The 64,176-nt window shown below is 44.3% G+C and overlaps 2 protein-coding genes across 2 annotated transcripts; one reads left to right on the plus strand and one right to left on the minus strand.

Moving 5' to 3' along the window:
• Nucleotides 1-25,426: 25,426 nt before the first annotated feature.
• LOC115529178 (uncharacterized) lies at nucleotides 25,427-32,091 on the plus strand. The gene is made up of 4 exons (XM_030337727.1): nucleotides 25,427-30,962; nucleotides 31,158-31,265; nucleotides 31,391-31,452; nucleotides 31,561-32,091. Exon 1 carries the CDS (start codon nucleotides 27,169-27,171, stop codon nucleotides 28,348-28,350), a length of 1,182 nt encoding a protein of 393 aa, XP_030193587.1. The 5' UTR covers nucleotides 25,427-27,168; the 3' UTR covers nucleotides 28,351-30,962; nucleotides 31,158-31,265; nucleotides 31,391-31,452; nucleotides 31,561-32,091.
• Nucleotides 32,092-52,139: 20,048 nt separating this feature from the next.
• LOC115529285 (G2/M phase-specific E3 ubiquitin-protein ligase-like) lies at nucleotides 52,140-55,653 on the minus strand. The gene is made up of 5 exons (XM_030337893.1): nucleotides 55,310-55,653; nucleotides 54,866-55,047; nucleotides 52,963-53,135; nucleotides 52,645-52,859; nucleotides 52,140-52,432 (listed from the first exon to the last, which is right to left on the minus strand). Exons 1-5 carry the CDS (start codon nucleotides 55,644-55,646, stop codon nucleotides 52,140-52,142), a joined length of 1,200 nt encoding a protein of 399 aa, XP_030193753.1. The 5' UTR covers nucleotides 55,647-55,653.
• Nucleotides 55,654-64,176: the final 8,523 nt, after the last annotated feature.

Genomic DNA, 64,176 nt, shown 5'->3' on the forward strand with positions numbered 1-64,176 from the left:
TTTGCACAATGACAATAAAGTCTGAAATCTGAATATCGTCAGACAATGCCAAGGGATCGGTTCTGTCCCGTAAACCCCTCTGTCTCCAAAGAGACGCCTGTACAAGAAGTGCGCCGGGGTCCACGGGAACACCCACAAATGGTGACGCCATTGTCAGAGGAGGGGCTAGGAAGCTGCGCACGCCGATTTAAGTAGCCGATCTCCGGCTAGACTAAGCCGAAAAACTGCTCCCGACCAAAGTTTGGTTGCGAGCATAAGTCACCATGGTGATACAGCGACGCTAAAAGAGATCGACTTTCGTGGTACAACTAACCCAGGCTTGGAGCTCAACATACCTCGCTAACCCTCTAAGCGAGCTTCGTGGTACAGGGCCCAGGCAGTGGTGCACGAAAGCTGCGATCGAGTCAGTTTACAAAGAAAAGAAACAGACCGATACCTGCAGCCTTCAAAAGAATATACAGGAAAACTTAAGTCTTAAGTCAAGAGATATCTACATCCTGTTAGATCCACAAAAGCAGCAGTAAATAAGTTTGCAATTACTATCAAGCGCACAAGATGTTTAACAAATTGAACCTTCATTGAACAACATGAGACTAATATTATGACATAACATTTGTATTTTCTAGATCACATGGTGTTTGTTGTCCAAACTAAGAGTGAATCAGCATCTACTGAGCATCAGCAGAGTGAGGTGTCTGCACAACGCCCAAAGATACTATCTACCCCAGTCACAGTCTGTTCACCCTAATGCCACCTGGCAAATCCTATAGAAGTATCTGCTGACGTACAACCAGACTAGAGAGCTGAGAAGATTGACACTCCCTCATAAAAATGTTTTCATTTTTACATATATAATCTCAAATTTGTACTCTACAACATTACGTTGTCCGATAAATTACGTTACTCCAATATATAAATAAAAAAGTCTAAAAATTCACCTTTGGAAGAACATGGCTCACAGCACAGACTGTAGAAGATGCTCCATCTTCTGCTGGTGGCAGTTTGCGTCTCTGTTTTGCTGGGATTTTATTCCCCTCCGTGCCTCCAACAGTTTCCTCTTCTGATGATTGGATGAAATTCATTAATATATAATATTTTTAAAAAGATACGTCAAATTTGCTATAACAATGCAGACCAAAAACAAACACAAAACATTGCTGCAAGTCTCTTGGGTCAAATACATGCCCACACACCATTAGTTGCCTGAGAAGGAATTCTACTGCCATGTCCATATTTTCTAAAGGACATGTCTCTTGGGACAAATACATGCCAACACAGTAGACTAGTGAGAAAGAATTCTAGCGTCATATATTCTGTCCTGCTTTGTCAACCTCTGTCTGCTGTCAAAGAGACTATGCATAGTGGGGACATTTCACACATCTTGAATAAGCCCTGCTGAGTGGGGACATTTCACACACCTGTACGTTCTCGGTTATCAGACACGTAACATAACATTACACTAAAACAAAACCATAAAAGGTGCATTGTGGGGACGTCGTGAATGTCCCAGATTACAGTGACATTTTGCCCCGGGAAAATTACTCAACAAGGTTTAGATGTGTCCTACATATCCCTTAATCATTAGCCTTATACAAGCATTACAGAAAACTGTTTGGCAGACCTGATGCATAATAGATTCCCCTCATAATTATCAGATTATGTTCATTTACCTGCTTAAAGTAAACAACAGAAGACATCAAAGGTGACTAGAAGACACTAGAGGAAAATATTAAGTGATGGACATGAATTACCTGTTGACCAGTGTCCTCTAACCAGGCAGCTTCATCCCATTGTGGCTCTGACATGAGCAAAGACTGGGAGCTCACACAGGGCGTGTCAGGTTCACTGGTAGTCATCTGCAATTTGATACAAAAAGTAAATCAGTCAATTTCATGTAAACACTGCATAATATTTTATTCTTTCAATAAATGTTCTACCTCTTAGGTCAAATACATGCCCACACACCAGACTAATGAGAAGGAATTCTACTCTCATATTTTGTCCTGCTTTGTCAACCTCTGTCTGCTGTCACATAGACTATGCCTAGTGGGGACATTTCACTCATCTTGACTAAACCCTGCTGAGTGGGGACATTTCACACACCTGTACGTTCTCTGTTATCAGATACTTAACATAACATTACACTGAAACAAAACCATAAAAGGTGCATTGTGGGGACGTCGTGAATGTCCCAGATTAAAGTGACATTTTGCCCCGGGAAAATTACTCAACAAGGTTTAGATGTGTCCTACATATCCCTTAATCATTAGCCTTATACAAGCATTACAGAAAACGGTTTGGCAGACCTGATGCATAATAGATTCCCCTCATAATTATCGGATTCTTTTCATTTACCTGCTTAAAGTAAACAACAGAAGACGTCAAAGGTGACTAGAAGACACTAGAGGAAAACATTAAGTGATGGACATGAATTACCTGTTGACCAGTGTCCTCTAACCAGGCAGCTTCATCCCACTGTGGCTCTGACATGAGCACAGGCTGGGAGCTCACACAGGGCGTGTCAGGTGCACATGTAGTCATCTGCAATTTGATACAAAAAGTAAATCAGTCAATTTCATGTAAACACTGCATAATATTATATTATTTTGATACATTTTCTAAAGGACATGTCTCTTGGGTCAAATACATCCCCCACACACCAAACTAGCGAGAAAGGATTCTACGGTCATATTTTGTCCTGCTTTGTCAACCTGTCTGCTGTCACATAGACTATGCCTAGTGGGGACATTTCACACGTGTTGAATTAACTGTGTTGAGTGGGGACATTTCGCACACCTGTACGTTCTCCTTTATCAGATACTTAACATAAAGTTTCACTGAAACAAAACCATACAAGATGTATTGTGGGGACGTCGGGAAGGTCCCAGACTACAGTGACATTTGGCCCTGATTCAGATGCCTCCTGAATATCCAATGTTTTAATAAACAATGGAAAAAATTATCATTTATTGAAATTGATTTATATAGTTTCAAACAAAGATACCATCAATCATTAAGTTATTCCAAGAAATTCTTGAATTCTATATACCTTAACACTAGTTGTAACACGTACCTGCTTGGGCAGTCCTCTCCTCCATAATTATATGCAATTTCTTCACCTTCTTTTATGTCTTGGAGAGCAAAGAGACAGAGGTGTGTGCTTCCTGCAATGTCTATTCTCTTCATCCTGCAATTGGGATGTCTGTGGTCATCGTTCACCAAGCGGCCGAAGGAACCATCTTCTCTAGAGGCGTCAATGCTTTAAAACCACAAATAAAAATAGAGAAAAACAGAAAAAATATTATTATTACTTTTCATCAAAACATCATTTACTAGCAAACAAGATCACAGTTTTACATGAGTTATTGATTAAGTAAGCCTATAAGTTAACGTCACAATGGATTCCGGAAAGTTGACCCAAATGCAGGGGGATGACAGGCAGAACATTTCCATAGATATATAATGACTAGATATCGCCTAAGCTGCGCTGTTCAGTGGAACGTATGCGTCAATGGTAACATATAAATTGTAAAAAGACACACCGTGTGAAGTTGTTTTTTAATTTTGGCAAGTAGCCGTGTAATAAGCGGTATAATGTATAGAACGTCGCCGGTCATTATCGCAAAATAAGCCCCTTCACGGCAAAGCAAGACACCTCCGCTTTCGCGTCGGTGTCCGGTTCGCCCTTTGCCCGATAATGACCAGCATTCTATACATTATCCCTTACACACATATAAATGTCTGTGTTGAAAGATTAATGTTCGAAATAAAACGACCCTTGCATTGCATTTTGAGGGACTTGTGTCTCAGCAGCAGCGTAGTTTATACTCTCCTGTAGTTGGTAGCAGGCTACGGCAGCGGCAGATTAGTAATTATTGGATTAGTTTTGTGTAAGCAAGTGTAACGACTTCAGTATAAGGTAGTATAGTTCAGGTGCAATTTAAAATCTTACCACCATGTTTTGCCTCCCAACTTGAACGCGAACAAAAATTCAGAACATGCAGGGTTATAATTTCTTCTTCTCTTTTGAGCTTCACCATCGCTTATCAAATCTCCCCTGCATTCCACTATAAAATCTCCTTTGGAGAATGAACCTATGGAGAACACCCCACGCCCTGCAAAAAAAAAAGAACGACATCTTTAATTAAAACAGGAAAATTAAAACATACAATTGTCAGCCTGTCACAACAGATAAAGAGTGACAATAACACATAAATTGGCTTCCTAAGCAGTTTTGCAATTATAATCATGTTTCTTATATACAGTATAATGCTTGGGTATTGGCATCAATTACCAACATACATATAAGCATAACCTCTCTTTGAGGACACTGGTCAATCATTATAGTAGAAATTACTGGAAGATTAATGTAGCTTATTGAATACAGAATAAATACATACAAAATAAAGTTATTTTGGTAAAGTTCATATTTATTTAACCAATCTACAGTACAATAATAAGTGTAACTAAATAACATTCTTTAGACCTGCTTATCTAATGGAGAGAGGAATTAGAAATGGTATCACTTTAAGACGCGTTTTGTATTTTATTATCCACCCTTTATATCCATCCATCCATCCATCGATAGATACCATATGCCATAATTTTACCTTTTACTGCATTGATGTACTTCACCTCCAGTTTCCATGTATTGTCAGTCTTTAAACCGACATGGTGACAGGCATCTGTGAGGGGACTGATTCTTGGTGGCATTTCAAACTGCAGAGAAATAAAAAAGTGAGATCGATTTGACTTCAGTTTTAGTTAAATCATACTACCGGTACATCAGATGCATTCAAAGTTGGTAGCTGAATAACACATTAACATTTTGCTAGATGTTAAGCATTTTCTACATTCTATTCTTATAACATTCTATAGCTGCAACCAGCTGAAACACCCTGAAAAGCCAGCACCTGAGCCCTGTCTACTCATAGTTGATGAGTAGACAGGGCTCTGCCACAGGCTGCGGATGCTAATGCTGCGGATGCTAATGCTAACTAGCTAATGTAACATGTGCGTTTGGCTAGCAGTCAACAAGCAGACCGTTTTAAAACATAAATAAACGACTACATGATGCTATATTACGCAATATTTCAAGACAAATGTTGAATACTTACTGTACACGCCACTTGCTCCGGGTAAATCCTTAATATGCATCGAATTCAACGGTTTCACAGAGATAAAAGGCTCTTCTTCTAGGCTGAGGTTGAACCTGAAGGTACATTTGACTTCCTGTCTGATTTCACATTAAAAGCAAACGGCCAAAGTCACAAGCCTCTTACTAGTATTGGAAAAATGTATTGTTTGGACTCTTAGACAATAAGACAACAATCTATTGAATCTAAGACAACAATCGGGAATATATGATTAATCTTATTATTGTTATGGCAAAATATCATATCTATAAATGCTAATTCACTAATAAGAAGCCATGTTTTATTGCTTTTACTAGATCAAGAAATATATTCTTTCAATCCAGCACTCAATTAATTATAAAGCAATTCCTATAAGCTGCATTTTGTATTGAATAAAAAAAGTTTAATTAAAATGTAATTAAAAAAGCCCCTTACTCACTGCCATTCCACCAATTGACCACAATAATGCCGCAACGAGAATCCCTGCAATTTCCCAGGTTCTTAGCACTGTCGTTGGCATCTGTTGCAAATAAACGTTTCCAATAGCCTAATTGTTGACTAACACTGAAAAAAGTTCTTATATTTTAATACATACTTCATGGGGACAAGGAAGGGGCGGTACATACCATATTTGGTAGTGGTGTGTGTGAACTATCAAGTGCAATACCAACCGGGATCCTTAGGGGGCGATAGTGAGAAATGTGTGTGTGTGTGTGTGTGTGTGTGTGTGTGTGACCCGACAGAAAATTGTGAATTATGGGCCAAAACCAAAAAAACAAAAAAACCACACTGGCACCTTCAGATTGACTCCTGAAGTCATTTAAAGCACTTTCCCTCATGGGGACCTCGATTTTGGTCCCCATACTGTCCGAGGTCCCCACGGCGTGAATGTGTGAACAGATGTCCCCATAAGTATAGGAATACAAGAACACACACACACACACACACACACACACACACACACACACACACACACACACACACACACACACACACACACACACACAAACACACCCTTTGTGTTCTGCTAGAATTTCTGTGCAATCAAAAAACGTTTCTGTTTTTTTTGCCAATCAATTAAAAATCAAAATGCTGAACTCACATCCATATCTGGTCACAGTTCTTACTTCGGTATTTTCACAACGTAATGCATATGCAACCACCTTTTTTCAGTCCACGCAAAGGCACTTGCAGCAGGTCTGGTCTGGAGGAGGATAATGAAATGGATTGCATCAGTCTCAGATATATAACCACTAGGCCTACACAATTGGAATTGTTTTACACTAGCCCATCAATAACAAGCTTAGATAAGCTTAACTTTGGTAAAATAAAATGTCACCACATGGGAAGACTGGCCGAGGGTAGCGTAGCATTAATGTTACCTCATCTAAACTCTAGCTGCATCTAAGATGAAATCATGATACAATTATGTAATGCTATCGCTAACAGCGGGCAGATCCAACTTGACTGTGGCAGCTAGGCCTACTTGGCTTCTAGAAGCTAATGTTGGCTATAGCTTCAACGTCAATGATAGAACTTAGAAACTATCAAGATAACTCATTCGCTGCCCTCGGTCAAACTACAACAAAGGAGTTTGTAGATTGTCATCATCATGAATAAATATAGATTTGTTACCTCCTCCGGACCTCCTCTCCTCAAATGCAGGCTGCAACCGCAGCAGATTGTCCATGGAAGTGCGAAGCAAGCAGTCAGGTTCAGATTACACAGAGAAGAAGCCGCCCACCTTACCACCCACCCCTCCCCCATTCTAGAACTACTCATCCAAATGTTATAATTGTTGCAAATGGTTGACGGCTGTGTGCCGTATCCAGATAGACTTTTGGTGGATTGGTTCGCATCTGTCTCGCGCTATTAACATTATTTTTTTAAAAACTGCATTCAAATTTTATTTTTATTTATTTTTCTGGTGGGGACTAAATGAGTCTTTACGAAAACTGGTGGGGACGCGTCCCCGGCGTAATCGACGCCTATGGGTATGGTATAGAAAAAAGGAGAAGGGAAAATGCAGAGGAGGATGATTTGAGAAAACAACTAAATGAGGAAAATCAAATTGTTAGATGAGGAGGGTAATATATGTACGGAAAAATATGTGGATTTAAAAGAAAAATGTAGTGCTTTAGAGGTAGCAAAGTGTAGAGGGGCAGCTATTAGAAGTAAAATTCAATATATGTACGAAGGGGAAAGGAGCACAGCCTTTTTCCTGGGTTTGGAAAAACAAAATAAAACTGAGATAAAGGAAGTATTAGATAATAATGGTCAAATAATAACTGAGGAAGGAAGAGATATTAAAAGTAGTTAGGAATTATTATGAGTGTTTATTTAAAAAAGATGCATGTGATAAGAATAGTGTAGAAGAGGCCTTAGAGGCACTAAAGAAAACTTGGTAACCCTTCCTTTTACAGTCCCCTAATTACTAGGTCTTTACCCGGTACATGCATGGTAAATCATAGTGTATTACTGGGTAATTACCACTGGTAATAAGAAGGTAAATACAGAGGTAGTTACCCAGCAAATACACGATAAATCATAGTGTATTACTGGGTAATTACCACTGGTAATAAGAAGGTAAATACAGAGGAATTATCCGGTAAATTATAGTGTATTACTGTGTAATTATTACCACTGGTAATAAGAAGGTAAATACAGAGGAATTACAGCTGAAGTACTAAGTAAAACCTCCACTATTACCCATCAACTCAACTAAGTAGCGTGTAGTTGTAACTGTTTTAGGTTGGTAATAACTCAGATATTGTGTACTTCCTAGGAAATTAGGCAACCAATTCTTATAAACACCTATTATCCAAGGTTTATGTTGTTAACAGCCCAAGTTTAATGATGGACTATCTAGAAATTAGCATAGTGCTTTCCAATAAAATACTTTTTCTTAGTTATTATTCGTAGCTGCACCCATTTAGAAAGGGTTTATTCGATTTACCACTATGGAATTACTTACCTGGTAACAACCTCTGCAGGAACAGTTTTCCTCTAGTGTTATGGTACATCTTCTTAAATACTGGGTACAAAGCCGTTTGTTTCCATGGTATTACCAGGTTCTTACCATATAATTTATAATAAATACATTCCATTATCCATGCAGTCAAGACAAACTTGTACCATGTACGTTCTGCGACATTACCAAGTAAAACACACCAATTTACCCAGTAATTAAGCTGAAACTGTACTGTAAAAGGAAGCCTCGTTTATTTCCATGGTATTACCAGGTTCTTACCATATAATTTGTAATACATTATTCCCTTTTCCATGCAGTCAACACAAACTTGTACCATGTACGTTCTGCGACGTTACCAAGTAAAACACAATTTACCCAGTAATTAAGCTGAAACTGTACTGTAAAAGGAAGCCTCGTTTGTTTCCATGGTACTACCAGGTTCTTACCACATAATTTGTAATACATTATTCCCTTTTCCATGCAGTCAACACAAACTTGTACCATGTACGTTCTGCGACATTACCAAGTAAAACACGACAATTTACCCAGTAATTATGCTGAAACTGTACTGTAAAAGGAAGCCTTGTTTGTTTCCATGGTATTACCAGGTTCTTACCATATAATTTGTAATACATTCCCTTTTCCACGCAGTCAACACAAACTTGTACCATGTACGTTCTGCGACGTTACCAAGTAAAACACGACAATTTACCCAGTAATTAAGCTGAAACTGTGCTGTAAAAGGAAGCCTCATTTGTTTCCATGGTATTACCAGGTTCTTACCATATAATTTGTAATACATTATTCCCTTTTCCATGCAGTCAACACAAACTTGTACCATGTACGTTCTGCGACGTTACCAAGTAAAACACGACAATTTACCCAGTAATTAAGCTGAAACTGTACTGTAAAAGGAAGCCTTGTTTATTTCCATGGTATTACCAGGTTCTTACCATATCATTTGTAATACATTATTCCCTTTTCCATGCAGTCAACACAAACTTGTACCATGTACGTTCTGCGACGTTACCAAGTAAAACACGACAATTTACCCAGTAAGTAAGCTGAAACTGTACTGTAAAAGGAAGCCTAGTTTGTTTCCATGGTATTACCAGGCTCTTACCATATAAGTTGTAACTGGTTATTCCCTTTTCCATGCAATCAACACAAACCATATATGTTCTGCAACATCGTTCACCAGTAGTTAAGCACTTTAATTGTTGTTATAAAACCCCAAACCACTGTTGATGAAAGGCATATTAAATTTAAACAAAATCAAAGGCTTATCTTTCAAACAATGCATATCTCACAAACAGGCACTGAACACTGAAGAAATCGGACAAAAAAAAGAGCCGTCCACATCAACTCAATTTAAATGTTACTGATGGTGTTTTCATAAAACACATGACATTGTTATGGCAAGTGACCACAAGGAAGACTGCTTCAACCTCTTCCATTTGAATAAGCGGTGAATGTCATGCAGCAATCTGCCTATGGGAGCATCTTTGTGGTCATTCGCAAACCAATGAGTCCACTCGATGAATGAGAGATGACTCTTTAGTGTCTTCTCTGTGAGGTATCCCTGCAGTCTCCACATCTGGGATTTGAAGGCTGACCAAGACCTGACCAGGTACCTCCAAATCTCCCCTTCCATACTGTAATAAAGAATCAGAGGACAAGAAAATAAACATTAGGACTGTCAATTAATTAACATTTCTAGAACATGTAGAACTCAAAGATTATTTTGTTTATTAGTTTAAAAAAGGGTGCTGGTCCTCTGGCCATTGTGTTTGGTCATATTGAAAAGAGAAAAAGGCATAGCCATAAATACAGTTAATAGGACGGGAGGGGACAGGCTGTTAGCTCCGTTTAGCACTTTAGCATCGAGCTAGCGGAGCTTCTGTCATTCAAATAACTCGGACATGTTGTTTAAAACCTATAACACCCAATTTATTAAAATATCCAGATTTAATCGGGCTCTCTCCCATAAGTACAGTTAATAGGACGGGAAGAGACAGGCTCTGTTAGCCCCGGTTAGCGCGATGCTAAAGAGCAGCTCTACCAGAGCATGCCACCTCAACAGGTGCAAGTTAGCCTCCGGTTTGATATTCGCCGGATATTCGGTTTACCACCCAATCGGATTCATCAGTGCAATACATTACGGGCTTAGCATGTTGAGGACGGTTTAGGACGGCGTATCGCGCCGCAGATTTCCCTTTCGTAAACGGTCGTTGCCATCTGAAAGGGTCGATGCCATTCAACGTCGCTCCTGACGTCACGACGTAAGGTCGGTCCTGTTATTATTATGAAAAAATGGCGGAACATAGCGGTGCTAATGACTCTGCAGGTGCAAAAAAAAATCCATTAAAAAGCCGACAGGATAGAATACATTTTTCCAGGCAGTTGCGGTATAATTTAGCATTATATTGTATTATTATATGTATTATTGTATGTATTATATTATATATAAGCAATAAGCCCCCCGTGCTTTATACTGTAGGCTAATCGAACAGCTAAGGGGATTTATTATACAGTACAAAGCACAGACTCGAGTGGCTTATTGCTTTTCTTAAACGGTTACTACGTTGATCTAGCAAGATTTCATTAAACAAAGGCACAGCAACGAAAAATGTAACGATATATTCATAGATAATCATTCTTCCGCCAATAAATATCTTCCCTCCATATGAATGGTTGCCATGCAACACCGTTTGCCATTGCTATGTTTAACAGTCCGATGTCATAAAAGAGCTTGGAAACGGGGGAAATGAAGCAGACATTGGACACGTTTCCAAAGTGACTGGGAGAATGTGGAAAAACTTGCCCTCGGAAGTACGCAAGGTTCTGTATGCACTAGCTGCTACCATAATCTCTTAATAAATAATGAAATGGACACAAGTATAAGCTTATTGTCACATGCATTAGGCAGCCGTGGCCTAATGTTTAAGGTGGACTTAACATCAGAGGGTTGTAAGTGGATAAAAGCGTCAGCTAAGTGTAATGTAATAATAATAATAATAATAATAGATTCACAAGTAAGATATGAAGTAAATTGATGTTGGTGTATGTATATGTCTTGAGAGAGAAATTCAGTATTGTAGAAAAGGCAACAAATGCAAAGGCAAACCTTGATTTTTGATATATATATTTATAGGATTGGAAAGACAAAGCCCAACAAGAGCGGGAGGACAGGGACACAGGATCTGTGCCGCTGACGGACTTTACTTCGTAAAAAACAATCTTCTGGTAGTGACGCAAGAACATAATTATCGTTAATCGTTGTTGTATTGTACGAATATTTTGTATTTATATCTTGAATTGCCGACTCTATAAGTTCTTTCATTCCGTTTGTGTCTGCCATCATAGCCAGTTTTTGTGTCATCATAGTAACCATAGTTACCACGCTGTGATGTACGCGGTGTGTTTTGACGCAATACGTCATAGTCGGGCATCGACCCTTTCAGATGGCAACGACCGTATACGAAAGGGAAATCCGCGTTGGCGCCATCGATGTCTGTGCAACAACGTCATTTACGTTCTGGCTGCTACCTGTTTTAGGGACCGTCAGCAAGTTACACTCACCGACTGGTGGCAGAGACGTTACCATGGAATTGTTTGAGGAAATTAATCACACAAATATATTGCAATATAGTTAATTATAATGCAGTTAATAGTTTAATATTCGACAAAAATCGACTAAACTATATTTGAAATCATTAATTGCATCCTGTTTAACAATAATGCAATATATTAGCAAAGTTACCTGCAGTAAGTAGCAGCCCACCATTGGCAACTACTACTACAATCAGGTGACAAAATGTATTTTTTAGTGATTTTTATGTTATTTTATATGATTTATTTCCAGAAACAATTCCATGGTAACGTCTCTGCCACCAGTCGGTGAGTGTAACTTGTTGACGGTCCCTAAAACAGGTAGCAGCCAGAACGTAAATTACGTTGTTGCACAGACATCGATGGCGCCAACATGTGTTTGTGATTTTCGCGATACGCCGTCCTAAACCGTCCTCAACATACTAAGCCCGTAATGTATTGCACTTATGTTGATGAATCCGATTGGGTGGTAAACCGAATATCCGGCGAATATCAAACCGGAGGCTAACTTGCACCTGTTGAGGTGGCATGCTCCGGTAGAGCTGCTCTTTAGCATCGCGCTAACCGGGGCTAACAGAGCCTGTCTCTTCCCGTCCTATTAACTGTACTTATGGGAGAGAGCCCGATTAAATCTGGATATTTTAATAAATTGGGTGTTATAGGTTTTAAACAACATGTCCGAGTTATTTGAATGACAGAAGCTCCGCTAGCTCGATGCTAAAGTGCTAAACGGAGCTAACAGCCTGTCCCCTCCCGTCCTATTAACTGTATTTATGGCTATGCCTTTTTCTCTTTTCAATATGACCAAACACAATGGCCAGAGGACCAGCATCCTTTTTTAAACTAAAAAACAAAATAATCTTTGAGTTCTACATGTTCTAGAAATGTTAATTAATTGACAGTCCTAATGTTTATTTTCTTGTCCTCTGATTCTTTATTACAGTATGGAAGGGGAGATTTCTCTCATTCATCGAGTGGACTCATTGGTTTGCGAATGACCACAAAGATGCTCCCATAGGCAGATTGCTGCATGACATTCACCGCTTATTCAAATGGAAGAGGTTGAAGCAGTCTTCCTTGTGGTCACTTGCCATAACAATGTCATGTGTTTTATGAAAACACCATCAGTAACATTTAAATTGAGTTGATGTGGACGGCTCTTTTTTTTGTCCGATATCTTCAGTGTTCAGTGCCTGTTTGTGAGATATGCATTGTTTGAAAGATAAGCCTTTGATTTTGTTTAAATTTAATATGCCTTTCATCAACAGTGGTTTGGGGTTTTATAACAACAATTAAAGTGCTTAACTACTGGTGAACGATGTTGCAGAACATATATGGTTTGTGTTGATTGCATGGAAAAGGGAATAACCAGTTACAACTTATATGGTAAGAGCCTGGTAATACCATGGAAACAAACTAGGCTTCCTTTTACAGAACAGTTTTCGCTTACTTACTGGGTAAATTGTCGTGTTTTACTTGGTAACGTCGCAGAACGTACATGGTACAAGTTTGTGTTGACTGCATGGAAAAGGGAATAATGTATTACAAATTATATGGTAAGAACCTGGTAATACCATGGAAATAAACGAGGCTTCCTTTTACAGCACAGTTTCAGCTTAACTACTGGGTAAATTGGTGTGTCTTACTTGGTAATGTCGCAGAACGTACATGGTACAAGTTTGTCTTGACTGCATGGATAATGGAATGTATCTATTATAAATTATATTGTAAGAACCTGGTAATACCATGGAAACAAACGGCTTTGTACCCAGTATTTAAGAAGATGTACCATAACACTAGAGGAAAACTGTTCCTGCAGAGGTTGTTACCAGGTAAGTAATTCCATAGTGGTAAATCGAATAAACCCTTTCTAAATGGGTGCAGCTACGAATAATAACTAAGAAAAAGTATTTTATTGGAAAGCACTATGCTAATTTCTAGATAGTACATCATTAAACTTGGGCTGTTAACAACATAAACCTTGGATAATAGGTGTTTATAAGAATTGGTTGCCTAATTTCCTAGGAAGTACACAATAACTGAGTTATTACCAACCTAAAACAGTTACAACTACACGCTACTTAGTTGAGTTGATGGGTAATAGTGGAGGTTCTATCTCATCCTTACTGACCGGTGCATTAAGCACTGGATTTATCCGTCTCGCGCATGCGCAGTTCGAGTACCTATACCAACAAGGTCACATGTGACCCTCGAGACACCGGATTGGCTATATAGCCCGGTGTCGACAGAGGATCTGTTCCTTTCATCTTCTCGCAAAGACGCATGTAATTGTACCGCTTGTGGATAGCGTATTCGCTTTTTGAAAAGGATCGCGCTCCAGACTGTGTGCAGCCTCGCGACCAAGGGTCGGAGCAATGGGTGAACTCGTCCTCCAGGGGCTGTTTGTCTGTACAGCGCTGAAAGGCTTCCCTTGAGTAGAAGCTTCCAAGTTTTTGTTTAGTAACACTTCTGTTAGAAGAATATATATATATATATAATCGTTCAGTCACTTACCGGTGAAGGCAGCGCTCTCGCGTCCTCTCCCGGCAACACTGCTGGGATTATTTTCACTACTGGGATTAATTTACGCTACTGATAGCTCCCTTATAGAAACAGCTCGGCTGTGTTCTGGGTTACCAAATTTATTCGGTAAAAGTTTTTCCAGTCAGTCACTTACCAGTGAAGGCAGCGTTCTCGCGCCCTCTCCCTGTAACACTGTTGCGTATTTCTTTCAGTCACTTACCGGTGAAGGCAGCGCTCTCGCGTCCTCTCCCGGGAACACTGCTGTATATTTGAGTGCGTAATTTTTTTCAGTCACTTGCTGGTGAAGACTGCGCTCTCGCGTCCTCTCCCGGTAATATTTTTTTTGGTTTTTCTTGAATTAGTAGTTTACTGGTGAAGGCAGTGCTCCCTCTCCCAGTGTTCTGCTGATGGCTCATGTGTGTGGCGCCTGTGTGGCCCTCCTTGAGCCTGACGATGGCCATGATCGCTGCCCCTCTTGCCTCGGCTTCGAGCATTTGAGGGAGGGCCTTACAGAGAGGGCCTGTATGAACTGTGGCTCCATGCCCTTGGCACTCAGGCTGGCTAGGCTCGCAGCGGTGGAACAACCAACAGCTTTCGACCATCCATCAATGGCGCCACTTCCTCCGGCTCAGCCCGTCTGTTCTTGGCGTCGGGGTAGAGCAGGCCCCCCCCCCAGGAAAAGAGCTAGGGACGAGCTAGCATCCAAGGTGGATCGCTTGTCGTCCGACATGGAGAGGATACAGGAACTCCTCCTGACCCTGCAACCTGGGGCAGGTGGCGCGGTGGCTGACATCCGGCCTGACCCTTTCCTGGGGGATGTGCCGGGGACGGACGATGTCCTGTCGCTGGCGGCATCAGCCAACCTCTTCAGTGAGGGTTTCACGGGGGAGGAAGCCTCAAACGCTTTTGGGGAGGCCTCCTGCTCCTCTGCTCAGAGCTCTGGGCACAGCACAGAGGGTAACCCCATCGGGGCCGTCATCCGTACGGCCCTGGCTCGCCTGGGGCTCGATGCTCCTCAGGCAGACTTGGCTCAGCCTAGCGCCTTTTTCAGGCGCAGCCCTGCCACAGCCCCTTTCTCTGTCCCTCCTTCGGAGGAGTATTTAAAGGAGCTACACCTCTGCTGGAAGGATGCCAAGGGTCTCCCCCGTCCTTCTTCCAGTGCTCGGGCCTTGGCTGCCATGCGGGATCCAGCGCAGTGTGGTTTGGGCGCATGCCACCCGTTGAGCCCGCCATTGCCTCCCTCATTTTAACCCCCGATCAGGCCTTGCGGCCGGATGCCAGGTGTCCTCGGCCCCAGTGCAGGGTCACAGATGACCTGCTTTCGAAGGCCTATGACGCAGCAGCACATATGGGGCGGATTGGCAACTCCCTCTCCCACCTAATGCTGGCGCTCTCGACCTCACTGCAACAAGCTGCAGTTGAGCCGTCTACGCAGGACCTGAGCGACGCGTCCCTACAGGCCTTTGCCCTCATGTCCAGGGAATTGGGGCGTGTTATGTCCACCCTGGTCCAGATTCGCCGCCAGGTTTGGTTGGCTCAGTCGCCCCTGACGGAGGCGTGCAGGACGGCCCTTAGAGCCGTGCCAGTGGTACCGGGGGAGCTGTTTGGGTCAGCTGACCTGGAGACGCTGGAGCGAGCTGCCCAAGCTAGGCAAACCAACCTGCAGTTGTCGGGTCTTCACAGGAGTGTGTCCGCTCCTGGCAGGCCTAGAGCCCCCCCGGCTGCCCCCCGGGGCCGCTACCAGCCACCCCGCTCTTACCCAGCGAGAGATGAGGGCCTACGCAGGTCTCGGCGGCCCACCCAGCAGCCCGCTGATAGCTTTCGCGCCCCCGCCCGCCCATCGCCCGGGCAGCCTCGGGCCGCGGAGCCTCACCGGTACCCCTCCAGAGCCGACAGAGGCCGGGGGGCCAGGCGCTAGGACCACGGGGCCAGTCGTCGGCTGTTTTTCCCAGCAGCAGATCAGCTACTGGGCTGCCTGTACTATAGACCCCTGGGTGGTTTCCACCTTAACCCGGGGGTACGAATTACAGTTCCGACGCCGGCCCCAGGCCTTCGGCCGGGTCAGGATGACAGTCGTCCGCGACCCGACGAAGGCCGCAGCTCTGGCCCAGGAGCTATCCGCCCTCCTGGCCAAGGGTGCGATCGAGCCAGTGGACCCTCAGTTACAACCCGGGGGGTTCTAATCGGCGTACTTTCTGGTAACCAAGAAAGACGGCGGATTCAGGCCCATTCTAGACCTAAGGGGCCTGAACACGTTTTTAAAAATTTTACCATTTCACATGCTCACCTCGGCGGACACCCTGAGGGTAGTTGCCAGAGGGGAGTGGTTTACGACCATAGACCTAAAGGACGCCTATTTTCATGTGCCAGTTGCGGCACACCACAGGCGGTTCCTGAGGTTTGCCTATCGGGGCAGGCATTACCAATTCAGGGTACTTCCCTTCGGGCTTTCCCTCTCCCCGAGGGTTTTCACCAGGGTTGTTGCGGCAGCCCTGTCACCCCTGCAGACGCAGGGCATGAAGGTCCTGCCGTATCTGGACGACTGGCTGGTCTGTGCGCCCTCCAGGTCCCAGGTGGCCCAGGACACGGCCCGCCTGCTGTCGCACGTCGCCCGGCTGGGCTTGACGGTGAACCTATCAAAGAGTTGCCTGGACCCTTCCCAACGGGTTACCTATCTGGGGTTGGTCCTGGACTCGGTCGCCATCAAGGCCTACCTTTCACCTCGACGGGTGAACGACATCCTCCGCCTCTTTCCCCTCTTCAGAGCCGGCAGGAGGCTGCTTTTTATTCATTTTCTTCAGCTTCTGGGCAAGCTGGCAGCTGCTTCAGCTGTGGTGCCTCTGGGCTTACTGTCCCTGCGCCCACTCCAAATGTGGCTGAACAGCCTGCACCTAGATGCCAAATGGAACAGGCAGAGGAGGGTCAAGGTGATCCTGCAGTGTCTTGTCTCTCTGGCTCCATGGAGAAAGAGAGTGTATCTGGAGGCAGGCATGCCCATGGGCGCAATCCCGGCGCACCGGGAGTTGGTGACAACCGACGCCTGCCTCTCGGGATGGGGCACAGTGTGGCAGGGCAGGACTGCGCAGGGACGGTGGTCTGGCCGGGACGTGGCACAACACATCAATGTGCTGGAACTCCGGGCTGTGCAGCTGGCACTAGCCAGCTTTCTGCCCCATTTGACAGGCCGGGATGTCCTGGTCCGGTCGGACAACATGGCCACGGATTTGCAGGTGAACCACCAGGGGGGCACCAGGTCAGCACGGCTTCTCCGGGTATCCCAGAGCCTGTGGACTTGGGCTCCTCCCCGTCTGGCCAGCCTACGGGCAGTCTATTTGCCGGGGGCCCAGAATCGGGCGGCAGACTTCCTCTCCCGACGGAAGCCTCCACCGGGGGAATGGCGGCTTCACCCCGAGGTGGTGGAGTCAATGTGGGGCCTCTTCGGCAGGGCAGAGGTGGACCTCTTTGCCTCGGAGGAGTCGGCGCATTGCCCCCTCTGGTTCTCCTGGGCAGGACGCGCTGGCGCACGATTGGCCGGACAGGCCTCTTTATGCCTACCCACCATTGCCTCTGGTTCTGCCGACACTCCAGAGGGTCCTTTTGCAGGGCCACCGGCTCCTTCTGGTAGCCCCCTTTTGGCCGGGGAGGCTCTGGTATCCACTGCTGCTCAGGCTCTGCTGCAGCTCGCCATGGCGCCTCCCCGACAGGAGGGATCTCCTGTCCCAGCTGGGGGGTCAGATCTGGCATCCCGACCCCTCTCGCCTACAGCTCTGGGCTTGGCCACTGCAGGGCCCGACCCACTGCTGAGGGAGTGCACTGCGGCTGCCAGGGGTACGGTCATGAGTGCCAGGGCACCATCGACCAGGTTGCAGTACGGAAACAGGTGGAAGCTGTTCTCCAACTGGTGTGCGGCTAGGGCCGTGGATCCGGTGCACTGCGCTGTGACCACGGTGCTGGAATTTCTGCAGTCCCTCCTGGATAGTGGCCGGTCGCACTCCACCCTGAGGGTCTATGTCGCTGCCATCTCCTCCCTACATGATAGGGTTGACGGCGCCACGTAGGGTGCCACAGATTAGTGTCCCTCTTTCTAAGAGGGGCTTTGAGGCTGCGTCCCCCTACAGCCATGCGGTCTCCAGCATGGGACCTGCCGCTGGTGCTGGAAGCCTTGTCATCTCCTCCCTTCGAGCCTTTGGGTCAAGGGGGGTTGAAGTGGCTGTCCATGAAGGCTGCCTTTTTACTCGCCATAACATCTGCCAAGCGGGTCGGGGAGTTGCATGCCCTATCAGTGAGTGATACATGCCTGAGGTGGAACTCTGATGGCTCGGGTGTCACTCTATGGCCGAATGTTGCGTTCCTGCCAAAGATCCTGCCACGCAATCACCTTAACCAGCCCATCCACTTAGCACGCTTTGACCCCCCTTCTGGGGAGGGTGGGTCTGAGCTGCTGTGCCCGGTGCGGGCCCTTAGGGCTTATATTTCTGCTACCGCCGGTATTCGCCAGTCGGAGCAGCTTTTTGTTTGCCATGGTGGCCCTAACAGGGGTCGTGCTTTAACAAAGCAGAGGCTGTCCCACTGGATTGTGGAGACCATAACGCACGCCTACGGGGCCAGTGGCCGCCCCCCGCCATCCAGGGTGAGGTGTCACTCAACCAGGAGCGTCTCCACATCATGGGCTGCCCTGAGAGGGGTGCCCCTGGGGACCATCTGTGCCGCGGCGTCATGGGCGTCGCCTAGCACATTCTCCAGGTTCTACCGGGTCAACGTTGCCACTCCCCATCCAATGGGCGTGGCCCTGATACCAAGCTCTGCTGCCTCTGGTCAGTAGGTGAGCACCTTGATTCTTCGTGACGTTGTTGGTATTGGCCATCCAGTGCTTAATGCACCTCCTCTGGCGGTCAGTAAGGATGAAATAGAACGCGGAGTTGCGTATGTAACTCCGGTTCTATGAATCCTGGATGACCGCCAGAGTTACAGGTCACTCAGAAGTCTTGTGGTTCGCGAGAAGATTCTGGGAACAGATCCTCTGTCGACACCGGGCTATATAGCCAATCCGGTGTCTCGAGGGTCACATGTGACCTTGTTGGTATAGGTACTCGAACTGCGCATGCGCGAGACGGATAAATCCAGTGCTTAATGCACCTCCTCTGGCGGTCATCCAGGATTCATAGAACCGGAGTTACATACGCAACTCCGCGTTTTAAGATGATACCAAATTTATTTCCGATTATTCCAATGGCAGAATACAAGGCACAGGGAACTTTGAGGTGAGTAAACGCTATTTAGAGGTGCGTAAACGCTATGTCCTAAATTCCAGAGGTGCGTAAACGATGTTTACGTGCGTTTACCCTCCACTACAGCCCTGGTAACAATCAATTATTACTGAGAGAAAGTCGAGAGATAGTCGAGAGATATGTCAGAAGTTCATGAAGACTCTCAAAGCAGCATTTGATGCATGCAAGATCTTTGGTACATGCCAAATACGCATACAATTAAACACTCTATAACTCTGTTACTCGATTATTGTCGTTTTAAAAGGCGACTGACAGATTGTGTCAGACATACAACCAACCTACCTGTTCAGAACGATATATATAGGCTACGTTATTATCATGTCAGCGTTGATCTGAATTAGCACGCGATACAGCGGCTCGTGGCGTGACAGCCTTTAAATACCAGCCCAGACAACACGAGCGTCATTCCACAGATGAAGTCAGTCGGGTAAGTCACATATATGAACCTGTCTTTATACCGTTTATTTCGATAATCTTCTTTAAAAACACTGGAAAGTATTTAATTGATATATTAAAACCAAACAAAAATGATATTCGCGAATTAAATGTTGTGAACAGCGGCAGAACATTCGAAAATAAAAGCGGTTAGCCAAAGTTTGCGCAGTCACTGCGTCACATTAGTTACCCGTTCAATGAAAAGCAGAGTCCCAAATAAACGCAAAGTCCGTTTTACTGGTCGCTTTGGCTACACGTTAGGCAAATCTATATGATTTGTCTCAAATAACATTGGTCTCAAATCTTAAAGAAGATGTTTCTTCTAGAAGATGACGACGATAACGCAGCAATAAACTGAATGCAACCGCCTTTGTTCTTAAACGAGAACAAGATTGAAGCGCGAGCGAACGTAAAAATGCCACTGAGAAAAAAGTAGGCCTACAACCTGAAATTCAAGCGGTCAGTTGTTGAACAAAATGTTAAACTTCAATAATTGTTGGTAGTCAAGTTATATTGGCCATTTAATTAAGCTCTCAACAGCGTAAGCATACCACATTGTAACCATACCACGTAGGCGGGAAAACACACGGCATACGCCATGGATTCAGCCTCGTACGCGCTCGCGCGTGTGTGTTTAACTCTCTCTCTTTCTAGTAGTTTCATATCGTTTATATGTTCAATTTAAAAGAAAAGATAAACCTAGTCTAATATGTTGTTTCATCTTCTAGAGACCATCCAGAGAACTCGTTGCTTCGGTTTGATTGGTGAGTAAAAGCAAATCTGAACTCCGTTACTCAGATGCCTGTGTCTGGCAATGTATATAACTAGCAGTGTTAGCCTTTAGTCAACATTAAGGCGAGTATAAGGTGAATAGACCCATAGATATATATATAGAACACTAGATGTCTCGAACGTCACCACTGGCGGCCAGCTTACCACAGTCAGCTGCTCACCCATAACATTGCGTTGGAAGTGGTACACTTTTTAAATAACCATAACTTGCTACATTTTTATAAACGCCAGAGATGTAGTTATGACACATTGTATTTGTTAATGACCCTGCATACTTGTGAATAATTAAAAAAAAAAAAAAAGATAATTTTCAACTGGGTACACGATTATAGCCACGTTAATAACGTTTGTAAGAAACCAAACCGTTTGTAAATCGGTTGAAAATTGAGCAAGTTATGGTTCTCTCTCTCTCTCCTATATATTAATAGCCTAATAATATATAATTATCTGGGGCTCATTAATATAGACTAATATTAAGCACAGAGGAACCATTTGTATTGCAGTCCCTCTATTATATACTGGGCAGTGTTTGTAACTGACATTAGTTAACTGATTCTTTTCTTGTGTGTATGTCTGCCTTTTATCATTATAACTAAGTACTGTGTATACCAGCCAATGTTGACAGAGACATGCTGAGCAGATTCATGCAATAACCCCTTTAATTAAGTTAATGTTTGTTTTATTTTCTTTCCGGTTTAAACACTGTACATGAACAAAGAAGACGTCTATTGGCCCTGCAGCCTGCTGTTTTTTTTACCATCCAAACCCCCCTACCCCATCTTTCTCGCTACCCCCAAACCCCATCTCCTCTTATGGCGTTTTTGATGTCTCTTTTTTGAGACCGCTCAGTAAAACGGCTTGCCTATCCTCTACCTGTCTCTTCCCTATTTCTCTCTACCTTATTTACCGCTATCATTATTGGTTTCTCATTTCTCCGGAAATGCACAAGAAAAACAAACAAACTTGAAAAAACCTGACCCTTTGAAAAAACCTGACACTTTGAAAAAACCCAGAAACTTGAAAAAAAAAAATATTTCTTTTTGAAATAGAAAGTACCATCTCACTACAAACTGGTTTGTTTTGAGAAATCTCCTTCTGTACCTATTGTCACTCCCTTTTTTCACGCTCCCTGTAGTTCACGCTGAAGAGATGCCAAAGAAAAGCAAAAGATCCCAAGCGACTAAAGTAAGGTAGAGTAAGTCTGGTGAGTTTCCGCTCAAAACACAAGCTGAACATGTGCAGAATTGTGATCCTGACAGCAACAGAGAAGTACATTTTCCTGACCATTCTCATGCTAATGTGAAATGTGTGTTAGCATCCTACAGTCAGAGCCATCATAGATATATTGATTCAAAAAACAGTCAGGGCACCTGTAACTCTGTGACATTTCTAGCTTTCCTGCACGAGTTACATCACCTGCAAAGCGCAGACCTTGATCAGATTTTGGATCGCGGCCATGCAATGTATGCCCTTACACTGGGACAGTTATGTGTCGATGGAACAATGGTGCATGGACACTTGAATATACAGGAACTCCCTGAGATTGTTTTTGGCCAAAGACAGCAGCATGTGCTGACAAAGTGTAACTCAATGTATGGAACGTTTGTATCTTCTCCTGAAGTAGGCGAATTCCTCAACCTTGCAGCGAAACTTCAGTGCTTGACCTCTGACGTGAACTCCGCTCTGCTGGTAATGACCTCTCAGTGCATCGCTGTTTTCCGAGACCGGCATGGAAGGTATGGCTATTTTGACCCACACACTAGACGACCTGATGGACTTCCCTCAGGCCCAGATGTCCCCGGCACAGCTGTCATGTTGACTTTCACACATTTAAATGACCTGGTAAAAAAGTTGATCGCAAGCTTTACTATGTTAGGCTCCAGCCCTTATGCACCATATGAGCTCGTTCCTGTGCTTTTTAACAGTGAGGATGAATTCTCTGTCGATGGAGTTTTGGCAAATGTAGACTCTAATGCAGATACTGCTGAGTGCCCTCCCTGTGATGACATATCAGACGCAATTGAACTCATGCACGTTTGTAGCGGTGAAGTTACGGTGGAATGTGATACATCGGACAAACCCCAACAGATGCCAAATCGTATTGAAATATTCAAAAGAACAAAGGGTAAGGTTTGAAAAAAGACTAAAGGCTTTAGAGGTGACGAAAGCTAGACATAGCAAAAATGTTGAAACTGCAAAACAACAAAAAAATAGAAAAAAGAGGGGAAGGTATGCTAAAGATAAATATGTCAACAAAAAGAGATCCTGTGAAACCAACTGTTACAGAAAAAGAAAGATGTCCTACATAGCCACTCGCTATCAAAGAGACTAACTATAAGCAGAGGCAGAAGTCATACATCAGAAACCGTTACAGGCAAGACAAAAGCTTTAACCAGAGGCAGAGGTCATATATAACAAACCGTTACTGGCAAGACAAAAGCTTTAATCAGAGGCAGAGATCATATATAACAAACCGTTACAGTACAGACAAAAGCTTTAACCAGAAGCAGAGGTCAAATATCAGAAACCGTTACAGGCAAGACAAAAGCTTTAACCAGAGGCAGAGGTCATATATAACAAACCGTTACTGGCAAGACAAAAGCTTTAATCAGAGGCAGAGGTCATACACCAACACCCGCTATCGCTTAAATGCTCATTTCAGGCAAACCCGAAGTACTTATGTTACCAATCGTTATGCAAACGACCCTGCATTCAGATCCAAACAGAAAGAAAAAATGAGACAACGCATGAGCGATACATACAGTAACAACCATTCATTTGGCATGACTTATAGCATGTATTGTGCAATGAAAATAAGACAAAAGTACAGGAACGTAAACAGAAGACCAAACCAAATGGACGACAATCGGCCGAACCAAATGGATGACAATCTCATTACGGATGCTATTGAGGTTTTTCGATCCAACATAAAAAATGGGCCGACCTTTGCATGTACAGTTTGCCACCGTGCGTTGTTTGCAAATCAAGTGCGATACTGCGATAGGTCAAAGTATACTCAGAACACAGATGTTGTTGAAACCTGCCTTACAGGGAAGTTTGTTCACGTTTGTAATGATTCATGTGAAAATCCACAGCAGTGCAATGTACCAAATGAGAGAAAGAGAGAGTGGATCTGTCACTGTTGTCACGAACATCTTAAAGTTGGCCGCATGCCAAAACTCGCCATCGCAAATAATTTACAGCTCGCAGATATTCCACCTGAACTGTGTGACTTAAACATATTGGAGAGACATCTCATTAGCAAATACATAACGTTTGCCAAAATAATCCCGCTTCCCAAAGGTCAACAACGAGCAGGGGCGGGCCGTACTATTAGGCAAACCAGGCATTTGCCTGGAGCCCCGGGCCCCATAGAAGGTTTTTGGGGCCCCCAAATTTTTTTTTTTTTTTTACCTTTATTTTTCCCGATAAAACATTAAGAACAGTTTCTTATTTACAATATTGATCTGGTCAAGAGGGCCCCAATGCATATATTTTGTCCCCATATTTATTATTTTTATAAAAATCTCTTCACAATAGTAGCATCGGGATGTCTAATTATTACTCATGTTTTGACGATCTTTCCGTGTGCACCCCCCTTCAGTCTGCACTACATGGACTATTCCATGTTACGCGCATCACGCTCATCATGCGTATGCGGAAATTATGTCAAATTCAAAACAGTAAGCGGTGAGAGAGAGAGAGAGAGAAATCGAGTGAGACATAAATCGAGTGAAACATGAAGCGATCGTACGAAAGCGGGTCACATAAAAAGAAAGACCAAAGGCAGGACTTTCTTTCAAAGCTGCCAAAGCTATCCAGCTGTTTTACAGCCATCGCAGTGGCAGCGGGACCGTCGGCGGATCAAGAGCAGCCGTCAACGTTGTTTGCTGTCACGTTACTGCTCCTTTCATTCCAAGTGGCTCTGGCTCAGCCAGCAGCGATGCTAATGACGTGTGTCAACAAACTGACGGAGATGATGCACAACTGGTAGTGAATATTTCTCACTCTCCTTCTTCCACTTTGGTTATTGAAATTTATGACAATAACGATAACAATGACTGCGAGACACATATTCCTGTGGATGACCCAGCACTCTGGCCCAAGGGCCGCAGATTCACAAAAGCATACTATTACATAGTAATGAAAAATGGTGAACAGGTCTTGGTTAGTCTACAGTGAAAGTGCAGACCGTGTTTTTTGCTTTTGTTGTTGCCTTTCTGGAAAACAAAAACAACTGAGTGAGGAAGGATTTAAAGACTAGAATAACCTTGCAATGCATCTAATCAACCATGAAAGGTCTGAAGAGCACAGGAAATATAGTGATAGCTGGACGCAGCTATCAGTGGGTTTCCAGTAGTGGTTTCCAGTAGCTCACAGCAGATAGCTGCTGTGAGCTACTGGAAACCCTCAGGTAAATGAGGACTTATGGTTAACAGTCAGTGTAATGTGTCAACATAACTAATCTTATTGTTTTGTATGTTATTCTCAATTTGTAAATAGATAATTAACATTTGCATGAAAGAAGGATAGTGACTTTTGTTCATCCCTTGTATGGAGTATCTCATTATGCGATATAAGGTACTGAGACCGGTAGATGCAGGGGCCCCCAAATGACTGTTCGCCTGGAGCCCCCAAAGGGCTAAGTTCGCCACTGACAACGAGCCATTCATGGCAATGTAATATGTGTCCCATCAGAAGTGCAGGAAACTGTCAATGCCTTGCCCAGACTTAGAAGTGAATCTCAAGTCTTGAGAGTGAAGCTAAAGAGACGTTTGTGTTATAAAGGTCATCAGCTATTCCAAACTGTAACCTGGACTAAACTAGTGAGGGCTTTGCTTAAGCTTCAAGAGGTCCATCCACAGTACAACGACATAACCATCAGAGATGAGGCTGAATTATGCGATCCAACTCTAGATGAGGACGAAGAGACTGAAAACATAGATGACAGATTTTAATGCTGAAGATATGATGGAAATCGACAGCTTTGAGAACGTTGCACTTTGCGAGGCAGAACCTGAAAACAATGAACTGATTGATTCAATTTAATTAAGTCAGCAGTCAAACAGCAATCAACAGGAGGGTGATGAACCTAATGGCGGCATTGCTCTCGAGTCATGTCTGCAGCCAACTGACATTTCAGAGGAAATTTTGAGCTTTAGTGAAGGGATATATTCGGTTGCGCCCGCTGAAGGAAACAAACCAGTAAGCTTTTTCAAAACTCCTAACCTTGAGGCGATGGCTTTCCCCGTTCAGTTTCCGACAAGCAAAAACACAATCGATGAAGAGCGTCCAAAGAAATTAACTCCCTGCAGTTATTTCAAAAGTAGACTGTGCTGCATCGACGACCGTTTTGCAAGAGATACAAACTATTTGTTCTTTGCGCAGTTTGTACAAGAAATATATCAGGCCACTTCCAGCATGTCAATACAATTGCGCAAAGGAAAACCGTATACCCGCGACGGTCGCAAAATAAACAATGCAATGTTGCAAGACAAACACGAGGTTGAAAAACTGGTACGTAAGAAAGACGCAATTCGATTCATGAAAGTTTTGCGAGGTAGCCCCGCCTACTGGCAACAAACTACCAAAGACTTGTTTGCGATGATAAGGCAATGTGGAACGCCGACTTTCTTTTGTACATTTTCTGCAGCCGAAATGCGCTGGAAAGAAATAATTACCGCTATTAAAACTCAACAAGGCGAACAAGTGAATTTCGATGAGCTCGACTGGTCGTCCAAATGCGATAATTTGCGAAGTAATCCTGTGACAACGATGCACATGTTTGACAAACGCGTTGAAGCGCTGTTCAGAGATTTGATCATGTCACCTGCACAACCCATTGGCAAAGTCGTTGATTACTTTTACCGTTGAGAATTTCAGCACAGAGGTTCCCCTCACATACATTGTCTCATTTGGATAGAAGGAGCGCCAGTGTTTGAGGAAGACTCGGATAAGACGGTTTGCGATTTCATTTCCAAATACATCACCGCCGAGATGCCTGATCCAAACACGCAACCTGAACTTCACAAAAAAGTTAGCGGGGTTCAAATGCACAGCAAGAAACACTCAAACACGTGTATTAAATATCTCGGTGCCAACTGCCGTTTTGGATTTCCGAAATTACCTTCCCCCGAGACGACGATAGTAAGATCTGAAGAATGTGACGGTGAAGATGAAAGAACGTCGGTGGCGATAAGAAAGCTCACAGCACTAAACCGGTTGCTTAACAATCCCGAGAGCGAATCTGAGTTTAGAGCAGATATTGTCCTTGTGCGATCTTACAGTTGACCAATACCAGGATTGTCTCCGTGTTAATGCAAAAAAAAGTGAGGTGGTACTAAAGCGTGATCCCAAAGAAGCTTACGTAAACGGCTATAATCCAACACTGCTCTTAGCGTGGGACGCAAACATGGATATACAGTATATTCTAAACCCGTACTCTTGCATTGCCTATATCTGCAGCTACATCAGCAGGGCCGAGCACGGTTTAAGCGAATACCTTAAGACAATGATTGAGAACTCAAATCATGAAAATCTCAATGAAAGTGACGAGATGAAACAAGTGATGCAGGCGTACTCCAAAAAAAGAGAGGTCAGTGCTCAAGAGTGCGTCGCTCGTGCATGTAGTCTTAACATGAAACGGTGTTCCCGCAGCGTGATATTTGTACAGACTGATGACAACCCGCTGAAAATAAGTTATCCCATGTCGCACCTGGAGAACAAAACACCAGACTCGGTTAATGTGTGGATGACCGGCTTACCTGACAAGTACAAATCGAGACCAGAATCGCCAGAGTTTGAGTCAATGTGTTTGGCTGATTTCGCTGCCACTTGTAGAATTGTCTATGGCAAACAGGCCCAAGGTGCAAAAGCTATTCCCCTGCTCAATGAAATGGGATTCGTTCAGAAGAGAACAAAGGATAAGCCCGCTGTCATCAAGTATTACCATGTCTCGCTGGAAAAGAAACCTGAGCAATTTCACGGCACATTGCTAAAGCTTTACCTGCCTTATCGCTCAGAGACACAGCTCAAGTCCATAAACTTCCCCACTTACAAGTCCTTCCATGACCATGCAGGCGTTCAGCTACCTGGTTCAGAGTACGCCGAGCTAGTGTCTGACATTGTGAAACGAAACCGAGAGAAATGTGAGAAACACAGGGAGGACATCGATAGTGCCATCGCAGAATACAAACAGAATGGTTGCATAAGAAACGAATGGTGTAATCTGGCTCCTGAATGCGAACTGCAAAGGTTAGAGTGCATTGAAGAACTTCACGCGAGACCAGCCGATGAGGATAACGTCCAAGAGAATGTGCCAGACTATAACCTTAGGTCAGAAAATAGACCAGAAGCTGCCATCATGAGTGAAGCCCCTGAGATGGATCCGACAGTGGTGAAACAAATGTATCGAAGCTTAAACCAAAAGCAGGCGTCTGTTTTCTATGCCATCAGAGACTGGTGCATAAAGCGTGTCTGTGGTTCAAATGAAGAACGGTTCTTCTATTATATCAATGGCGGTGCTGGAACAGTCCCACCTCATCAAATGCATCCACGCAGAAGGATCCAAAATATTGTCTCGACTTCCCTGTAACGCAGAAGGAGCCGACATTTCCAAACCTTCCGTACTCCTCGCGGCTTTCACTGGTACTGCAGCGTTCAACATATCGGGCGTGACATTGCATAGTCTCTTCAAGCTACCGAGAAATTTAAAGCCTCCTTTCCAAGGCCTTGGCAATAAACTAGACGAAGTCAGGGCAGATCTTTCAAATGCTGAGATACTAGTCATTGATAAAGTATCTATGGTCTCAAAGTATCTGTTTGCCTACGTAGATATACGATTGAAACAAATTAAGGGAAATCAAAGACCTTTTGGTGGAATGTCAGTTCTCACTGTCGGAGATTTTTATCAACTTCCCCCGGTCAGACAGTCGAAACCGCTGTGCGTGTACGATCCCACTCGAATCGACCTCTGGCGTGACCAATTTCAGATAATCACATTGACGGAGATCCTGCGCCAGAAAGACGATGTCGCTTTTGCCGAGACGCTAAACCGCATCCGCGTCAAAGAGAAAGATGATGTATTGTCAGGACAGGACAAAGCTTTGCTCTCACAGGCTGTCACGGCTCCAGCATTCTGTCCAAAAGACATACTGCATATTTTTGCCACAAACAAACAGGTTGATGCCCATAATTCAACAACACTAGCGCTGTTTCACTCGGACATCATAAAGATAGATGCCCACGACTATAAGAAAGATCCCAAAACTGGAAGAATGGCAAAACAAGCTACACCTTTTCACGGGAACAACCAAGAGCTCGCTGACTCATTGAAACTTGCCATTGGTGCACGCGTCATGCTTACCAGAAACGTCAATGTTCAGTCTGGTCTGTGCAACGGAACTTTTGCGTGTATTGCGGAAATAGTGATCAGTGATGACGGTCCACATGTCAGTAAACTCGGTCTAGAACTGGATGTGTCGAGAAATCCCAACAATGTAAGTGCAGCTGACAATATTGTGTACATTGAGAGAGAAGAAGAGAATCTGAAGCAAAGGGGAGTGGTTCGCAGACAGTTTCCTCTAAAACTTGCGTTTGCCTGTACAATACACAAGGTTCAAGGTATGACAAAATCCTCAGCAGCAGTATCGCTAAAACACATCTTTGAACCCGGCATGGCCTATGTGGCTCTCAGCAGAGTAACCTCTCTCAGTGGACTACATATTCTCGATTTGGATGAGAAAAAAAATATGTGCCAATCCAGAAGTTCACACAGGTCTTGCGACCATGACAGAAGCTTCACTTCAGCACATTATGCCTCTATTTCATATCTCGGCGACATTAAACCGACAGGAAGTTCTCACCGTCATCCATCATAACACCGAAGGACTACCGGCTCACGTCGCTGACATCAAAAGTCATCATGAACTTTGTCTCGCAGACGTCCTCTGTCTAACAGAAACTCACCTGCAAGGATCTTTTGTTTCCGAAAGTATCCACTTGGAAGGTTACAAATTGTTTCACCGTAATAGGAATGTCTTGTACACAAACTGCCCTCACATTTCAAACAAAAATGGTGGCGGAGTTGCTATTTATGTGAGAAACCACATCCGAGTCAGTGAAAAACGCTACATACAGAACGCTACAGATATCGAGTTTACGTCATTAAACTAGAAGCCCCGTTCATTGCGCTGATTGCTGCCGTCTACAGGCCTCCGAGCTACAGTGTGCACTTATTTCTAAAAAACTTGCAAAGCCTTTTAGATTCACTCGAAGTCATGGATCATCACCCAATCATAGTGTGCGGAGACTTCAATGAAAATCTGTTGTCCGGTGCAAACAAGCCGATTTATGAACTGTTTCGTACTAAAGGTTACGCGCAACTTATCACCGCTGCTACCATGGATAAAAATACACTGTTGGACAGCATTTACATCTCCCGACCACAGCGATGTCTCCATTCTGGTGTCCTACAATCGTATTACAGCTACCACAATCCTGTTTACTGTACACTAACATCAGAAAATGTATAAATATCAATTAAGTGTCAAACAACAAAGCATTGTGAAATGCATTGATCGTTGCAAATTGATTTCATGCGATAAAACAGATTAAAGTTAGCAGTTATTCATTTTTTCTCAAAATATCACTCAAACAAAAATATCACTCAAACAAAAATATGACTCAAACCAAATATCACTCGAAAAATACTGAAATAAGTTAATGGGTGGGATTGTCCTGTCAGCCAAGCTGCAACATCTGCTTGGCTGAGGGAGGGAGGGATGGAGGGACAATCTCACCTAAAACAGTCCAGAAAAAATTCAAACAAATGTAAAAATGGTTTAAAATAAATATTATATTGTTCTGGGCGGCAAAGTTAAAATGATCCACACATAGCAAACTAAAGGAAGTTGAGCTTTTAATATGTTCCCTTTTAATATCAGCCTTGATATCACATAAAATAGAATTTTACACGTCCCAGATTCTTACAGGGCTTCAGGAAACGCAGCTCCTGCAGCACTGCTACTTCACTGTATTTAAAACATTATTTTGTCTTTGAGTTTGTCGTTATGAGTGGCTCCCAGCTGTCCGGAGGGAGGCCCTGGAGCTCAAAAATATCACCAGTGGACCAGGCACCCCCCCCACACACACAAACCGTGTGCTTCGCAACAAGCCGGACAGACAACAAGCCTGACAGACAGAGAGGTCAGAGAGGGACTATCAGTGGTCATCATTGTCCTTTGCAGTTCTCTGCAATGGTGACATGTATGTCACTATGTATTTCTAATATAGATGTTGTATGACTCTTATAATGGTTCTGTAATGGTTTGATTGTTATCGGTTTTCCTCATATATCCATTGTAAGATGAATAAAACATGCACATTTGGATGTGATTTCAGGCTATGGGAGGGGTTGAAGATGGACCTGGAATGGATGGACCTAGTGACACTGGCGAGGCCGAGTGCAGAAGCGACATTCAATCATTTTGAGATGGACCCGAGCATTTTGTAAGTACAATTTATAAATGTAATTGCATGCACAGCTTAAACAGTTGATGGAACTTATAATGTGAAAACCATGTATGTGACTAATTGCTGCTGCTCTTTTCTCACTTGGCCTGTGTCGGGTTGAGGGTCTGCATGGAGAGTTCAACTGAAGCGAATCAGTAGCAGCTCTACTCTGCGACTCATATCTGTAAGTAAAGTTTATTCTTAACGTTTGGACTTGTGTCTTCTGTTGGTGATTAAATGCACAGTTGGTTCATGTTGTTTTATCGTAACATTTTCCTTTTTATCTTAACAGCAGTCTACTTTGAAAGAGTCTACTTCTTCTGCAAATGGAGAGTTCAACACAACAAAGACACGACTGTTGCTGTCAGTCATCCAGCTGGAGACAGGACTCACTTCCAAAGCAAAGAAAGGATTTTCTGCAGAACTCCCGATGCAAACCCCAAAGACAGCTAACCCCTTCAGGACCAAGAACAGGTTAACTCCAGGCAGTCACTGCCCTTTGTCACCTGGCTACTCACTGGCGAGTCACTCATGAACCAGAGACTCCCAAAACCCTCCCACTAACCACATACACACACACGTGTCGCATGCTCAGCCGTCCTGGTAGGGGATCCTCTCTTTGACTTGGCCTACCTAAAGGTTTCTCCTTTTTCCCCTAATAAAGGGTTTTAAAGAGTTTTTCCTTTAATGCTTGGAGAGTCTAAGGCTGATGATGCAAGAATAGTCTGATGGGACCCAAAGTTGAGCTTTGTTTTCATGTTAGTTTTATGCTTTGATATTTTCATGAACCTATAAGATTGTAATAAAATGTAAATGAAGTGACTAAAAAATGTATCATGTCTGATTAACCAAGAGGTATGTGGGCATTACAAATGGTTTGACTCAAAGGTTTACATGGTGGAGCATGTCGTAGCAACTCAAGTAATCAACTGAGTGTGAGGGAGCTATTTCTGTAGGTCCAAGCTTATTGGAACCTCACATCTTGTGCGCATTATTCAACATTTCCAAACTTTTCAAAGTCTTCAAATTCATTTGTTAATTCAATTTAGCTTCAGTTCTTCTAAATTCAGAATCATTCAATTGTTCAGTCCCATTCATTCGTAATTATTATAATTCCTAGATTCAGTGTCTTCATTCTACAGGCTTCATTCTACCTTCAAAATGTTCAACAGATTTCCTAGATTCAGGGTATTTATTCAACCCTCAACTTCAGCAGTAGAGCGGAGCAATTCATTCTACAGACTTCAATCTACATTCAAAAGGTTCAGCAGATTTCCTGGATTCAGTGTATTGATTCAACATTCAGCTTCAGATTTGTTAATTCAATTTAGCTTCAGTTCTTCTAAATTCAGAATCATTCAATTGTTCAGTCCCATTCATTCGTAATTATTATATTTCCTAGATTCAGTGTCTTCATTCTACAGACCTCATTCTACCTTCAAAATGTTCATCAGATTTCCTAGATTCAGCGTCTTCATTCTACCTTCAAAATGTTCAGCAGATTTCCTAGATTCAGGGTATTGATTCAACATTCAGCTTCAGCAGTAGAGCGGAGCATTTCAGCGTCAGCAGACTTTAGCAGTATGACTTCAAAACCATTCAACTCAGTCATAGTTCATTCTACAGACTTCATTCTACCTTCAAAATGTTCAGCAGATGTCCTAGATTCAGGGTATTGATTCTTCAACATTCAGCTTCAGCAGTAGAGCGGAGCATTTCAGCGTCAGCAGACTTTAGCAGTATGACTTCAAAACCATTCAACTCAGTCATAGTTCATTCTACAGACTTCATTCTACCTTCAAAATGTTCAGCAGATGTCCTAGATTCAGGGTATTGATTCTTCAACGTGCAGCTTCAGCAGTAGAGCGGAGCATTTCAGCGTTAGCATTCACACTGCAATACCTTCAGGGATTGCAATTCTAGTTGTCTTTCTTTTACTTCTCAAACTACGTTACAATTGAATGTTCATATGCCCGAGCCACACATTAATAATTCGTGCCCACAAAATAATAATTTTGTTTCTTAGTAATGTTTTGGTCAAATATTGTTACTATAAAAACAAACGGAAGTGCTCTGTCTCCCCGGGAACATATATTGATTGAGTCTACATGGTTCTCATTCGCAAAATGGCTGCTGCCTGCTTATATAAGTTACGAATTGATCAAGAGTCAAATGTAAGTGAACAATGCATGACTTGAATTCTTTACAGTTTATGATTAGACTGTTATTACGTGTGCTCTCCGTAGGCCTAGGCATGTCCTCTGCTATGGACAGAATCTCTGTTTATTATTATTGCATTATTACGTAAATGTGCACAGGCCTCAGCCTGTTCTCCGAGATGTATTGAATCTCCGGTTATTAGGGGTCCAAGCCAACAGGTTGGATCCCTATTGTTTTTGTAAGGATTTTTATTATACTTCCCATCTAGAAGTGGTACCACAGCCCAAACCGTAAATGGTGCACACGCGCCAATTGCATCACTAGATCCAGGTCCGTGAACACTACGCAGACGACAAAATCCAGACATGCCGGCCACTAGGTGGCGCTATACCAAGGAATACGCGTTTTGGGCTATAACTCCCACACCGAACCTCCAAGAGTCCAAAAACTTGTACACACAGATGCACTGGAGTCTGCTGCATCTTTTGGCCTAGGCCACGCCCATTTGCGTCTAGAAATATTTTTCGCAAAACCGCAAAACAGTTTTTTCCCTACTCCTCCCACATTTCTTGACCAATCGACACCAAACTTTGCACACGACATCTTCAGACGCACACGCAAAGAATGCATAAACACTTTTTTGATGCAACCTTTGACGACGAAACGGTAGCGTTTTGAATATTGGTTTATGAGCTAAATTAGACGTGGAAAATCAAAAATCCAAAGAAATCCAAAATTAGACATCGGAACGAGTCCAAATTGTGCACACATGTTGGTGCTAACCTTAATGTCGTACGATAAAAATTTCGGAAAATTTCGCCATTAGGGGGCGCAATAAACGAGGAAATTGTATATCTTCTACAAAATTTCGCCGCGAAAACGCTACACTGACTTCTCGCTACTCCTACCACAGTCAAATCCTTTGTATCCACAGGTTCAGGGTAGCGTTTTGAACACATGCTTCGCGTTGTGCCGGCGAAACGCACATTTCTTGTCGCGTTGTGCCGGCGAAATGCACACTTCTTGGACCCCTGCATAACTGCTTGCAGTTCTAGTTATTATTATGATTAGACGGTTATCACGTGTGTGTGTGTGTGTGTGTGTGTGTGTGTGTGTGTCCTCCGAGATGTATTGAATCTCCGGTTATTATTATTATGATTAGACGGTTATCACGTGTGTGTGTGTGTGTGTCCTCCGAGATGTATTGAATCTCCGGTTATTATTATTATGATTAGACGGTTATCACGTGTGTGTGTGTGTGTGTGTGTCCTCCGAGATGCATTGAATCTCCGGTTATTATTATTATGATTAGACGGTTATCACGTGTGTGTGTGTGTGTCCTCCGAGATGTATTGAATCTCTGGTTATTATTATTATGATTAGACGGTTATCACGTGTGTGTGTGTGTGTGTCCTCCGAGATGTATTGAATCTCCGGTTATTATTATTATGATTAGACGGTTATCACGTGTGTGTGTGTGTGTGTGTGTCCTCCGAGATGCATTGAATCTCCGGTTATTATTATTATGATTAGACGGTTATCACGTGTGTGTGTGTGTGTCCTCCGAGATGTATTGAATCTCTGGTTATTATTATTATGATTAGACGGTTATCACGTGTGTGTGTGAGTGATAGAGGACAAGCTGTAGCTGTGATCTCTCCGTGTCTCTCTCTCCCGCAGCACGCTGACCATCTACGGCATCAGCCAGGACGACGACGCCATCTACCAGCATCGCCGAGAACAGCGCCGGCTCCACGCAGGCCAGCGCCCGCCTCACCGTGCTGTGGGCCGACGGGCTCCCCGGGGCCCCCACACAGGTGCGGGCCCAAGCGTTGTCGCCCGGCGCCATCCAGGTGTCCTGGAAGGAGCCGGAGCAGAACACACAGGACATCATCGGCTACGTGCTGCACATCCAGCGGTCCTCAGGTCAGGACCACACACACGCACATGTGCATAGCATACACACACACACCAAACATGTGCATAGCACACACACACACACCAAACATGTGCATAGCACACACGCACACGTATATGTCCACACACGCACGCACGCACGCACGCACGAAGGAATGCAAATGAGGCATTATCAATTATAATACAAACATAATTAAAACACATAGTTAAAACACATACAAGCTTCGGGTCCAATGTTTCCAGAAGCAGGATGAGTATATCTTGTGTCACTCTGAGAGATATCAACATTTGTTATCTAGTTTAGTTAAGCAATTACGTATTTAACTAATATCTCATGACTTTTACAGATGACAAAACCGAAGACCATTGGGGAATGTCCCATTTGTGGGAAAGTACTACATTTTGTGGCAAAGCATCTCAGGGAGATCCATTCCCTCCAGAACATCCGGGAGAGGGGCATCCTGAACTTCCTGGCCACAGGCAGGACTTTGATCCCCGCCGGACCCTGCCCCCTTCCCGGATGTTCGCCCCATCTCCTTTGCGTGGAGAAACACCTGAGGACTCATACAGAGCTTCCCAAGGTAAACGTGGATTGGGAGATCAAGGCCCTCAAGCGCACCACAGCCATTAACCAGCTGGCGGCCTTGAGGGCCACTGATCCCCATCCACCCATGGTCAGCACGCTCGACCAGCCGGAGGACCAGGCGCAGCAGTCTGACCCGGAGGCGGGAGTAATGGTGCGGCCACACCAACCGCGTTACTCGCGTTGGATAACGCGAGTAACGCGCCTAACCTCACGCTTGATCAGTGTGTGGTGGTTCAACGCTTCCAACGCGTCAACGCGCCAACGCAGCTAGATGAGTCCATGTCCTCGCAAGTGAACGGAGCATTCCCTCTTCGTCATAACTATCAAACCAAACATCCTTCACATTCACCGAGCGAACATTATGAAAGTAAAATGCACATTTCTCGCTAAAAATGTTTCCATAAACGCATTTAATGGCGTAACTATGTAACTATTTCCACCCAGAATAAAGAAAGATGTTGGCCGTGGCTGCGCTGGAGTCCGAGGTAGGAAACCCAAACGCCGCCGTGTTTGGGTGCATGATAGAGTTTAGATCGGGTTAGATTAAATAATCTCGGATATAAATAACAATAATCGGGTTAAATAACTTCACATGGTGTGTCTGGTGTGTTTCCAGCATTCGTAGTGTTGATCAGCAGAGATATAGTCCACCAGGACGTTGAGGTTGCTTAGCAAGTAAAATGCACATTTCTCGCTAGAAATGTTTCCATAAACGCATTTAATGGCGTAACTATGTTACTATTTCCACCAAGAATAAAGAAAGATGTCGGCCGTATGCTTCTGTGCAAGCTCACTACTCTCTGCCAGTGACGTCGGGTCAAGCTCCACACTGATTGGCTATCGCGGCTAAGCGTCACGCGTTGGAGCGTTGAAAGTTACATTTTCTGAACTCCTGGCGTTGGTGCGTTGGGCGCGTTACTGCGTTTACGTGCGTAATTACGTGCAACTGCCGCGTCCAATGCCCCTAACGCAACGCTTCAACGCATGTAACGCGCCTAGACCAATGGTTCCCTATGCAAAAATGCAGATTTTCAACGCCCCTAACGCGAGTAACGCGGTTGGTGTGGCCGTACCTTAAGCATGTGCACGAAGCGCACTTCGTTTGCGGTCATTGTACGGTCTTCTTGGGAAAATGTCCGTTGTCTCCCTCCTCGTCCTCTCTCGGCCTCTTGTTATGCGAGAGTTCCGTGTCTGAGTCTTGAGGAGGGTACATCAATTTATTGGCCTGGGCCAACATCGCAGGGTCCTGTAACCATGGATGTTGTAAAGCTGATGTGATGGACAGTCGGAGGGAAGGATCAACCACCAACAACGTAGCCCCCGAGACAGACGAAGAGCAGGACTCCAAGGCTCCAGGCGTCCCTGGAGGAGGAGTCTTCGTCCTCGGAGGAGGAAGCCACAGCCACGGAGGAGGAGGAAGCCCCGGCCCCGGCCACAGCCACAGCCACAGCCACAGCCACGGCCACGGAGGAGGAGCAGGAGAAGCAGACCCTGAAAGCGGTCAAGCGCAAACTACCATTTGGCACTCTTGGGGTGAGAAGATATTGATTAGTGTAATACATAATCATTTTGCCCAAGGCCAAAGTATGTAACTTAATCATGTCTTGTTATTGTTTTTCTCTCTACCCAGAGAAAAGACAAGCTGCAAAAAAAATCTGCTGCTGCTAAGGAGGATGAGGAGGAGGAGGAGGAGACACCAGGGATGTGGTGAGTGGGATGGATTAGTTCATCAATAATTTTACAAATCTGTAGTGTAGAACCAATGAGGAAATGCGGTCATGCAAAAGTGGTGTTAATTGTGTTTGTTTTTCGCGCAGTCGGCCTCATAGGTGTTGTTGTCCCTCCTCCAAGCTTGGGGGGGAGATGGGCCTCCCCGGGTCCCCAAGCTTGACGGACATCCGTTCAGCCATGGCCACATACGTGAGTATCAAAAACACATGATAAGGAATTGGTCAATTTGGTGCATTTTGCTTCCGTTACACACATTCGATGCAAACACATTCTTGTTTGTAAAATGCCCCTCTTTTTCTTTGTTTGTAGAACTTCTCAGTGAGTCTCAGTGAGATCATGTGGCACGACGCACACACGCAAGAGCGCTTTGATGCGCTCCATAAAAAATTACCACGGGCCAAGCAGATGAGGGACCTCTTTGTCTGCCTGGCACAGCAGGAGCCCTCATCCGATTCCTCCTCCTCCTCCCCCGTTCCTGCTGCTGCTGGCTCCTCCTCCCCCGCTCCTGCTGCTGCTGAAATAGCAGAAGAGAGTAGGTGGATTTCAAATCTTCTGGATTGGCTTGTGTGCAACATTGAACAACACCGTCATCTGGGAACATGACTTTCGAAGCAAGAGACGAATGCACCAAAAGCTACACGCGCGTGTCCGCATGCATCTTTGGAATAGAAAACCACGTTCCATTCACCATGAAGTAAAAGTTTAGATATTTTTTTTATGGAAAAAACGACAATCTCGTAATCACGGTCCTTATATAACTCACTTGACATTTTCTGAATCTACAGGTCGGACAACAGCGTTTGAGATTTCCTGACTTTTTCAGAGATATATATATATAGCTATAATGACAAGAAAATAGTCAAAATATACACTTAACCTAATGTATCCTGAAGACCAAGAGATACATCCTTTCAGAAATTCACGTGAATGTAAAAGCTCCAAGGTGGATAGGCAATCTTCATATATTGTATTTATTTTTTAGCTCAAAGCCAAAAAACAGCCAAGAATGCATAGGTCCAATCCCGTAATATCCCCTGCAGCACGGGGACTTTAGCTGGTGTAACAGGTGTCGATCTGCGTTGTGTTCTGGCAAATGCGTTGGAAGGGTGGAAGGACGGCTGGACAACAATGGAGGGTTTCTCATTTATTGGTATCTGGATCTGGATGAGCCAAAGAAAATCATGTCATCGCATGTAAACCGTTGTAAACCGTCATAGCCAGGACCACATTCCCGCCTAGCAAACAAACAAACGGATACTCTGACGCACATATAGACAATAAACTCTCAAAAAGTAAATTTGCAAAGCGTTAGCTGTTATAACAGTGCTGTAGCATGTTCATATATAACATTTACATTATCTACGAAACGATTTATAAGGTTTGAGATTTTCTGGATATGTCGAAACCCGTCAATATAGGGCAGGATCTGCTGAGTGGTCAGGTCCCATTGGGATTTAATGAAGTGGTCTTTGCCTTTAGCAAACACTGGAACATCATATTCTTGCACTATTGGTGGATCTTTGCGTTGCTCTATGAGCTTCAGGTGTATCGTGTGGGACCTAATCGCGATCTTGAAAGACCCAGATGCTCCGATGCCCTTGGTGTGGACCAGGGTTCCCTTTTCCAGCAAGCTTCTGATGGCGACCTTGATGCGGGTCCTCTCCACATCGTAACCAGAGAAACTCCGCTTCGCTCTTTGGAAGCGGACACGGCTTTGACGATCAGATCGCCGACACTGGGTCCGACCTTCTTCGCCGGGGATTTCTTTGCGACGGGTCTTTTGTACAAGCTGGTAAGATCAATTCATCTTAACTGGATAAAAATTTAGCCATAGTTACATGCAATCATTTTTTCTCAAATTCTTGCCACCACCTTCTTGGGGCTCTTCTTCGCCACCGCCTTCTTGGCCACAACGGGTTTCTTCGACTTCTTGGGGGTAGTAATTTTCTTCACGGAGGTCTTCTTTGCTGCGGCTTTCTTGGCTTTCTTTGGGGTAGCCTTCTTAACGGTGGCGGCAGGCTTCTTGACAGCAGCCTTCTTGGCTTTAGGGGCAGCAGCCTTCGCCGCTGGCTTCTTCGCATCCTTGCTGTGGTACTGTTTGTCATTCACAGCGTGGCCTTACCTTCACAATGACAAATTCACAACACAAATGAAAAGTGTTGCGTTAGACATTTCAATATTCACCAGAGAAAAACACACACAACCGTGATCTTCGTTCTCTGGGTGACCAGATTACATTTGAAACACGTGCAAGGGTCCCATTGGGATTTAATAAAGTGGTCTTTGCCTTTAGCAAACACTGGAACATCGTATTCTTGTTCTATTGGTGGATCTTTGTGTTGCTCTATGAGCTTCAGGTGTATCGTGTTGGACTCGTCTATTGGTATGGTGCATGCCCCGTGGTCGCGTTGAGCTGTTCTCGGCGATGCGCTGGTGGTCGCACCCGCGGTCGTATTGCGATGGTCGGCCGTGATCTTCGTTCTCTGAGTGACCAGATTACATTTGAAACACGTGCAAGGGTCCCATTGAGCTGTTCTCGGCGATGCACTGGTGGTCGCACCCGCGGTCGTATTGCGATGGTCGGCCGTGATCTTCGTTCTCTGGGTGACCAGAACACACAAACAATAAAGAACCCAAACCGGTTAACCCCACTTAACCCTCATAACACAACAAGTTATACAAAGACAATAAAACCCCTTTTCCCCAAACATTATGAATGTTTGGGAAAAAAATCCTACTTTCTTCTGAGGCACACTTGGTGAGTGGGGCTTCAGTTTGTAATGTAAACTAGATTTATTTTAACACATTTATATATATATATATAAATGTTTCACTCTACTCTCGGCCCAAAAATGGCTCTACCACTACTTTAAAAAATTATTGATACATAGAAAAAGTACACAAAAATTCAAGTAAAGGAAGGTGTACATCAGTAATAACAGGTTTTGCAGTCATATAGATATTCAGAGCTCTGAGAGAAGATGGGAAACATGATGCATAAGGGCACTTTTCAATCAACTTAAAAAGAGTGAGGTTACAAATTTTAACTACATTTGACAAAGTACTCATTCTTAACAGACAATTCAATTAAACATTGAGTAAAGTCACTCATGGCTGCGGCTGCCCACTGTGAACCTTGCACGTAGTAAGTTGGTGTGACAGTGAAGAGTTTGTTTTGTAGCCCTGGCTTGGACACTGCACAGTGTCAAACAGCTCGTGAAAGATGTACTACTCCGGCACCTGATAGGTGATCTTTGGGCCGAGAGTAGGGGGAAAAATAATGGACATTCATTATTTTTTTATATTTTGAAATTTAAAAATTTCAATTTATTATTATTATTATTTTTTTATTTTTTTTAGTATTATTAGTATTATTTATTTTATTTATTTTTTCCAAGATGGCGCCGCCCATGGCTGCTGTGAAATTGTTTTAATCCATCAGGAAAAGGCTTGCTTAACAAAGCATGGAACATGAGATTTAACTGTCGAAAGAACAAAACTGCCTCGTCATATAGCTAGAATAACTACTGTATTAAGGAACAGCCTATAAAATAAAAATACACAAGGATGCACAGAAAACATGTACCTTTAAATTGCACTGATAGGGTTAGGGTTACCCTAGGGTTATTGCACTTACTTGGTTTGGTGAAGTTGTCTGGTAGTATATCGGGTAGTCTGTGTTGGCTCCAAGTTCTAACATGCATGCACAAATAAATGAAAATTAGTGTTCAATGCTCAAGAGTATCAAAGTGTGTATGGGGCAGTAAAAGACTGCTCTCTAAGCATTCACTGGGTCAAATTGTTTGGGTTAGGGTTTTTATTTTTTTTGTGTTTTTGTTATATATATTTAATCATGTTGTGTTTTAGTTATATATATTTATTCATGTTGTGTTTCAGTTATATATATTTATTCATGTTCTGTGTTTGAAACGTTTCAATAAAAAAAACATTTGGAAACTGGTCGTTGTTTGTCAATTTTTATGGGGTCAGAACAGTCTCATTAATAATGAATGCACAGAGAAGGATTAACAAATGTATTTTGGGATTTTTATATAAATTACTCTCTTCTTACAAATACATTTCAATGCACACACAAATGGATATCGGCAGGTATAAATGTAAAATAAATCCATAAGCAAAAGTAAGTTTCACACACATTTCTGATCCACACACAAATGTGTCTTGTTTTGAATAAAAGTGATATAAATCCATACATTTATGAATTAAAAAGATTCATGAATAAACGTATATTTCCGAAAGTGTCTGAAATTGTACTTATCCAATTTCGGAGACTTTCGGACACACGGAAGTGTCCGAAATTGGAGAGGTCATTTCAGGCAACTTTCTAGAAAGTTTCCTGAAATGACCTCTCCAATTTTAACCCGTATCGACGCGCTCCCCTGCCCCAGCCCCGGATCTACCACCCCGCGCCTTCCCCGCACCGTGCAGCACGCCGTAGCCGCGGAGCTAACGGCCGTCCGACCTACCGACCCGTTGCTGGTCACCGTGATCCTCCCGTTGATGCCCCACGGTCCCGGTCGTATTGACCCCAGATCCCGTGCTTCACCCTCCCCCCGTCCCGTGGCCTTAGAGACCTCCACCGCCACACGCCCAGGACCTTCCGGCCTGGCGCCGGCTCACGTTAGACCTCAAGCCCGCACCATGCTCCTCTGACCCGGATTTCGCCCTTAAGAACAGGGTTATCCTGGCCGCCATTCAGGCCGTACACCACCTCGCCAGGTATAGCGACCCAGAAGCCCCCGCCTTCATCTCCCAACTCGCCGGCCCCCTGACCACCACCATCCGCCCCGCCGTCCCTAACGCCGCCACCATGGCCCTGATTGACGGTAATGCGAGGAACTGGGAGCATACCACCTCCATCATCCTCCGTGACCACTATAAGGCCACGGTCACCAACAAGTTGGGGGTCCTCTCACAGCTCACGGACCCCTCTTGGCGTCGTAACTTCGACATCGCCTCCTCTTGGGCTGCACGCCACTTCGGGCGCCGCCTGCGACACGACACCCCCGAGGACCAGGATCCGGCACCAACTTGAGGTCTCTGATCCCACCGATGACCTCCCACAGCTCTCCGGTCTGCTGCCACTTCCCTTGTCTCCCGCCCTACCTACCTCAGGAGGCCCGCTGCCGGCTGACGACCCTGGGACCCCTCGTCCGGCTGACCGAGATATCCGCTCCCGATCCGTCTCCTCCCTTTCCTTCCCCTTCTCTCCCCCCGCCGCCCTACTCCTCTCCCTTTCCTCCCCCCCTCCCTCTGCCTCCTCCCCTCCCCCCTCCTACCTTCTCCTGCCCCGCCGCTGCCGCAGAGGACACCCCGCCCTCCGGGCCAGTCCCCTCATCGACCCCTCGCCACGCCCCCCTGAGGCTACTCCGTCACCTCCCAGCACGACAACCCCCATTTGGTCTGCCCAGAACTCTTCCCGCCGACCCTCCCCTGGGCTCCGCCCACTCCCGGCTGGACCTCGACCCACCTGCTAGCGATGTCTCGCTTGACACGCCCACTAGACGACCGACGAGGCACATCAACACCACCAGGAAGTGCACGGATTGGACCCTCCAGGCCAGAGAGGAACTCCTCATTATCGGGGACTCGAACCTGGCCAGGTTCCCCCCTTACAAGAGGCCCACTCTCCAGACAGAGAGCTACCCCGGCGCGACCTTTAGACACGCGACCTCCATCCTCGGGAAAACCGCGGCCACACCTACCGTTCGCAAGGTCATCCTGGCCTTTGGCCTCAATGATAGGACCCATATGATCGACCAAGTGGCCATCCACAACCTAAAGAGCGCGCTCAAAATGGCCCAGGTGGCCTTCCCCCATGCTTGTGTCCTCATACCGGAGGCTAATTTCTCCAGGTCCCTCCCGTACGCCGAGCAGGATAATTTGCGTCACCTTAATGCATACATCGCTGCCCACTGCCACTCCGTCGCCGATCTACCGAGAAATTCGTTCTCCACGGAAAGCGACGGTATCCACTGGACCCGCCCCACGGCTAGCCTCTTCCTTGACCATTGGGTCCAGGCGTTAAACTGATTGCTCCCGTGCACAATGATGCGCTCGACGGGAGTAAATTTGTCATCAACCTCAGCATGTCCTTCGTTTTAACCGCGGCTCAATTCTCGGTCCTTGACAAGGGCCTTACCTTTATCCCCTTCAAGGGCGTTGGCTCTCAGGGTGCATACGACCAGGTCCACTCCGACCTGCAGGAATATCACCGTAGGGTGAAACTCGCGGTTCACTTTGAAAATCACCCGCCCTCTGCCCGGCCCCCCTTCTCGTCTAGGTCCTCTTGGGTTCCCCCCGCGCACAACCTCCCGCCCAAGGTTTTCCGTTTAGTTGACTCGGACCTCACCTTCTTCCGCGATTCGTTTCGTATCGTTCCACCGCGCGATAACCTCCACTCTGAGGAATCGAACGCGCTCCTCACGCTCAAAAACAACAATGAGATCGTGATTAAGCCCGCCGATAAAGGCAGCGCTGTTGTCCTCATGGACCGCGAGCAGTACCTCTGGGAGGGCTATAGACAGCTCCACGACACCACGTACTATACTAAACTCCCTCGCCCCATTTACACCGACACCGTCCCCCTGGTCTCTGAGATCGTCAACTCCCTATGGAATAAAAAAAGTATTGATTACAAACAGCGGAATTACCTCTTTGGCGACGCCGAACCCAGACCCAGGCTCTTTTATATGCTCCCCAAGATCCACAAGGACCCCGCGCTTTGGAGCAAGCCGCATGTTATTCCTCCCGGTCACCCTATCGTCTCGGACTGTAGTAGCGAAATGTACCACACAGCCGAATATCTGGACCACTATTTATATCCCCTTTCGATCAGGCACGCCAGCTACGTTGAAGACACGTACGATTTCGTTCACAAAGTCAAACGTATGAACGTCCCGGCGCAATCGCTCCTTTTCACTATGGACGTCGATAGCCTCTATACCAGGGATGGGCAACTGGCGGCCCGCATCCTCACTCGGTCAGGCCCGCACATAAAAAAAAAAAAAAAGAAAGATAATAATTGATCGAGTTACAGAAAACTCAGTCAAGAAAGATGAGAAGAATTCATAGAATTCGAAGGCAAACCCATGCGTCTAGTTTGCTTAGAAGCGATATCAGTCATTAAAGATATCCACTTAAGTCGCCAGTACAACTACTACAACTGCTTGTTGGGTTTGAGTTCATTGAGTTGTTGTACTTAATGTTGGGCCACTGTTTTTCAGTTTTTTGACTTCATTGAATGATGATGTATGTGAGCCCTTTGCACTGATAACATACCGTACATAGTTTATGATTCTGGATGATTTTTTAGGTAGTGGCCATCCCCAAAATGCACCAGAATACAGGAAATCATATCTACCAAATTCAAAATTGTGTAGCTTCTCTCAGCTCACGTTTAGTTGAAGTGTGCAGTCATGTGGCCCTCCGATGGTTATGATGAAAAATGTGGCCCTCTTTATCATGAAAGTTGCCCATCCCTGCTCTATACCGACATCGACATCGCCGGTGGAATGCGCGCCGCCCAAAACGCCTTCCGCCTGTATCCCGGCATCACGCGGCCCGACGCGGAACTCCTTCGCCTGCTGGAAATAAACCTCACCCGTAACGACTTTTTATTTACAGGGAATTTTTTCTTCAGATTAAGGGCACGGCTATGGGGAAGAAATTCGCACCGTTGTACGCTAATATCTTTATGGCCCAGTGGGAGGTCTCGGCACTCGCCGCCTGCTCCAAACGGCCCATACACTACCTGCGTTACCTCAATGACGTCTGGGGGGTGTGGCCTCACTCGAGATCCAAGTTCGACCTGTTTCTCGTCACCCTCAACGTGCACGACCCCTCGATCTCGCTTAAATCATGTATTAGCACCACTTGCGTTGATTTTCTAGACACCACTACCTTTAAGGGCCCTCTGTTTCCTTCTAAACTCAAGCTGGACGTCAGGGTCTTTTTTAAGGCCACCGACACGCACGCTCTTCTGCACAGGTCTAGCTTTCATCCCAAACACACATACGCGGGCTTGCTCAAGTCGCAACTCCTGCGCTTTTCCAGGATATGCTCGGAGCATTCGGATTTCATGGACGCCGTCAAGGTGCTTTTCACAGCTTTGGCCGCTAGGGGTTACTCACGCTCCCCCCGACGCACTTCCATTAGGACGTTTAGGGAGATCAAACCGGCTGTCGTCGGCCCCCGTCTGCCCTTTGTCACTACTTATACGCCGTCCTCCTTGCTCCTGACCCGTCACATAAAAACAAACTTCGCCCATCTCATAGACAACACCGCGCTCCTACGCAACCACGGCGTCATCGCGTTAACGTTTGCATTAGCACTGAAGCGAGCATCAGCGCTGAATTAGCATTGACGTTAGCGTTAGCGCTGAAGTCAGCAGGGTTTCAACAGGTTTGATCAACCCAAATGTAAGACTTTTTTTAGACTTTTTTAAGACCACTTCAATGAAAATTAAGACCCACATCGCACCCATTAAGCGGTCGTAAAACGCGGTCGTGCATATGTTATTCATGTTTTTTTGGAACATATGAAACATTCATGTCAATACATTAATGAATGTGCCAAAGGATAAGTGTGCACTCACCAATCAAAGAGCCAAACTGAGGGCCTAACTCAAAGCCTAGAGGCCTGATGTCTCTTAAGACCATGTACCCAGAAATGATAATAAAAGATTAAAAAAACAATACACAAAGTGATGGTGTGAAAGTGTAGCTGTATTTTTGGTTTAAATATCAAACTTTCAACACACAATATAAAATATAAACAAACAAACTCTTTTCAAATTGCTGTAGTTTCTCAGCATTCAAATTTCCTCAACCATTTCAATGAATCCACCACTTGCCTCGTTGACCTCTTTTACTTACTCCTTCGTAATGTATGGAGCCAGCCCTAACCCTAACCCGTCCAAAGAGATGGTGACTAATGTATGATAGTAACCATTATTGGCCCTTAACACTAATATTCGGAAACAACACTGCCTCAAAAGGATATTGGCCTAAGCAACACCAGTAGAGGCTATACTTTTCCCTGAACTTTTAAACGTTGCAAACGTGCAAAAACATAATTATATATTTATGTGGCATTCAGTCCAATGCTTAAAATATATCTGTGGCATTCAGTAGGCCAATGCTGTGGTAAAGTGTGTAAAGTATGACCAAGTGTTTCTTTCTGTTCAATAGATAGAACTTTATCAATCCCCTGTAGGAGAAATTTGTTAATGTTTGTCCCTATAAAACAATAATGGCAAAAAAAAACATGACGGTAACTCTTAAGTCAAACCGTCCAATCTGAAGGCTCTACTTAACCACTCCCCCTACTCACTTCCAGCAATGCAAAGCGAACAGAACTGAGGTGGGGAGGGCGTAGCTTAAGTAGTTTGTGACCGACCCAGAGGAACGCAACGCAAATTCAATGTGAACATGTATGAGGCTTTAATAAAATCCCGGACGATTTTGAAATTCCGCCCGGACACATTTTCTTTTAAAAGTGTCTCAAAAAGAGGGCATGTCCGGGCAAAAGAGGACGTCTGGTCACCCTTTGTAAGGGGAACCCATTTGATTCCTACCTGTTCCACTGTTAAATAGTGGCGCAAGTTGGTGGACGCTATCCTGGTAAGTTCTCTGCGTGACCGACCCAGAGAACGTCTGGGTCGAAGTGTGAAATACGAAGTGTGGCGTGTGAGCGTGTGCATGGGTCGAATTGCGTGTTTGCGTGTGTCTCACGCCGAATGCGTGAGACTTTAGAGCCCTGCTTCCCCATGATGTGGCGTCTCCTCTCGACTGATTATGTTTGTTGAGATTGCCGGCGCGAAAACCCAAAGTATTGTTCGCGCATGCTCCAATAAATGAGACGTTCTCTGACGTTACGCAAAACCCCGATACGCAAAACGCCCCCTATTTTCCCCTTGTGTTACAGTCCGGTTGACTACGAAAACATATCCTAGTAGGAAATTTAAGACCATCTTTAAAAAATTAAGACTTGGGTAACGCAATTTAAGACTTTTTAAGGCCTTAATTTAGGAACATGAAATTTAAGACTTTTTTTGACTTTTAAGACCCCGCGGCTACCCTGGTTAGGTTTGACATTACCAAAAGCGCTGACGTTAGCGTTGACGTTGGCGTTGACGTTGACATTTGAGTTGACCTTAGCGTTAGCGCTGAGGTAAGCAGTAGCGTTGACTTTAGCATTAGCGCTGACGTTAATCTTCTCTGTATCGTTCTAATTTTTGTATATGTGATGTATGTGGGGAGGGGGGTCTTGACCTTGGTAACCGTTTTGTAGTTATTTAGAATGAGATCGTATTTACTTAACGGTTGCTAAGTTATACTTTATGTCCAATAGGGGGCGCTCTCGAATAATGTTTGCAGAGTGTGGTGTGGGGAGGGTGGCCTTGACCTTGGTGACCATTTTGTATTCGTTTAGAATGATATTGTTACGTATTTTAAGCACATAAGCTGCCCCCACATAGCCGCTGGGAAGCAGGATCGAACACACAAGCTGCATAACCCTCACATAGCCACTAGGAAGCGGGATCGAACACTGAAGCTGCAATAACTACTCCTAGTCCCAATCTCTTGCTCTCCTCCTCTCTTTCACTCTCCAAACCTCCAAGCCTAGTTACCGTAAATACGATGGTGAATTCACTTAAACCAGCAGAGGTTGCTAATGCATATTTGTTACAGCTTGCCAACACCTTTACTGTCACTGGCATTTGTTAATTTGTGAATCAGGCCTCTCTCTCTGTCTCTCTCGCTCTCTCTCTCTCACACTAAGCAGCAACAAATACAATCTTGACGACCTTTGTAGTGCTGTGTGTAGTGTAGCCACACATTTGCCCCTTCTGAACATGAACACGTGTGGAGCCAGTTTCCTGCCATAATTCAAACCTGAAAAAAAAAGTTTCAAAGGCTTGTACGTCTGGGTTTGAAAACTCAACACCTTGTTAAAAAGGTTTTGCAACACTGAAAAAAGAGATTATGACCTGAAAATAATTCAAACCAAAATTCAAACATCTGTAAACATTATTTTGTGTTCTATTTTATCTTCATAATTTTCACCAACACATTTTCAAAGTTCAAACAATTTCACCAGCGCATTTGCAGAGATTCAAATCTGGCAACAGTGTATTTCATTGTTTCCCGGTTTTGAAACCTTGTAAATGGGATTCTGCAAACAGGTGTTCATACATTGAGAAATAAGTTTTGAAAGGTTGTATATTTAGTTTTAAAACTTGTAAAGGTATGAGGGGCCGTTTAGGACATAACTAATTGAGACACTCTCACACACATACCTATGAAACACTCTTACACTCACTACTGAAACGCTCACACACTCACTACTGAAACACTCACACATACATACATACTCGTCTGAAACACTTACACATACATATGAGAAACACACACGCATACATACATACCTCTGTGGCATATACACATACATATGAAATGCTTACATTCATACAAGTGAAACATTTATACGTATCTATCTGAAACACTCATGCAAGCACATATTTGTATAAATGTTTCAAATGTATGAATACGTTTTTCAGTTATATGTATGCTCTTACATGAGGATGTGCAAGCGTTTCACATGTAGTATTCATAGTAATTTCAGTAGTGACGGTGAGAGCGTTTCAATAGTGAATGTAAGAGTGTTTCATAGGTATGTGTGCATGAAATTCCAAGGTCAAGGTCGGCATTTAAACCGGAAGGCGGGAACAAGGAGTGCCGGTTTCTAAGCCAACGGTGAAGAGCGTGACATTTCAGCCAATCTAAGCCAACGGTGAAGAGCGTGACTGACATTTCAGGTTTTTTGTGTTATTGAATATTGAATATGAAGGTGCAACTTTTAATTATTTTGATCAGTCTGGAGGCTTTATTTGTAATTGGCATTCGCGATGAAATCGTATATTTTCTAAATAGGGTGCTGCGCTGCGTTGAAAGCCTACAGCAAGACCCGGGAGACGAGAGATGTTTTAGAGAGCTTAATGACCACACCATTATATTAAATTATATGTTGTCCATGGTTCGCTCTAGGGAAGGACCTGATGGAGAGACTGTTGTTTTTTTGCAGTCAATATGTTTTTGTTTCAGTAGATTGTGTAATTTTAGAACTAGGCCTAGAAATACTCAAGAAAACTGCCTTCCTCCGGTTCCACCTACAGCCAGACTTGGCATTCCATGTCGCCCACGATACGACATAACAGTTGAGCAATTTAACCAGTGCCTGGGACTTGGTTTTAACTGGCAGGGAATTGCTTCTTTTTTCGGAATAATCCGTCGGACTGTGTTCAGACATAGGCAACGTCTTGGTGTCGGACCTTTAGAATACACGTCCTTGACCAATGTAGAACTTACATCAATCGTGAGGGAGATTTCCATGAGTACCCCGAATGCTGGTGAGAGATACGTCATTGGAAGTCTACGGGCTCGCGGAATTCGTATCCAGCGCTGGAGGATCCGTCAAATTCTGCAGGAGATTGATCCCGTCGGACGGTCATTGAGACGCAGTCAAGCCATTCGCCGAAGGGTTTACAGTGTGCAAACTCCAAACGAGTTATGGTATGTGTGCTTTGGGCCATTGACAGGTCTATTCTTACAAGTTACACACACACACAGGGTGTGTGTGTGATCGTGTTGATCACACACACACCCTGAGTGTGTGTGTGATCAACACGATCATTTTGATCACCATATTTTACATAAAAGTGATCGTGATCACAGATCACACACACTCGGGAGATTAGCCACATTATGGTTAACAAGATTAACAAATATTTTGAATATTGTTGATATTTGGCTGTTCACCATGAGTTCATTGTTTTATTGCTCAATGGTGATCTTGCCCGGCTATCAGTTGGGGAAGCCAGCTACATTATAACTGATACTAATGGACAAATAACACAAACATACAACCTTTTTTTTACCCTAAGGGTTCATTAAGGTCTCGCAACAATATTTCTGGCCCATAGAGATGGACCACTTGTGTAGGCGCCTAAATGCCTATTCGCTTTATTTAAGTTCATATTTTACCATGACAGTTGGATTTTCATAAGTGAAATAATAGTAAATATAATAATAGTTAATTGTGTTAATTTCGAATGCATAGAATTTTATTTTGTAATTCACTTGCAATGTTTTCGGTGTGCGCGCACATTTAATCACTTTATTTTGAAGTGTGACAGTTGGTTTTTAACTTGCGGTGTGAGACTAACTGACAGTATACAAGCGTGGAGCCACACAGTTTTTTGACCTCTCTCAATTTCTCTCTCGTTCTCGTACCTCTAATTAGAACCTCATTGTGGAAAAGGATTGTTTTTTGTATTTGCGTTGGACAAGTAAACCCTTTAAAACATCACGTCGTGGTCCGGTGGATTATTATCGTGGATATTGGATGAGGTATGTGATGAAGGGAAAACGGAGCGTCAAGATGAAGCTTCACATTAGAAATATTGATCCTACAACTTGTATGATGTGACCCTAAATAATTCTGAGTGTTTTTCCAGGATTGTAACAGCTGTCACTTCTTTCTTTTATACAGGCATATTGACGGGAACCATAAATTGGTGAGGTGGAGAATGGTGTTCCATGGCTGTGTGGATGGGTACAGTCGCTCCATCATATACCTTGAGTGCCTCAATAACAACGGGGCATCAAGCGTTTTGAGCCTGTTTCAGCAAGGTGTATCTGACTTTGGGCTGCCTTCGAGAGTACGGAGCGACCATGGAAGGGAAAACATAGAGGTTGCCCGATTCATGCTGAACAATAGAGGGGTGTAGAAGGGAGTATGATCATGGGGCGCAGCGTACACAACCAAAGAATAGAGAGGCTATGGGCAGAACTAAACCGAGTCGTTTCTTATTACTTCTGACTTATTTACGTTTATGGAAAATGAAGGCATACTTGACTCTCTTTGTGATATTCATTTATTTTGTTTGCATTACATTTACTTACCTCGGGTTCGAAGGGGAGTAAGAGAATTCAGGAGCCAATGGAATAACCATGGACTCTCTACCCAAGGAAGCCAAACCCCATTGCAATTGTGGCATAGAGGTGTTGTCAGTCATATTGGAAGCAACAACACAGCTATACGTGGTGTGTTTCAGATTGATCAACATTTAGGCACTGATAATGGTGAACCGCTACCTGCAGTAGAGAGCAGGAATAATATTGAGGTTCCTGAAAACAGTGTTCATGTAAGCAACAGTACCATGCAAGAAATTCAAGAATTAATTGACCCATTAATGAATGATGGAAATCATGGAATACAATTATTTCTGTCTCTTTTACATTTTTTGCAAGCAAGACATCCCAGAGGACTAAGTGAATGATTCTCTTACTAGTGTGCAAAGTTGAGTTGGCTCTTAGCCTAAGAATTTCACTACTGATATTGATGTTACCATGTAATTGTACAATAAACAAAATGTCAGGTTTTTTTTTTTTTTACATACTGTTACATTTTATACTTTTGAACTTTAAATTCATCATCAATGGCATGCCAAACCCCTGTGTGTTTCTTATTGCAAAGTCCATGTTGGTCTTAAAACAATCGTACGTGCTGTAGATCGGCAGTCGAAGACAGCTGATGCAGGCGTTGGCAACAGGGAACTTTGCTGCTCCACCACTAGGGTGAAGAAATTCAAGAGATGGTTGAGGAGAAAAGCCGATTGGTGGTACTGCATCAGATCCAGTTGCAAATGCTAGGATGTCCCCCAACTTCTTTGATCCATCTTCCTCTGTGGAGCAAGCAGGACAGCATAGAATTAAGCACAGAACACAAACTACATTTCAGGACTTTGTTGGGGTGGAAGATAAATATGAATGAGAGACAGACCAAATACTTTAAATCATAAACTTTGTCATGTTAACACCAGAAGCTTGTTTCCCTTTTCCTAGAAAAGTGCACCTATGAGTTTCCTGAGTTGTTCTCTCTATCTCTCACACATACCTTCAACATCTTGCAAATAGTCCCTCCAGAAAGCAACTACTGTTCTCTCCTCTCTTTTCTGGTTGCTCCCCTCCTCTGACCACCGGATGTGGAACAGCCCATCAACCTGGTCAGCGGTGAGCGGCCTTGGATTGTAGCACATCACTGGACTGAACGATTCTGGATGATTCTGGATCTGCTCCAGGACTCCAAGCGTTTTTAACCCATCTCTGAACCTATGACAGTATGGGAGGAATGGTGATTCAATGAAGAGTTCACTCTTTTGCATGTGTCAGGCATCAAACAACAGGATTTTCAATTTAACTAAATTTAAAATACCTTTCAAATGGTCCACGGACTCGATTAATGACTTGAAACATCAAGACATCTTCCACAAGTCTATCCCTGTCGTCAACACTTTTCAGTGGCTTCAGACAGCCTGCATTGGCAAGATAGTCTTGGAGAGGTTCAGTTGACTGGGTGAGTTCCTCCAGAGTTGTTGATTCTGAAACCTAAAAATGATTAACAGTCAGGCATGCAAACTGGCTCGGGGTGAAAAAGGTGAGAATGATGCGTGAGCTGAGAAAAACACAGACCCACTATAGGGTTCCAGGTTTATACTCCGGGGAGTTTTCTTTTACATTTTTTAATATATTAGGGTTAGTCACAAGCTAAAAAAAATTACAGGACTGCGCACAATTACGAACAAAGCATTAATTTATTATGTGCAAGGGCAGCCCCAATAGGTACATAACTTATTACAAAATTAAGAAAGAATATTGAGAAGAATAAAAAGAGGCGGGAGGACAGGGCAATAGGAGTATGCCATTATTTATTTTTCTTCTTGGCCTGGACCAGTGTCTCAAGGGCCCGCTTTCTTCACTCGGCTATATCGACTAGTATGTATCAACACAACTGGTGAACCGCTGAAAAATTCTCTTTTGGCGCGTTTCCACTGGAGGGTGCGTTCGGTTCAGTTCGCAAAGTTGCGGCACGGTTCGCGTTTCCACCGCCAAAAGTGGGCGTGACATGGGGGTAAAAACAAACTGCGAGGTATTATTCTGGACAATGGACGTGTCGCGTAAAACGTTAGCTTGGGCGAACAAGGAGGTGGAGCATGGACCTATTAAAGCATGCAATTGTGATGTAGAACAAAATAGAAAGAAAACAAAGTGCTTGCATGATATTGAAGCCTACAGCGATCGTTACTTAACTTGTGTGGTGGTGCCTTATCATTTGTTTACCCTCACGTTGCCATGGCAACGCGATTGCACTCTCATTGGCTGAATCGATGAGAACGTTTTAAATAATATAAGGTCGCGGGGAGACGAAGCTCTGTTCGTTTGTATATTTTATTTACGTTACCATATTTTTGTTATGTTTGTTTTGGGAATCAGTTCTTGTCGTTCACCTTCGGGATGTTTACGTAGCTGCCGCGGCGATCGACATCCGGCCTACCATGAGGGTACTGTCGGCGGTGGAAACGCTCGGTGGAAACGAGGCATTTAAAGGCTCCGCTGGGCTCACGCTTGGCCGTTTCAGATGGTAGGCGACTTTCCGCTCACGCTGTCGGTTGGCCGCGCGGCTTCACGAGCGCGCGCATGCGTTCGACGAGCACGGAAGCGACAGTTCCACGGGAGTGCGCCCACTTGTCGTGCCGCCTGACAGAATGCTGCGCCTTCTCTCTGTCCGCTCGCCTCTCCATTGAGAATGTATTAGCAGGCGCTACAAGGACTCCATGGCTGGCCATCAGACCCCCCCCCCCCCCACCCCAAATGTTTTCTCAACGGATCTCCACGAATCACACAAGTGGTCAATTTTGTCTGCAAAACGGCGAATTTCGCCGAAAGGTGACTAGTTTGCATGCCTGAACAGTTTATTTTTTAAAAATCAGATAAAATTCTCATCCAAATTCCAGTTAAACATTATTCCAGTGACTACTTTTAGCTCAAAACTCAAATTTTCTCATATTTCAACACTGCTTTGCTAGAGGTGATTGTAACTTTGACGTTAGTGGCTGATAACGTGCCAGTGATATGATTTTACTTTTAATTGGGTAAGACTACTTCAGTCCAATGAATGCAACCTGGGCACTTCGTCACATCCAAAATGATATCTTGTGGCAGATGCATAATACCACAGTGTAAAACGGATATAAACTGATCCATTTAACTGAATTGGGGGCACAAATGATAAGACAGATAGAGAATGCTGAATATGATGAAATGAAAATGCAACAAACCTTTTGTATTTTCTCACAGATTTCAGAGTCGGCGATTTCCCCAAGGTTTGGTCTAGATTTCTCTGGCCCTTGAACTATGCAGTCAAACAGTGTTTGGGACAAGAAATTTGGTGAAGGCCCTCCATGTACCAGACTTACTGCAATAGCCCTTCCTTTAACAAAGTATCGGTCCTCTCTGACAGCTGAAAAAAAAGGGAGGTAGAATTTAGGTAGTGTTAGCATAACCTTTTAACTGTTGCCATGGAAATGCCTTAAAGTCACAGTTTGTAATCTGAGTTTGGCACCCTCTTTGGTACCAGGGTAGCCACACTGGCTTTTTACAGTGTTAGGCTATTATTTCAAAGGATTAAAATCACTATGAGGTTCAAAATGGAGTGGGAGCCATAATCTATTTTACAGGGTATATAATTATTTCATGAAAACCAAAAACAAGATAATGGCTACCTGATGAATCAAGAGCCAAGTTGAGGTTCCCTTCTGTTCCCTCAAACACTGAAGACTGTGCAAGAGCTTCTGTAAGCAGTCGAAGAAATTCTCTTCTTGGACCACCAAGATCCACAGCTTCTTCACTTGTTCCTTTGTCGTCAGAAAATCTCACACTTATCCTGTGTGTCGGGTCAAACGAGATTCTTTTAAAGCCCCGAATGGCACCATCCAGCACAGCAGCACGGTTTATGTTGAACCGGTTGACTTGGTTATGGTTGATCTTTTCACCAAGCGTAGATAAAATCTCTTGTACAGGGACACTTCCAGATGAACTTTCTTTTCTGAAAGCAAACATCAAAGGGAAAATAATGTTTAGATCACTGTTCCAACCATACGCAGTTATAGTGTAGCCATTTGTGCATACACACATATAACAATGGTGTGTTTTAGTCTAGCAAAAGTTAAAGAACAGAACAATCATCAAAATTAGCACCGGGAGCAATCAACAAGACCTCAAGTAAAAGAACATTTTGTTTAATAAAAGGCAATATTTCAATACTCACATCTGGTCTTCCATGCTGGCCGATAAGGCAGTATACAGATCCTCATCTCCATCTTCATCAGATGACAGATCGATAACCGAAAGGTAGGCTCTGTAATCGGTACTTGTGGTGGTCGATTGTGGGGTACTGTCTGGAACAAGGCTGCTGGCCACGGTGCTCGCCGGTGCCAGGCTGCTTGTCGCCGACATGGTGGGGTGGTCCAGCTGATCCCTGCCAGGGTTGAATAGACCGCTTGCTCTGGTGGCGACTGACCGCACCATCTCTACGTCCTCCTCCTCCTCTTCGCAGCAACTTGTATCAGAATTTTCAGGCTTAAAACGGGATAGAATTGATTGCAGTTAATATCCCATAGTCATTCTATCAACTAGCCTACAGTACCTCAAACAAAGATGCTGTAGTGGTTTTCATACATTTTGTGCAATGTATTAACTTGTGAAAGAACAATATATTTCGAAGATCTTATTGCTTGTCTGTTTAGTTGTTGGGTACTTCACTAAACCAGCAGTAAAAAATGCAGCATGTCGGATTGGTTTAAAGTTATAGCCTATATGCAACTTTCGAAAATAATTACAGTACATGCACAATTAGGTTACTTTCAAACTCAGAAGTTACAGATAACACCTTTATACATACCTCAAGTTGTCTGGAGAGCCTCACATATAGAGCCTTTCATTTCAGAATTGTATGTATTAAACTGGCATCGAGTTGCTGGCCATCCCTCAACATTGGTGCAATCAGCTTGTTGCCACAGGCCATCAGTAGTTCACAGCTGTGTGCAAACCAATTGAGTACATATCAGTGATTAGCCATTTTGAATGTTGAAGACACTTCTAGAATGTATGCAAGAAGATCCATACAATCTTGTGTAATGTTGTAATGTTTTTGGTGGAATTAACTAAATAGTCTAATAATGAATGTATTAATTATAAAGTAATTCTGTTTAGATGTCTTAAAGGTCCCATGACATGAACATCTCACTTTATGAGGTTTTCTAACATAAATAAATTGCCCACTAATACCTATATTAAAGAATTCATAAAATAGCATGTCATGGGAACTTTAAACCAGGGCTCAACAGTGCTCCCCTTTTGGGGTATATGGCTCTAAAAATGTATGTGTGCTAACAAGAAAGTTTATTTTGGAGCACTTCTACTTACTAAGATGTATGTATGTATTGTATACAGCTATACCTTAAGGGCATTTGTCCTTCTTGGAAAAAACATTATCGTTTAATTAGATAAGTAAAGGTCTCCGAATACAGACTACAGTGAATTGGAGTCTGACTGGCTCTGCTATATTGTTAACGCTACATACCTCACATCTTCGGGAATTTTTTGCTTAAAAGCGTTACGTATTTCCCGGAGAACTGCCCCATGGTCCCAGGATTTATCGAACTCGAAAGCATTTAATATATGCCCTCTTTTGTACAATTGCTGTTTCCTCCGCTGCTTGACGACCATGTCGTCTGAGGGACTGAGCAGCAAAATAACGTCCTTGTTGAACGTCCTGTGGTACGGGGTTTTCTGTCTGACTCTATGAAAAACAACACGTCAGACGAGCCAACGTTAGTGCTATCTTCCCACAAATATGCTATCGTAAACACACCTATTAGCCCCAAGCTATTACAAATTGTAATAGTTGTCACCTGTGATAAACGGGTAAACCTCAATTTAAAGAGGGAGAGAGATATCGGTGTCGGTTGAAAACTGTATGACCCTCACAAGTTCTCGACGTCGCAAAATCGAATTCGCGCAGTTCGTTTCATGACAGTTTGTACACACATAAATAAATGGCTATCTAGTCCACTTAATTACGCTCTACAACTGCAATGTTTTGCACACATACCATTTAAATACCCCTTTTGGGCTGGAGCTTATGTTGTTTAAAATTCGTTATCCTGGTTGACACCGAAATTAATATTAAGTAACGTGTACCAGCGAGTGGGGGGCTAATAGGTCGGGCTACGATAGCTAACAAGCAACATTACCTTTACGTTGCTGGCTAGCCAATATTAGAACAGTGCAAATTAATGGCACGGTACAGTTATCTTAAACAATAAAAAATAAACAATTATACTTACTTTTGCCTGGGTTTAGCTTTCCATGAGCTAAAAGTTGCCCTTGCTTCATAACGGGGACAATAATTCAGTAGTCCGTTGACTGGTGCGGGTTGCATGCTGCTGCTGCTAGACCCAGGTTGGTACAAAGACCTAATTTCCGAATCAATTGAATTGGTAGAAGGTGTAGGCCTATCTATTGAGTTTGTTACGTTATTAATAGTAGTAAGTTCCTCAGTAAGGACACGGCTTCAGCGGTTAAAAGGCTATTGTCTGCCATTGACGGTTAGTGTAAGTAGTAAGTGAGATAACTGACTATTAACGGTCTGATTACTGAGGTAATGTCACGCTCTTACGCCCCGTGCCCACTGTGACGCGACTCGGGCTCTGACGATACTGGAAAGCGGGAAAGCGGGTAATCTTGCATCGCAACAAGCAGGGAGAAGCGGGAAGAACCCGGCGAAGCGATTTGATTGGCTGACGGATGGCACGAGGCGCAGATGCATCCGTCAGCCAATCAAATCGGTTCGCCGGGTTCTTCCCGCTTCTTCCTGCTTGTTGCGATGCAAGATTACCCGCTTTCCCGCTTTCCAGTATCGTCAGAGCCCGAGTCGCGTCACAGTGCTTAAATTTGCATACGCGATCTGATTGGATGACGGAACCGTCGCAAAAGTTGAAAATTTTTCAACTTTCTGACGGTGGCGAACGCTCCAACTGAACGGACGGATCCACAATGCATTGCGCGTCCGTCCCCATTCAAAGTCAATGGGCAACGGTCAACTGACGGAGGTAGTGGGCACGGGGCGTCACTCGCTCTTGACGGTTGGCTCAGATTGGCGCGCTCTGGCTGTTCAAAAATGCACTCTTTGTTCCCGCCTTCCGGTTTAAATGCCGACCTTGACCTTGGAATTTCATGCACACATACCTATGAAACACTCTTACATTCACTATTGAAACGCTCTCACCGTCACTACTGAAATTACTGCATGAATACTACATGTGAAACGCTTGCACATCCTCATGTAAGGGCATACATACATATAACTGAAAAACGTATTCATACATTTGAAACATTTATACAAATATGTGCTTGCATGAGTGTTTCAGATAGATACGTATAAATGTTTCACTTGTATGAATGTAAGCATTTCATATGTATGTGTATATGCCACAGAGGTATGTATGTATGCGTGTGTTTCTCATATGTATGTGTAAGTGTTTCAGAAGAGTATGTATGTATGTATGTGTGTTTCAGTAGTGAGTGTAAGAGTGTTTCATAGGTATGTGTGTGAGAGTGTCTCAATTAGTTATGTCCTAAACGGCCCCTCATATAAAGGTGTACGTTTAAGCCATTGCAACGTATTTTTTCAGAACTGACTTTTCAGCATTGACTTTTCAGAGATTTGACCACACAGGCGCAGGCTTTGAGTCACGTGAATATTGGTGTTCTGTCGCGCATGTTTTGAAACTCCTGACAGTCAAGTCTGAAGAAAAAAAAAAACGTTCCTTGGGGCGGGACCATTTAGCTTTAAACCTATTGGTTGCTCTCGACTGACGTACATTTAAAAAAAAAAAAAAATTCTGGTTATAATATTTTTTCAGTGTTGCAAAACCTTTTTTACAAGGTGTTGAGTTTTCAAACCCAGACTTACAAGCCTTTGAAACTTTTTTTTTCAGGTTTGAATTATGGCAGGAAACTGGCTCCATAAACACGCAGTCAATTTCCTTTCCCAGCTCCTCTTGTTTAGGTTGGTAGCTTAGCCATGTCATGTCACGTTGTCAACATTGGATACATGGAGCAGAACATAGTGGGTCATATGCCGGATACTTTTTGGAAACGTTTTCTTCATAAAACGTGCCAGACAGATTTTGTATACATTTTATTCCTTAGTATTAGCTATATGGGTATGCCGTCTTTCAGAACCTTTCATTAACTGCACTAAAGAGAGAAAAACAAGTGCATCCTTATTCTGAAAATGCACTTCCGAATGCATCTCTGTCCCCAGCACATTTAAAACCAAACTGCCCATGCATTTAGATGTAATGGGGAACATTTCGGAACATTGAGACGTCGGCATAATGAGGCGTTGGAATTACGGAATGGGGCCGGGGCCAACGTCATCTAGCTGGCTTATTACGTAGGTAACACATAGCTAATGATGCTGCTTGTCAGAGAAGCGACAACAACCCACGAAATTTGAGAGACACTATCAAAAGCTTCATAACTTACCTGTGTTTTCGATCGTAACACGCCAGTCATTTGCTGTTGTTGATGTTTTGGATTCCGTGGTCATGTAAAAAAGACGTTTGATGTCCAATGCAATTGAGTGACAAGTCACAGTCACCGAGCCGCTCGTGCGGGGACGAATCAAATCATGGATCTATCCCATTGGCTAGCTAGCCCGAACAGTTATATTCTCATTGGCTGTAAGAGCTGTAGATGTAATCGGATTTAGTTATTTAGGGTGTGCGGCACGCACTGTGTGCTGAGATGCGTTCAGGGAACGGAGTGTACTTTAGGGAAAACCTTAGTGTTCTACCCATAGAAATATTGAATTGCTATATCCCTATTCGCAGTGATTTAATGGGGGGCACATTTTGGGTATATCTGAACATTGGGGGGGACTTGTACCCCCCCAATGTATATGGCCGCTACGCCTATGTTTCTTACTAATGTCTTGTCTGTGTGTGTCTCTGTTGATATCCAGTTGTCTGCGTCTTTGTTGTCTGTCTCCGTTTTGTTACGTATTTTAAGAACATGAGCTGCCCCCACATAGCCTCTAGGAAGCAGATTCCAACACACAAGCTGTATTACCCTCACATAACCACTAGGAAGCGGGACGAAACATATAAGCCGTAAATACTATACATAGCCACAAGGGGAGCAGCCCCTTACTGAAGGCTGCAATAGCTGCTCCATCCACAGAAGGCAGCACCTCAGACAAGTGAGGAAGCCGAGGCTAATACGTCACACCGGCCACGGCCACTTCACACAGGCCGCGTGGATTTGACCATAACAGTCTCTACAGAGAAGTGGGACGGGCAGAAACTTCAAAAGGTTTTTGAGAAAACTGTTGCTAAACAACTTGTTGATTACTTCGTTACGTATTTTAGGAACACAAGCTGTATTTCCCTCATTTAACCAATAGGGGGTGGGACCAAACATATAAGCCGTAAATACTACACATAGCCACAAGGGAAAGCAGGACATTACTGAAGGCTGCAATAGATACTTTAGCCACAGAGGGCAGCATCACAGACCAGGCGAGGAAAACCGAGGATTACGTCACACCGGTTCATCTCCAAGTCTTCGGGACCTCGCTGAGTCCATAAGAAGCCCCCAGCTCGTGGAGGCTGGCCAGAATTCTCCCAGCAGCAATTAGACATACGTGGGTTTGTGGCTAGGATCAGCTAGGAGAACGCTCGCACGTGCTTAGAATACATCTTCAATCTCTCTTTGCTTCAGAGTATCAGTTTACCATACCGAAAATACTTTATACAAATAAAGTCTCTTTAAAGCTATTCCTTTGGATTCGATCACTTTCCTGGAAGAACTCTGCAACTTATAAAATAAACATCTAGATGAGGGGAATGTAGTGGTGGCCACCCCTGTTTGGACACCTCTGCCTTAGCCCATAAGGCGAAGCCTCGACGTCATAACCTACTATGAAATAGAACGATTGTAGGCGTAGCTGTCTAGTTTCCCACCTGCTGTACCCTCCAAATGCTGAAAGAATAGCGTGGAGGATAGGCTGCGATATGCGCCACCTTATGTACTGAAATGTGGGTGGCGCCCACGTTGATTGGTGCAGTTGAAATATTTAGTGCGCGCAAGCACGCGCACGGGACAAGCCAATATGGCGAAGCCTAGACGGCTACGCCTACAATCGTTCAATCCTGTTCCCATGTGGCTATGTGGAGGTAATGCAACTCGTGTGTTTAATCTTGCTCCCATGTGGCAATGTGGGGGTCATGCAGCTTGTGCGTTCGATCCTGCTTCCTAGTGGCTATGTGGGGGTAATGCAGCTTGTGTGTTCGATCCTGCTTCCTAGTGGCTATGTGTGGGCAGCTTTTGTGCTTAAAATACGTAACAGGCTAAACATAGCCTTTTTAAGGATATTGTCCGGCACAATCATAGCTTTCTAAACATTCTTCTATCAATGGCTATGAAGCATCAGCTGATAGCATACAACCAACATGATCCCAGTGTTGTGAAACCTGTGTTGCAGGCCACACATCTACAGTAGATGTCGCTGTGCTAAGAGAAGAGATCCAGAAAGCACTAGATTCAAGATTCAAGATTCAAGATGCTTTATTTATCCCGGGGGAAATGATTGTGCAACAGTTACAATACAAAGGTGGAAAAGTAATACAGGGTTAGAGTCAAAATAGATAAAATAGATGGAAGTAAAATAAGTACAAACTAAATAAGTGAAAAGGAGCGATTAGATAAAAGTGGTATTAGTGGTAAAAGTGATAAATAAATATTATAGAAGCAATTGTTGGCAGCATAAATTAACTAAAGTGATTAAATAAATTGGGTAAAAATAATTAAATAAATAAATAAAGTGACATTGGTCTCAGGGCATAGTGTCTCCACGGGCCCTTCTGCAGCCGGAGGTAGTTGCATTAAACAGTCTGATGGCCACAGGAAGAAAAGACTTCCTCTGGCGTTCTGTGTTACACCGGGGGAGGATGAGTCTGTTGCTGAAGGTGCTTCTGATCGAGGTCAGCACCTGGTGGAGAGGGTGAGCATTGTTGTCCAGGATATTGTGCAGTATACACAGCATCCTCCTCTCAGACACCACCACCAAAGAGTCCAGCTGGACCCCCAGGATGGAGCCAGCCTTCCTGATGATCCTACTGATCTTCCTGGCATCTGCTGCCCTCAGCCTGCTGCCCCAGCACACAACTGCAAAAAAGATGGCACTGGCTATCATCGACTGGTAGAACATCCTCAGCATGATGTTACATACTTTGAAGGACCGGAGCTTCCTCAAGAAATAGGGTCGACTCTGGCCCTTCTTGTAAACAGCCTCGGTGTTCTTGGCCCAGTCCAGTTTGTTATCCAGGTATACTCCAAGGTATTTGTAATCCTGGACAACATCCACAGTCACACCGTTGATGGAGATGGGTGTGGGGGCAGATTTCCTCCTGCGGAAATCCACCACCAGCTCCTTAGTCTTGTTGGGGTTGATAAGCATATGGTTAGTTGCACCCCACTCGATAAAGGAGTCCACAACGCTCCTGTACTCCTCCTCCTTCCCCTCACTAACACAGCCAACAATTGCAGAGTCATCCGCAAACTTCTGCAGGTGGCAGGACTCAGAGAGGAACTGAAAGTCTGAGGTGTACAGGGAGAACAGAAAGGGGGAAAGAACAGTTCCCTGAGGAGCCCCAGTTCTGCTGACCACAGTATCAGACACACCGTCCTGCAGTCTGACATACTGCGGTCGACCTGTCAAATAGTCTGTAATCCAGGAAACCAGGGGAGGGTCCACCTGCATCGCCGTCAGCTTACTCCCCAGCAGAGCAGGCCGGATGGTGTTGAACGCACTGGAGAAGTCCAAGAACAGGATTCTCACAGTGCTTCCCGGACTGTCCAGGTGGGCGCAGGCACGGTGGAGCAGGAAGATGATGGCGTCCTCCACACCTAGTCTCGGCTGGTAAGCAAACTGAAGAGGGTCCAATGATGAGCTGGCCAAGGGCCGAAGAAGTGACAGGACCAGCCTCTCCAGTGACTTCATCAGGTGAGACGTCAGTGCCACCGGTCTGTAGTCGTTGAGGATGCTGGGACGCGCCTTCTTCGGTACAGGTACCAGGCAGGATGTCTTCCACAGTACAGGGACCCTCTCCAGACTCAGGCTCAGGTTGAAGATGTGCTGCAGAACTCCACTCAGCTGGGTTACACATGTTTTGAGGACCCTTGGGCTGACACCGTCGGGTCCTGCTGCCTTGCCAGGGCGGAGTCTGCACAGCTCCTTCCTCACCTGCTCTGCAGTGAAGGTCTGTCTGCCGTGTGTGTTGAAGGGTGTGGGAGAGAACAGGTAGGGTGTAGTCAGGAAGGAATGGAGGGTGGGCAGCAGGGTTGGAGGTTTGGAGGTGGATGGTTGTAGAGGAGCTGGGGGAGGGGTAGTCCGGAGCCCTCTCATCAAACCTATTGAAAAACAGGTTCAACTCGTTGGCTCGTTCAGTACCACCTCCTATTGTTTGGCTGCCCGATGGTTTGTAGCCAGTGATGCTCCTCATGCTGCTCCACACGTCCT

This window comes from Gadus morhua, chromosome 17, assembly GCF_902167405.1.
Source record: "Gadus morhua chromosome 17, gadMor3.0, whole genome shotgun sequence".
NCBI classification, from domain to species: domain Eukaryota; kingdom Metazoa; phylum Chordata; class Actinopteri; order Gadiformes; family Gadidae; genus Gadus; species Gadus morhua.

Coding starts and splice junctions, on each gene's coding strand:
- LOC115529178 (XM_030337727.1), top strand. CDS start 27,169: ATGGATATACAGTATATTCTAAACCCGTACTCTTGCATTGCCTATATC.
- LOC115529285 (XM_030337893.1), bottom strand. CDS start 55,646: ATGTTTGCTTTCAGAAAAGAAAGTTCATCTGGAAGTGTCCCTGTACAA. Junction 52,860..52,962: donor GTCCGTGGACCATTTGAAAG/GTATTTTAAATT, acceptor ATACTGTCATAG/GTTCAGAGATGGGTTAAAAA. Junction 52,433..52,644: donor CTATTTGCAAGATGTTGAAG/GTATGTGTGAGA, acceptor CTTGCTCCACAG/AGGAAGATGGATCAAAGAAG.